The 72,089-nt window shown below is 46.1% G+C and overlaps 1 protein-coding gene across 1 annotated transcript; it reads right to left on the minus strand.

Annotated features, from left to right (window-relative positions):
- Positions 1-6,311: 6,311 nt before the first annotated feature.
- On the minus strand, positions 6,312-57,063 carry LOC120048751 (myocyte-specific enhancer factor 2C-like). The gene is made up of 3 exons (XM_038994983.1): positions 56,710-57,063; positions 19,897-20,090; positions 6,312-6,575 (listed from the first exon to the last, which is right to left on the minus strand). The coding sequence occupies exons 2-3, from the start codon at positions 19,948-19,950 to the stop codon at positions 6,327-6,329; spliced, it is 303 nt and encodes a 100-aa protein (XP_038850911.1). The 5' UTR covers positions 19,951-20,090; positions 56,710-57,063; the 3' UTR covers positions 6,312-6,326.
- Between the last annotated feature and the right edge of the window lie 15,026 nt (positions 57,064-72,089).

Here is a 72,089-nt window from a genome sequence, read left to right on the forward strand (position 1 = left end):
TAGAGCTGTGGTTTGGGTCATTGTCCTGTTGTAGGAGGAAATTGGCTCCAATTAAGCGCCGTCCACAGGGTATGGCATGGCGTTGCAAAATGGAGTGATAGCCTTCCTTCTTCAATATCCCTTTTACCCTGTACAAATCTCCCACTTTACCACCACCCACCATCACATTCCCTCCACCATGCTTGACAGATGGCTTCAAGCACTCCTCCATCTTTTCATTTTTTCTGCATCTCACGAATGTTCTTCTTTGTGTTCCGAATACCTCAAACTCAAATTTGTCTGTCCATAACACTTTTTTCCAATCTTCCTCGGTCCAGTGTCAGTGTTCTTTTTCCCATCTTTTATTTTTATTGGCAAATTTGAGATATGGCTTTTTCTTTGCAACTCTGCCTAGAAGGCCAGCATCCTGGAGTCGCCGCTTCACTGTTGACGTTGAGACTGGTGTTTTGCGGGTACTAATTAATGAAGCTGCCAGTTGAGGACTTGTGAGGCGTCTGTTTCTCAAACTAGACACTCCAATGTACTTGTCCTCTTGCTCAGTTGTGCACCGGGGCCTCCCACTCCTCTTTCTATTCTGGTTAGAGCCAGTTTGCGATGTTCTGTGAAGGGAGTACTACACAGCGTTGTATGAGATCTTCAGTTTCTTGGCAATTTCTCACATGGAATAGCCTTAATTTCTCAGAACAAGAATAGACTGACGAGTTTCAGAAGAAAATTCTTTGTTTCTGGCCATTTTGAGCCTGTAATCGAACCCACAAATGCTGATGCTCCAGATACTCAACTAGTCTAAAGAAGACCAGTTGTATTGATTCTTTAATCAGCAAAACAGTTTTCAGCTGTGCTAACATACTTGCAAACTTGTTTTCTAATGGTCAATTAACCTTTTAAAATGATAAGCTTGGATTAGCTAACACAACGTGGCATTGGAACACAGGAGTGATGGTTGCTGATAATGGGCCTCTGTACGCCTATGTAGATATTCCATAAAAAATCTGCCGATTCCAGCTACAATAGTCATTTACAACATTAACAATGTCTACATTGTATTTCTGATCAATTTGATGTTATTTTAATGGACTTTTTTTTTTGCTTTTCTTTCATGAACAAGCACATTTCTAAGTGACCCCAAACTTTTGAACAGTAGTGTATATATGGAGATAGTTTAGTGCCTAAAATAAGGGGGAAAATACATGTACATTTTTTATAAAATCCTGCTTTCTTATACAGTATCTCTCAGATGTAGAAGATACTTGAGAACAAACTTCCTTTAGATATTTTTTTGAGTATCTGTTGTTTCATGTAGTGAATCTGTTATTCAATGCATTTCTATTGGCTAATAGCAGTATTGCCAAATTCAATGTTTCATCCAATATTTCTCTAAATATTTTAGACAGGGCCTAGACTCTAGAGAGTTAATAAATCCCCCCCCCATGCCTCCCTCCCTCCAATGGACTGTCGCTGGGCTGGAGTTACACCTGTGCTTCTCCTCACACGTCTCGACACACGGGCGAAACATACGCCAGCGAGCTTTACTGAATCTCATTAGCCAAGCAGGTAGTCATTAACAGAATGACCTTTGGAAATAATTACCAGCCTGCATCCCTCCCTCCTTTGCTCTTTGCTCCCTCCCTCCTCTTATACGTTCCTCTGCTCCCCCTCCCCCTCTCATTCAGAAGTTCCCACTAGGTGAAGAGAGAGAGAGAGAGCAAGAGAGAGAGAGCGAGAGAGAGAGGGGAGAAGAGAGTGGGGGAGGGTGGTCAGCCAAGCCCCCGCTTCTGCTGTTTAAGATTAAAGGGTGAAGTGAACTATCAGATTAGGTTAATCTGAAGGGGAAAAGGGATTGGCCACTTGCCCTCCTGCTCTTCCTCCTTTCACGGCTGGGGGCTGTGCCACGCACCCATGTGGCGCCCCATGTGAGTCTGGAGCACTAAACTAGGCTGAGGTCATGATGTCATCGTCACTGCAGGAGTGAGCCCATCATCACGCCCACACCTCCTACCATTCTCTACCAAGCCAACGCCTACCCCACCCCCCAGGCTGGTACTCCCTCTCTACTCTCAAGCTTCAGCTGAAGCGTGTGCTCTTTGTTTCCCAGAGGAAAAACAAACCCATTGTTGGAATGGGGATTTGGAACAGGATGCTCAGAGTGTGTGTCGTTGGACTGGTGTTGTTTGATTGCAGCCACATTTGGCTTGGCTCTGTCTACCCACAAGTGAGAAGTAAAAGGTCTTTCATGTGCACTGGCAATTAAGAATCCCCACATCCATGTCATAAATCTCCAATGAGAGCTCATAGAAGATTCTTGGATGAGGAGGTAAAAAAAAAAGGAAAGGGTAGATCCATTCTACTATCATCTACCAACACGGCTTCCTATTTCTACACTAATGCTGCTCACATGTCCAGGAAGCCAGCCTGGCAGGCTGAGAGTATAGGAAATCTATCTGCGTGTTGGAGCTTTTTATCTGGTGCCAGTGGCAAACTGCATTGTAGAGCTGCCAAGAGGAGGCTAGGGCCGTTCTGAGAACAACACAATCAGATAGCCTAACTGTGTGTACACTTATGTGTGTCTTTAAGAAGCTATATACAAGAATTAAGAATTAGCTTTTTAAAAATTATTTTCTTTCACTTTAATTATGTTGACCTTCCCACCTTTTGTCTAGCATCTGATGCTGTCATGTCTTTTAAAAACATTCCAAGCAGATAGTTTAAGAATACTATAACCCACTTCAATGCTTCAATGGAGTCAACTAGAAAATACACAGAAACATATGGGCCGATCACGTTTCAATTGAACCTCCGTTTTCCATCGGATGGGATCATTAATCTCTCGTTACCCTGGCTGCTATGCTCCAATCACAGTCATTTTCTTTTGTTAGACTTTGGTGGCCATCTTGATTCCATTTGTCGTAATGCTTGTTCATGGTGTTACAGTTTGGAAGTGTTTTTTTCTCCCTCCAATTGATGGTGTCAAAAAGGGTAAAAACAAAGCTTGCAGCTGGGGACAACATTGGTGTCTTGGTCTCTTTGGTTTCACAGATATTTGTGGAAGTGTCATCCTCAGCTGAGACAGTCAATTTAGCCCTTCTCAACCCGATTATCTGCCTTCCACTTCTCTCTCTCCCTCTTCTCTCTCACTCTTCTCTCTCTTCCTCATTACTCCCTCCCTTTTCTCTCCCTCCCTCTTCTCTCTCTTCTCTCTCTCCCTATTCTCTCCCTCTTCTCTCCCTCTTCTCTCTCTCCCTCTTCTCTCTCCATTCTCTTTCTCCCTCTTCTCTCCCTATTCTCTCTCTCTCTCTTCTCTCTCTTTCAATATTTTCTCTCTCCTTTTCATGGATTAACATGATAGCAGCAACTGAACAAGGATGAAAGGCATGGCCAGATAAATGAAGAATAGAAGGAAAAAAAAAGTGAGAGAGAGAAAGAGAGAGAGAGAGAGAGAGAGCGAGAGAGAGAGAGAGAGAGAGAGAGAGTGATGGAGCCTCTTTTAAAACATACTATAGCTGGAGAGGCTGTGCAACCCTCTCAGTGCCACTCTCTCAACAACGCTAATTATCAACCAAAGACATGCTAATTACATAGAGCTTTATTGCTAATGTAGCAGGCCTCTCTGCCAGCCGCCCACACGCTGTGCTGAACACCCCTACCTCTGCCTCTCCTCCTACTACACCTCCAGGCACAGCAGCCAATCGCAAAACACTGAGATGCTCCATTTGTGTGTGTGTGTGTTTGTGTGTGCATGTATATGTTCATATCTAAGGAGTTATAGCGATACAGTATAGTCTTCCCTTGCTACTGTTCACATATATCAACTATGTCACATGTTAGTCTATTCCTTGCTCTCTGGTCTTTGGCCTACCGCCTCCAGCTCCCAATGGCCCTCCCTGTCCTCCTGTCCTGGACCTCCTACCCATATTGCCATCACAACAGGAAGTCTGCTTTGTCCCCCTCTCACACCCGCATCCCCCACCTGTGACGTAACCTAGCATCGATACACGAGGCTCGGCAGGAGAGATCCAACCCCCTCTCCTCACACCTCCCTCCTTCTCTCCAGCTCCCACGGTAAACGTGCTTGTGGCTGCGATGTGGCCAATCCCGTTAGCACGCCACGGCTAAGGCCTCTTCCAATCGATTTCTCCCGCTGCGAGTCGGAACCGCGTCTGACCCAGGATCACAGAAGCCAGCACCGCAGCGCTCCCCACTACGCTCTTTAACGCGCTCCTCAAGCACGGCTGTTTACGCATTAGCCTTTCCCCACTCCGCATTAGCCTTTCCCCACTCCGCATTAGCCTTTCCCCACTCCGCATTAGCCTTTCCCCACTCCGCATTAGCCTTTCCCCACTCGGCTAATGGAGAGCTGCAAAGGCCCTGCAGGTCTGTTCACAGGCGCTTGTTGAAACATGTGACGGCTCTCTTCATTGTCTCTGCGGGACTGGCTGATTGGCTATGTAGGCTATGCTATGGATAAGATCGTCTGCTAAATGAGTCAATGTAAATGAAATAACACTGAGAGAAAGCTTGTTATCTTTCTCTGTGTAGTGGGGTGTGATTTCTATGCAGCTGCATGGTAGGGGAATTCTCCAGGGTATTTCACAGGGATACAAAGAGACTTTGGGGATACTACATAGAGTATACATCAGTGGAGGCTGCTGAGGGGAGGACGGCTCATAATAATGGCCGGAAAGGAGCTAATGGAATGGCATCAAAGACCTGGAAACCATGGAAACCATGTGTTTGATGTATTTGATACCATTCCACCATTCCACCCGTTCTCCCCAATTAAGGTGCCACCAACCTCCTGTGCTATATATAAATACTATATTATAAATGTCATTACAATACATTCCACTATTTTGAAATACACAATTTCACTGTAATTAATACATTGTAATGCATATGACCAATGCATGTGACCACCACAATCTAATGCATCTGGTAGGGTTGCATTTGCAAAGTAAGAGCAGTTTTGAAGTGGTAGGCAGAGCACATCTAAGGCTATCAACATCATATACTTGCCTCCTTAAATGCATTCTATGCTAATGTATACAGTCTGTGTTTTAATCGTTAATGCTACTTATACTTTGATAAGCTACTCTAAACAGGGTATAGGTTTTAGTTTACCACTTGAAATTGGACGTCTATGGCCTGGCCTGTACGCAGCATCAACAATGGAGCATGCATTATATACTATGTGTTATTTTATTGCTTTTGAGTGTTCAGGAAACTTCACAAAAAATGTTACTTGACGTGATGGCATATTTGTTTTGTTATTGTGTATGACCCTCTTCTCCTATTTTTATGTTACTCTAATAGCTGGTGATCCTATGCTTGCTTCTGTGTTGTCAAGGGCCCCTCTCACATGTTGTGTTGTCAAGGGCACCTTTGTGTGTGTGTGTATGTGTGTGTGTGTGTGTGTTCAGGTGGTTGTGTAGGTTTAAGAGGGCATCTATGTGTAACATTAAGTCACTGTGTGTGTGTGTGTGTGTGTGTGTGTGTGTGTGTGTGTGTGTATGTGTGTGTGTGTGTGTGTGTGTGTGTGTGTGTGTGTGTGTGTGTGTGTGTGTGTGTGTGTGTGTGTGTGTGTGTGTGTGTGGTGTGTGTGTGAATATGTGTGTGTGAATATGTGTGTGTGTGTGGCCCACCAGAGTTAGACAGATCGTCATGGTGACCGTTGTGTAACCAGGGTCACGTTGGAGCTTAAGGATCCTTCATGATGTTGGCCTGTCCCTCTGGCCTGGCGGGAGCAACTCACCTGACACGGCCGTTTAGTGTCCCACTGAGCCGGGCGTCCCCACACTTCGGCAACCAATGGCAACATGTCCCCTGTAGCGCGAGTCACCACAATGCCAAAGGGACACTAACAATGGGACACTAACAATGGGACTCTAACAATGGGACTCTAACAATGGGACTCTAACAATGGGACTCTAACTAGGGGACTTTAACTAGGGGACTTTAACTTGGGGACTCTAACTAGGGAACTTTAACATGGGGACTCTACCTAGGGGACTTTAACTTGGGGACTCTAACTAGGGAACTTTAACTTGGGGACTCTAACTAGGGAACTTTAACTTGGGGACTCTAACTAGGGAACTTTAACTTGGGGACTCTAACTAGGGGACTTTAACTTGGGGACTCTAACTAGGGGCTAAACCTCACAGGGGCTAAGTGTGGTCTTACAGACAGCAAGGACTGTAGGGGCATGTAGGGGCCTGTCTCTTTAACCTCGTAAGAGAGAGCCTAAGAGATAGTCTACACAGATATCAAATGAGGATGACTTTGGGTGGATAAATGAAGCTTTGGTAGTCTAGATATGAACCCAATGGTCATTAAGTGTGTGTGTGTGTGTGTGTGTGTGGTGCCCGGGGACTCACTTCCACAATGTCAGAGTTGGTCCTGCTCTCGTGGGGCTCGTTGTACTCGGTGTACTTGAGCAGCACCTTGTCCATATCGGTGCTGGCGTACTGGAACAGCTTATTGGTACTGTTGAAGATGATGAGGGCGATCTCACAGTCACACAGCACGCTCAGCTCATAAGCCTTCTTCATTAGGCCAAACTTCCTCTTCGTAAACGTCACCTACAGAAAGAAAGAGAGGAGGAGAAAGGAGAGAGGAGGGGAGAGAGAGAGGTTAGAGAGAGGGTGAGCGTCTGAGGATGAATTTAGAAGCAGGTTTTCATCACTGGTATGTGTGCTGTGTTTTCCTTGTTGGGGATTGGAATGAGGTGTTTCAGTTCCTCTACAGTACACCTGACCAGACCCCTGTGTCAACATCAACCTGGATTTTCCAACACACGATCCTCATTTTATTATGAAAATAGAACTCCATACTTTCCCTTTTTGTTTTCCTTCATAATGTATGAAAAGAGAAATCTGGCGCAATCAGAGCTTTTCCACTCATAAATCATGAAACTGAAGGCTGCATGAAAGAATTTCTCAAAGTCAGGGCTGTTCTCCACTCCAACCTGTTCTCCACTGAAAGGTGAAAGGTTACTGTAACTGTCCATATACTCTGGTATGAAGAAAAAAGAGGCTGATAAGAAATGCGATCTGTCTTGAAGAGATAACAATGACGCAGATCAGTTCATCACACTACACGCACGCACGCACGCACGCACGCACGCACGCACGCACGCACGCACGCACGCACGCACGCACACACACACACACACACACACACACACACACACACACACACACACACACACACACACACACACACACACACACACACACACACACACACACACACACACTCTATTGAGGGCTTGAGAGAGTATAGCTAAGACTGCTAACAGTCTATTAAAGAAGCAACATTGTAAAAATAACACAGGGGTTTGCTCGCTGAGTTTTGTTTCATATAGCTACTTTTTGAAGCACTAGGTAGATAGAAATGTTGCACCACAGAAACCACACAGTCTTCACATATGGGGACCTGTGTCTGTGTCTGTGTCTGTGTCTGTGTGTCTGTGTCTGTGTGTGTGTGTGTGTGTGTGTGTGTGTGTGTGTGTGTGTGTGTGTGTGTGTGTGTGTGTGTCTGTCTGTGTGTGTGTGTGTGTGTGTGTCTGTGTGTGTGTGTGTGTGTGTGTGTGTGTGTGTGTGTGTGTGTGTGTGTGTGTGTGTGTGTGTGTGTGTGTGTGTGTGTGTGTGTGTGTGTGTATGTGTTTGAGGCCCACTACCTCAGCACATCATCTTTAAACACACACATATAAAGGTACCTTTAGGTTTCTAAATAGCACCATGTGAGTTGTGTCATTAATTTCTCCGTTACTTGGCCTTCAGTGGTGGGAGGAAAATGGTCACCCACACCAGCGCAGTAATTTCAAAGCTACACACCCAAGGTGAAACCCACTAGATGTCTGGCTTCATAAGCTCTCTGCTGTCTCTCTCTTTTTGTCTCTCTCTACCCCCCCCCTCTCTCCTTTCTCTGTGACTGGAGCTGGAACCTGATGAGGGTTGATCGAGAGACAGAGATAGAGAGCGAGAGGGGGGGTGTTTGTCTCTTCTATTCACTCCTGACACCTTACCTCCCCAATAACACACCATTTACACACATACTGATGAATATGAATGGCTCGGACAAGATTATGAGCACAGCCAACTGTTCAGGTCTAACAGAATGACCGTTCTAGAGTTAAAACCTTTGCTTAGGCATACAGATGTAGGATCATAATTTGAGCCAGTTTTCTACAGCAGGAAAATAATCCTGCAGCAACAGGAAATGTGAATTATTATTAGCCATTTTTCTAGACGTTGATACATTTTTCATGAGGGCAAATCAAGGCTGAAATGTCAAAGTCGAAATTTAAAACTCAAATACTCAACCAGTTTGCATTTCTTGCCGTGCAGAAAAATTCTCAGCAATAAAAGTTTAATCGAATGAAGATCCTACATCTGTATATGGATGGACCACATCAACTTATCAGTGAAGGAATGAATGAATGTATCAATGCAGATCTTTCTGATGTCCTTCACAGTATCATTGAGGTCTTCAGCAGCTGAAAAGCTCAGAGGATTGAAAGAGGAGAAGAAGGATAGATATCTATAGAGTTTTGCCTTTCCTTTCCTGAAATGAAATCGGACAGGACACACCACAGAAATGTAATAATATCAAACAATATCTATCATCCTCCCCTTATTGTCCTCCCCTCTACGATGAGTTGAGAAGCGTCATTCTGTATAGGCCAACCTCAGATGAACCACTGACCCTGTCCCAGCCTTCCCTCCCAGTTGGTGAATGATGTCACATGCCACAATGAGCTCCATATCGAATGGCCACCAGGGCTTAAAGACAACAGAGGTGAAACCAGAGACAGGCGACGCTTTCAACTCCCCGTACCATTATGCATGAAAAAGGCTCTAGAATTCACTAATACTTGACTGATTTACCACTGAAAGACTCCCTGGGCTTTAAATACCATGGTGACATTTACAGTCATACCGAAATGCTAAAAAATGAACCTCGTTCAGAGGCAAAGGACCAAAGGCAGGTAGAGACTGGATGATTAATTGTCATAACAAGCCCACAGGAAACTATAATGCACTGGGACAGAAATACAAACATCAAGGCCTAACTAGGCCTGCTGGCTACTGGCTGCTGGCTACATGACAAACTCAACAAGACACCACTAGAAGGTCATGTGATTTTAGTCTGGAACAGGTCCTAAGTGGTGTCTTCCTCAGGTGGCAGGAAGTTGAAGGAACATAGAAGAAGTTGAAGGAACTTACAGGAAGTTGAAGAAACTTACAGGAAGTTGAAGTTCTGGTGCCAGAGGCTTTAGGGTAAGATACATTGTAGTAGTAGACCAGTAGTGGACCTAATGTAACATGCAGGCCCAGAGCTGGCATCACCCACTCACTTCAAAATTACATCAATATTATAAAAGGTGGCAGGTAGCACACATGGCACTACCAGGGCAGAGCTAATGTATCTCAAAGGCGAGGCCCATATTATGTATAGAATCTGCTAAAAAAAAGCTTTACAAATAACACCTACATAAAAATCCCATACACCGCCATTCCATACTCTTAACACCTATACCTGAAAAATCCCCCACACACATACATATGGATTACATATTTTTTTTAAGTAATCCATATGTACAAAATGAAGCAGGTACTGTAGCTCTGGAAAGTTCTCTGACTGGTGGTGATTTGAACTGCTTGGCAAAACGCTACACTGTGACCTCACTTGATGATGTCATGTGCCCACAGTTAGCCGACGGACACGACCCTTGTGCTGGTGATGTCATCACTCACCGCTGCCACCTCCTGTCGCTATTGGCCAGTGTTGTGTTTGAGACCACCTAAAGCAAGACTGATTCAAGACCAAGATGGAGAAAATCGAGTCCAAATCAAGACCAAGACTGGAGGAGGGTGGGCAAGACTGAGTCAAGACCGAAACCGGGAGGTGGACAAGGGGTTCGAGACCGAGTCAACACCGAGACCAGAAAAATACGATTCCAATTCAAGACAATGATTGTAATTTTGTCAAATCACTTTGTCAAATTCTGTGTTCATATTTTAGAACAACATATGGATTTTTTAGACATTCAGAATAGAGAAAAAATGCATGCTGGGGGAAATAGATCCACTCTACAAATAATTACTAACCAAAAAAGAGAGGGGAACCATCTAAGCCTTCAGAGAAGGGATAAGGATTTATAAAATAATAATAATAATAATATATAGTTATACTGATAATTATATTATTATTTTCAATGATGTTCTGATTGAATCTCTTCAGTTTTTGTTGGAAAGGAAAGGGTTAACACTGAAGAGAAAAAAAGATCCAATCAGGACTTTTATTTCTGGTCTCTGAGGAGATAAATCTAGCTAGCTAGGTCAGCCATTGGCTAGGCCAACAGAAGCTATATAAAGGCATTGGCCATTCAACTGTATTAGAGCACCATTTTGGAGTGACGGGAATCAACCTATCACATTTTGACTTAATAAGTGGGACAATATTTACAAGTACGTATGGAAAGTTCTGCCTTCTTGAAGGCCAACAGGTCACTGCGCAATAGCGAGCAATAGTTTCCCCACGGTCTAGCTAGCTAGATTTTGTTGAAGCAAATTTTCAGCGGCTGCAGCAGGTGTTATCAAAGAGGATGTTGTTGCTAATTTGTTATCTTCTCCCTTTTCAAGACTAACTTTCAACAAGAAGATAAGTTTCAAATGATCATCATCTGTTGAGTGCATATGTGTTTTTTATTGCAGTGCGCTTGGTGTTGTTAGCCATCTCTTTGAAAATAACTTATGTTTGTGAAACATTGTTGCATTTAAAGTGGAGCTGACAGCGTTTTAGAATAGGACACAATAAAAAAATCTGACAAGCGACCACTTAGATATGGTAATGTTCACGTTTCTTAAATTCTTATAATGTTTGGGAATTACAGTTGAAGTCGGAAGTTTACATACACCTTAGCCAACTAAATTTAAACTCAGTTTTTCACTAGTCCTGACATTTAATCCTAGTAAAAATTCCCTTTTTTAGGTCAGTTAGGATCACCACTTTATTTTAAGAATGTGAAATGTCAGAACAATAGTAGAGAGAATGATTTATTTAAGCTTTTATTTCTTTCATCACATTCCCAATTAGTATTTGGTAGCATTGCCTTTAAATTGTTTAACTTGGGTCAAACATTTCAGGTAGCCTTCCACAAGCTTCCCATAAGAAGTTGGGTGAATTTTGGCCCATTCCTCCTGACAGAGCTAGTGTAACTGAATCAGGTTTGTAGGCCTCCTTGCTCGCACACGCTTTTTCAGTTCTGCCCACAAATTTTCTATAGGATTGAGGTCAAGGCTTCGTGATGGTCACTCCAATACCTTGACTTTGTTGTCCTTAAGCCATTTTGCCACAACTTTGGAAGTGTGCTTGGGGTCATTGTCCATTTGGAAGACCCATTTGGAACCAAGCTTTAACTTCCTGACTGATGTCTTGAGATTTTGCTTCAATATAGCCACATCATTTCCTGCCTCATGATGCCATCTTTTTTATGAAGTGCAACAGTCCCTCCTGCAGCAAAGCACCCCCACAACACGATGCTGCCACCCCTGTGCTTCATGGTTGGGATGGTGTTCTTCGGCTTGCAAGCCTCCGCCTTTTTCCTCCAAACATACCGATGGTCATTGTGACCAAACAGTTATATTTTTGTTTTATTAGACCAGAGGACATTTCTCCAATAAGTACAATCTTTGTCTCCTTGTGCAGTTGCAAACCGTAGTCTGGCTTTTTTTATGGTGGTTTTCGAGCAGTGGCTTCCTCCTTGCTGAGCGGCCTTTCAGGTTATGTCGATATAGGACTCGTTTTACTGTGGATATAGATACTTTTGTACCTGTTTCCTCCAGCATCTTCACAAGGTCCTTTGCTGTTGTTCTGGGATTGATTTGCACTTTTCGCACCAAAATAAGCTCATCTCTAGGAGACAGAATGCGTCTCCTTCCTGAGTGGTATGACGTCTGTGTGGTCCCATGGTGTTTATACTTGAGTACCATTGTTTGTACAGTACAGATGAACGTGGTACCTTCAGGCGTTTGAAAATTGCTCCCAAGGATGAAGCATAATTTTGGAGGTCTACAATTTTTTCTCTGAGGTCTTGGCTGATTTCTTTTGATTTTCCCATGATGTCAAGCAAAGAGGCACTGAGTTTGAAGGTAGGCCTTGAAATACATCCACAGTTAAACCTCCAATTGACTCAAATTATGTCAACGAGCCTATCAGAAGCTTCTAAACCAAGACATCATTTTCTGGAATTTTCCAAGCTGTTTAAAGGCACAGTCAACTTCTGACCCACTGGAATTGTGATACAGTGAATTATAAGTGAAATAATCTGTCTGTAAACAATTGTTGGAAAAATGACTTGTGTCATGCACAAAGTTGATGTCCTACCCGACTTGCCAAAACTATAGTTTGTTAACAAGACATTTGTGGAGTGGTTGAAAAACAAGTTTTAATGACTCCAACCTAAGTGTATGTAAACTTCAGACTTCAACTGTATGTATACTAAGGCATTGGTGTAAATTCTATAGCATATCATGGAAAAGCGGGCGTTGCGTTTGGACAATTAATAGACACTTCAGTAAATTAAACCGAATAAAAACATCTGTCTTGTCCAGGACCAGAGTCTACACAGACCAGTGCGCTATAGCCAATCAGAGCTACAGTAGGACTTTATACAAACAAGCCATTTGCCATAGGGGCCTGCCATCATTCAGTTTGAACTGGACTGTGTGTTTACAGGCAGTTGCAACAGCGCGACTTTAGATCATTAGAATGAATTTGCCAAAAGCCGCAAAATACACCTGAATGGATGTCTGCAAATATGTAAACACTACAGGAGCCCTCTTACATTTTGGACCTTTATGATCCTATTGATCAAACAACTATGAAAAGGTAGGCTTTCTCTCCCTCAGTTTTTCACATCTACACCAACAAGATCAACAACTAATGCTAGCCAGAGCAAGATGAGCTAAAATCTAACAAAGGAATATTAGTTAAAACCTTTCAAACTTTTTCAGCTAGTTGGCCGTCAAAATTGCACTGATAAACAATGTGGAATTGTAGCCTCCTCGTCCTTCTGTAGCTTCTCAACCGAGCACCCAAGCTAACTGACTAAAGTTGGCTAGCTTGCGAGCTAGCTACTTCCAGACACAAATGAGAGAACACTTCAATCTGACCATTTTACTTGCTGTAGCAGAACTGGTTAGGCTGTTTACTTTTTTTGCCTATGTTTACTGACACCAGTCATATTCAGCAGGTGTTGCACATTCGTAAATTCATCAGTTGTTCTGCGCTCTGGCACACTCAGACGAGAGTGCTCTGAAATCGGAGTAGATAGCCAGAGTGAATTTGTCAATGCAAGAGACATGCTAACTGTATAACAGTCATTCAAGTTCTTGCTAGCTAACCAAATGACACCTGCTGATAATTATGAGTTTTTTACTCCGCTGCTCTCGGCTGGTCTAGGGAAGAAATTACGAGGCCTCACTGTCCGAGACCAAGTCAAGACTGAGTACAAATGTATCCGACACCGAGTCAAGAACGACCCACTCCATATGTGGTCTCAAGACCGTTCTCAAATACTGCAACACTGTTACGGGCCCTCTAACCAATGTTCTGGCCCCCACTCCCCACTTCCACTTTGTAACCCAATGCAGTCAGTATACTTTGAATGGAATATCCATTGGAGGCCTAACTCTATCTCCGATCTATCCCATTGGTCTTCATACCACCACCACTTTCAATGTGGTTTAACCTCTCTCTAAAACCCTCTCTTTTTGCTGATGGGTGGGCGCTGTTAGCTACATTAACGTGATAATCCCAGAACATTATTGTAGCACCTTTGCTACTATCAGGGCGGGAGGTTTGCTGGTTAAAACAGTGTGAACCCTTAAGTGTCAAACAAACTGTGAATGAGTGTTTTTTTACTGCAGAAATCTCAGGGGCCCCCGAGTGTGAAATCTATAGTTGCACCTAATGGTGCATGGTCTTAGGATGAGAGTAGAGGAAGACCAGAGGCCTCACTGTTTGGTGTTTTGTGTGAGAGCATGTCATCTGGTCAGAGGCTGAACGTCCAGCCTCCTCACATAGTGTACTGTATATACACTCCCTCCTTCCCACCCTCCCTCCCTCTCTTTCCCCTCGAGACGGACAGCGTCAACCAAGAGGACAAACATGTTTACCACGAGGAGCTCCGAAGGACTGAACTGACGTACTATGGCCACAGTCAAGAAAGGAGAAAAGAGAGGAGGGGAAAAAAAGTGAGCGAGCGTCTTAGGGTGAAGGGGGTGGGAGGGAGGGGGGGGGGGGCACAGGAAGCACATTTGTATGCATTTCCTCTCATAACAGGAAGAGTCTGGTGGCTTCCCCTTCACAATGGGCCTCGCTTCTGCTTCCCACCTCCTGGGGGGAGGAGGAGGAGGTGGAAGAGAGAGACAGGGACCGAGAGCGGTCATTTAACCAAGCAAATATACACACAATATGTTAAGACTCATGCAAACATCATCACACACATCATACAGATGCCGTATCTTAATAAGAGCCAGGTTCACACAGCAGAAAAATAATCCATCAGCAACAGGAGCTGTGAACTGTTATGTGGATTATAATTAATGGCCATTTTTTTGTAGGTGTTGATACATTTTTCGTTAGGGCAAATCAAGTGTGAAATGTTAAATTGGAAATTGCAAACTTTAGAAGCCTTTTTAAAGCTTGAATACACTACAATACTGCTTTCACATAGGATTCACTGAAAACAATTCCTGCAACAGGATGATCAAATTAAGACATGGCATATTTACACACCCAACATAAGTGCATGCACACACGCATACAAGTCAACACTCAATACCATTGCCCGCCACACACAAACACTTGTCCTATTGTCAGAAGGCTCCCCACACTAAAGGAATAAGGACAGGAGTCCAAGACTTGGGCCTGAACTCTCCTCAGAGCCAAACAGGCTGCTGGAGATGAATGATGACAACAGGAGCTTTGTTTGAGCTCACATCTCTAATATATGCTTACTCCACTCCACTCCCCACCACCACCCAGCACCCACCCACTCCTAATAGCCTGTCCTAGACTTTCAGAGTACATAAAAAACGAACTCCTGTACAAGAGATCACATTGAAATTCAAGCTAATCAATTAAAATCTATCAACTAGTAATGTCTGAGAAAGAATCCTGCATTACAATATGAAAAATGGTTAATGCAGTGATTTCATTGGATTTTCTTTTCCCGGAGGTAGTGATTTCTGAGAAAAGCACTCCTGCCCGAGTATGGCCGTGCTCTGTATGTTCCTGTTTAGACTGTAAAACCACAAGTGGAAAGTGATATATCCAGTGCATGCTGCAAAAATGTGTGTGTTAACTTTGCGAGAGCCGAGTCAGTGGCGAGATTGACCAAAATAGCTTTTTATTTTCATTCATTTGTGAGGATGAAAATGTCTTGTTGCACAGAGCTCCAGTTGAAAGATAAAGAAGGAAAAAGAGACACCAAAAATTAAAAGAGGACACAGAGGAGAGTAGCAGTACAAGAGAAGAAGAAAAGAGGACACAGAGGAGAGTAGCAGTACAAGAGAAGAAGAAAAGAGGACACAGAGGAGAGTAGCGGTACAAGAGAAGAAGAAAAGAGGACACAGAGGAGAGTAGCAGTACAAGAGAAGAAGAAAAGAGGACACAGAGGAGAGTAGCGGTACAAGAGAAGAAGAAAAGAGGACACAGAGGAGAGTAGCAGTACAAGAGAAGAAGAAAAGAGGACACAGAGGAGAGTAGCGGTACAAGAGAAGAAGAAAAGAGGACACAGAGGAGAGTAGCAGTACAAGAGAAGAAGAAAAGAGGACACAGAGGAGAGTAGCAGTACAAGAGAAGAAGAAAAGAGGACACAGAGGAGAGTAGCGGTACAAGAGAAGAAGAAAAGAGGACACAGAGGAGAGTAGCAGTACAAGAGAAGAAGAAAAGAGGCGGTTAAAGAAGATGAGAAGACAAAAGAGGGCATAAAGTGGAGGAAAGGTGAGGTGTTTTTGCAAGCGCTCTCTAGGTGAGGTCTCTCAGGGTTGAGCAGACTGACACAGAGGAGCTTGGCTCACAGAGGTAACGATCAAGGACATGAGAAAAGGTGGGAAACGGGGGAAGAGAGGAGAAGTGCAGGGGTGAAGAGATACCCTGAGGGCCTCATTATTTTCCTGCCGTTAATTTCCCTCACAAGCTTTCTCACCCCACCGCTGTTGATTGGAGACACGCCGGAATTGTTGTAAGTGAAAGAACCATGTTTCTTCATTCTGCGGTGGTGTGGATTGTTTCCTTGATAAGAAAGAAATAAGCTCACGTGCTGAAGATAAACATATATTATTGTGTTTTTGAGTCCTGACTGGGGAGAGAAATGGGGAGGGGGCACGTTTCTACTTCCTGTGACTGATGACTTCATCCACGTTTAACCTCTGACCCCTCCACAGGGGCTCTTCCCCTTTACAACCCACCACCCCCACTGTCACACACACACACACACACACACACACACACACACACACACACACACACACACACACACACACACACACACACACACACACACACACACACACACACACACACAGCTGAACTGGCTGGACAGACGTGTCAATCTGCATTACCCTCAATTAGCCCCAATTAGCTGGACTCCATGATGGCCGACCCTGGATGTTAACGACAAGACGAGAGATAGAAGTGTTTAACTCAGTCGAATTAAATATATGTGTGTGTTAATTAGAAATGTATGTGTGTGTCTAAGTATGTGTCTGAGTGTATAATATGTTTGAGCATGTATGTCTGCAATAGATATCTGTGTGTGTGTGTGTATGTCTGTGTAAGTGTGTGTGTGTTTGTGTGAGTGTGTGTGTCTGCTCTCTGTCTACGGCCTGTGCATTTATGGCACAGGGGGCCCTTTCATGTGCCCGGGGCTGGGAGAGGGTCTGAGTGGTGGGGGGCCGGGAGCCAGGGCTCACACACTGCGGCCCTCTGTCCGGAGCTCTGGGCAGACAGTCAATGCCAGGGAGGCCTGACCATGGTGCCCATGCTCTGGGGAAGTGTTTCAGGGTCTAGGGGTGGTAGGCCAAAGTGGCCGCACAGAGAGACGGAGGCCCCGTGCCCACGATGATGGCACCGTGGTGGGCAGCGGAGCCCGTGGGTGGCAGGGTGGCTGCAGAGAGCTTTAACAGAACATTGCCACTCAACAGAGGGCAGGGAGAACAGGGAAGTGGACATCAATAGGGATGAGAAGTTAAAGGCTTTCGTAATATCTACATAGGGCTGACATAGCAAATATATGAAGTATGACATAAGAGGTCAAACGTCGACAGCCACACCAGCCTGATCGGCAATCTACTAATTCAAGTGTAATTTGATCTATTCCTTCATGTGTATGGATTGATTGTATATCAGAGAACTGTAAGTAGATTTTAAGTCTTGAGTTTGGTTCAGGGCAGGATGGAAGCTTGTGAAACATGTGGAGGCTAAAGGTAACCCCTCTGATGTTTATTTGGCTGTTTGGCTGTTGAGGAGGTTTCCTCAAAGGAGAAGTGAAAATATGCAAAGCTCAGGCTGCCATTTAGACAAAATAAAAACAAAAAATCTTCTTTGTTTCTGTGTGCCAAAGGTCTCCTTCTTCCTTGTGATGGTCTCCTTTGTGTACACCAGTGGAGGCTGCATGGAAACCATGTGTTTGATGTATTTGATACCATTCCTCCTAATCCGTTCCAGCCATTACCACGAGCCCATTCTCCCCAATTAAGGTGCCACCAACCTCCTTCGTGCACGTCTTGCTTGCCTCAGACATGAGAACTGATGTCATTTTACCTCCATTGCCATGTACAACAAAAAGCAAAAAGCAAAAGAGTTCATTCAAAAGATGTTTAAGAAGTTTAATTAAGAATCTTGTATCAGTACGAATTCAAAACAACGTGTAAAAAGGCAAGGAATATTGCTGGTGTAAAATTGATTACAAGAGATCTCAGGTATAAACTGTTAAAATCACTTGCTCCCTTTCTCTTCCCCCTCCTCTCCTCTCTTTCCCTCCTCTCCTCTCTCTCCCTCCCTCTTCTCTCTCTCTCTCCTTCCCTCTCCCTCCCTCCCTCCCTCCCTCCCTCCCTCCCTCCCTCCCTCCCTCCCTCCCTCCCTCCCTCCCTCCTCTCGCGCCCTCCTTCCCTCTCTCCCCCTCCTTTCCTCTCTCCCCCTCCTTTCCTCTCTCTCCCACCCTCCCTCCTTCCCTCTCTCTCTGTAAACGAACCCTGGATATCTGTGATATTGATTCCCCTCAGGTGTCCTTCCTGTCTCCCTCTCTTCCCTCCTCAGCCTCGGGAGCCGGAGTGCCTGGTGCGACCGGTGAGCCCGGTCTGCAGTGTGACGGGTACGGAGGGAGAGGAGGCTGAGATAAAAGCAGACAGGAGGTGTGGGTGCTGGTGCAATGTGGTAGCCTTCCCCTCTGAATCTCCCTGACCTCTCCCACACTCCCTCCCTTACTTTTGACTTCAATACCCTGACCCCAAAAACCTGATGTCTGGGAACAACTGTAGAGCTCCCAGAGAGTCAAGTAGGACATAACGGACTTCATGACAGCTCCACTCCCCTCCTCCTCTTTCACTTATTTCTTCTGTCTACTTCTCACCAAGGAGTGCTCAGACCACCCAGCTGCAACAGCCACTTCAGTGGAGTCCAATCGATTTCTAGCACCTTTTTATGTCAAGTCACAACAGCAGGGTGAAGAGAGCCCAATGACAGTGTTTATGTTGAGATGTCATACTGTCAGAGGCTAGAAAGGACAGTGAAGTACTCTGCTAGATGTCAGGCAATACAGAATAAAGACGTGACAAGTAGAAGGATCTAAGAGAGTCTGAACCACTCTAGTGTGATAGATGTAATAACCATTAAATGTCATGACAGTATGCTGGGATAATGGTTCACAGATTGGTGGGGACTGAGGAGGAAGGGAGTGTGTGTGACCTGTGATTGGAGGGGGGCTTATTAGCAGGGTATGGATCCAATTGGCCTGACAGGAAGCTGACAGAGTGGTGGTGGTCACTGGTGCCACAGGAAGTAATGGATTGTGGGCCTGCAGGGCAGAGAGAGAGACAGGTCTGTCTCCATCAATTTCCTGGTTTGTGTGGCTGATGTTTTGTTGTAACTTATCATTGAAGACATGGCCACAAATTAAGCAAGCTGGTTGAACGTGATATTTATGGTAAATCCTTTGCCTATACAAGGGTTCATCAAAAAAATGTGCCTCTTCTTTTGAAATATAAACATTAATAAAAAAAAAAGAAAAATAATTGTATAGGGATTTTCTACTTACTTATGCTGGCTACGTGTTTTCAATACATTTGAGCATGAGCCTTGTTTTAAAGGTACATGGAGAGGAAAGATACAGAAGGCCCAACCAGCCCTGAGACAGATGGAGCATGTTGGCCTCAGCGCTCTCTCAGCGCTCTCTTAGCTCCACCCATCCCAGGGCGCTCTCTGCGGTGTGTGGTGCGTGCATGAAACCTCCATCTCTGTTTGGTTGTTTGTTTGTGTTTTCTCCCTCCCTTCCCCTCCCTTCTCCACCCCCCTGCATAGTAATATTCCACTGCCATGAGCTAAAGTGGGTGGCATGGTGTGAGAGGGTGTGATAGGGTGTGATAGGGTGCCACCAGTGTATGTTACATTTAAGAAAAACAAGACGTACTACTACCTCCATGTAAACCTCCAGGGTACCCAAAACAATCACCCTCCTATCCCACCTACACCCTCCTGCCACCACCACGACACCGTCACATCCAGACGCCCTGAAGACTTAAGTCAGCACACCTACCGTGCTCTCTCCCAGGCCCACAGTAAGGTATTTCCACCCCTCATCATCCATCCTCCCCTCTCCATGGTGCTTACCTGTCTGTTGCGTTCATCCATAATCCGCGTGATCTGAATCTTTTTCCTCCCCATTGTCCCCGTCTTCTTCTTCTCTCCTCTCCCTAAAGAACTTTATGCTTTCTTCTGCCTCTCCTCAAAACGCTTTCTCTTCTCTCTCTTCTCTCTCTTCTCTTGACTTGCTCCGATCAATTCAAAGATTCCAGCATCCGTACCTGCATTAGAGAAAGAAAAAGAGCGAGAGAGACAGAAGGATAGAGGATAAGCATTAAGTGACATGAAATATGGCACAAAAAAAATGAGGGGGTGGGGGGGTATGGGTGGGAGAAAAGTCACATCATCGTTGCCACAAGGGAGGGGGAAGAAATACAACTAATCTGTCAACATGCTGTGAAAGGAGCGCTGTGTTTTTTACTGTCGATATCATGCAAATCAGGTTTGTCGCGTTACCGTGCCAACTATGAGCAGAGACAGCGCTGTCAGGATCTCGTCTCATTCACAGAGAGTTTGACAGTTTTGGAAGTGCCGCTAACTTAAATGCTCTAATCACCCACAGTGTAACGTTACCTCCACTAAGAAATACACTTTCTTTCTCCTGAAAAACAGCAGTTTGTTTACAAAACGACGGCAAGGTAAGACTGATCTAGTCTACCTCCAACACAGTTCTAAAATGGCCGACATGGAGACTGGCTTGGATGCAGATGTGAAACCTAGCCTTGCCTTGTTCAGAAACATTATAGATTTGACCTTTAAAATTACGACAATAGAGCTGATTCCCGTCAAAATCGGTCTTGAATATTTAAACCAGGACTTAAACCAGCTGGACACAATGTGTGTATGTGTGTGTGTGTGTGTGTGTGTGTGTGTGTGTGTGTGTGTGTGTGTGTGTGTGTGTGTGTGTGTGTGTGTGTGTGTGTGTCTGTCTGTCTGTCTGTCTGTCTGTCTGTCTGTCTGTCTGTCTGTCTGTCTGTCTGTCTGTCTGTCTGTCTGTCTGTCTGTCTGTCTGTCTGTCTGTCTGTGTTTGTGGTTGAGTGTGTGTGCACATGTGTGTGTGGGCTGAGCTGGACCGATAGTGTGTGTGAGTGAAATAGCTGACTTCCAAAGAGTGTGTGCATGTGTGTGTGTGAGCTTGAGTAAGCCAGATCTCTCGTACTTCTCTCCAGAGTGCTAAAGTAGGCCAACCCAATCTATCTCAGGGAGGAGCAGAAGAACTGTTGTGTTTTATTCTGACAGTAGAGGTGATAACGTTCCTCGTTATGCAAATGAGCATCCCATTATTTAAGCTCAGTGCAATGCAGGGGAGCTGTCAGCGCCGTCGCATTAAAAACCATCTAGCCTGCTTTTTTCTCCCCCTTCCCATTCTCTCTTTTCTCTCCTTTCTGAACCAGATATCCGGCACCTGGCAGCGCGAGCCGCAGACATTGATGTGGAAGATGACACTGCTTCACCAAAAGACATGTCAATCTCTCTCTCTCACACACACACACACACACACACACACACACACACACACACACACACACACACACACACACACACACACACACACACACACACACACACACACACACACACACACACACACACACACACACACACTTCGCTCCCCCCATCTTTCCTTTCTTGTTTCATCTTCCTCTAACCTGAATCTATGTGTTTATTGAGTGACATGATGCAGGAGAAAGCACCCCAACCCCCATGGTGAACAACTACATACTGCTGTACATTCGACCCCTACGCTTCTTGAGTGGAAGGCATTGGTAATAGATGTGCCTGGTAGACACAGGTCTTGTCAGTTATACACCCATGTGATCTTGCTTTAGGAATACAAGTGAGAATTATTCTCAGTATTGGAGAGCACAGGTTCAAAACACCTGTACTCCTGCATGCCACTAGTTGGCTCTCTTATATCTTCAGTCTCTCCTGGGAGATGGAGCCAAGTGTAATCAAGCCAATTAGGTGTAGCCTGACGTCTCCCAATTGTCTCCAGGTTGACAATAGCGCAGGTTTCACATATTGAGTCCAAGAACGACGTGGCTATTTTACACTTTGTTTATAATCAAGCTTGTTAAAGTCCAATGTGGTTACCTATCTAATTTAGGCTTTACTCACTACTGGCTCACATCCTTCAGAGATGATGCCACTCAAATGTAGTTGACTATACTTGTTCATTGTGAGTCTCTCTCTCTCTCTCTCTCTCTCTCTCTCTCTCTCTCTCTCTCTCTCTCTCTCTCTCTCTCTCTCTCTCTCTCTCTCTCTCTCTCTCTCTCTCTCTCTCTCTCTCTCTCTCTCTCTCTCTATGTATATATATAAATATACATATAAACTCAGCAAAGAAAAACAACTGAACATCACACCTGTGGGACAGGTACAGGATTGCAACAACAACTGCCTGAGTTACACCAGGAACGCACAATCCCTCCATCAGTGCTCAGACTGTCATCAATAGGCTGAGAGATGCTGGACTGAGGGCTTGTAGGCCTGTTGTAAGGTAGGTCCTCACCAAACATCACCGGCAACAACGTCACCTATGGGCACAAACCCACCGTCCCTGGACCAGACAGGACTTGCAAAAAGTGCTCTTCACTGACCAGTCGTGGTTTTGTCTCACCTGTACTTACACCGAGGCCTGTACTCTGGAACGGGATCTTTTTTGGAGGTGGAGGGTCCGTCATGGTCTGGGGCAGTGTGTCACAGCATCATCGGACTGAGCTTCTTGTCATTGCAGGCAATCTCAACACTGTGCGTTACAGGGAAGACATCCTCCTCCCTCATGTGGTACCCTTCCTGCAAGCTCATCCTGACATGACCCTCCAGCATGACAATGCCACCAGCCATACTGCTCGTTCTGTGCATGATTTCCTGCAAGATCGGAATGTCAGTGTTCTACCATGGCCAGCGAAGAGCCCGGATCTCAATCCCATTGAGCACGTCTGGGACCTGTTGGATCGGAGAGTGAGGGCTAGGGCCCTTCCCCCCAGAAATGTCTGGGAACTTGCAGGTGCCTTGCTGGAAGAGTGGGGTAACATCTCACAGCAAGAACTGGCAAATCTGGTGCAGTCCATGAGGAGGAGATGCACTGCAGTACTTAATGCAGCTGGTGGCCACACCAGATACTGACTGTTACATTTGATTTTGACCCCCCCTTTGTTCAGGGACACATAATTCAATTTCTGTTAGTCACATGTCTGTGGAACTTGTTCAATTTATGTCTCAGTTGTTGAATCTTGTTATGTTCATACAAATATTTACACATGTTAAGTTTGTTGAAAATAAATGCAGTTGACAGTGAGAGGACGTTTCTTTTTTTGCTGTTTATAAATATATATAATCTCCTGATTACGATGCACATTGACCATTAGCATGTCAACATCTCTTCTTCACCCTTGTGACAAAACCATACTCATGTGATGATTGTTTGCAGTTCCACTGACTGTATAATCAACCATGGGCAACAACAGTACTAACGAGACTAACATCTAAAATGACACATTGGTTTAGTATTTAATGATACTCTTGTTAATTTTCTATGGTTACACAGCATAAATCATTAAAAACAGTCAGAAAGATGAAAGAGTGTCTTCAGACAAACACTCCAGCCTATCAGTGGTACTCAACAGTCCACAGACACAACAAGAATAACAACATATCAATCCCCCGGGCAGGCCAGCATACCTCAATCAGACCCTGACAGTCGAGGCGCACCACGCAGCTCTACTCTGTCTCCTGACCGCTAACGCAATGCCTCTCTCCATTGGTGGCTTCAACGCAGTGACTCCTGCCTCCTGACTCCTCCCCCCTGAGCCTCTCAATGTTAACACCCTCTGGAGCAACACCTCAGTCCTTATGTAACAGTAACACTAAGACTAAGCCCAAGTCCTGAACATTTAATCCCAGCTTTGGCTCCGGCAACCAATGCTGCCTGAGGAGAGGTGCTGCTTAGCCCGGCGCCGGTGATCCCCCTCCCTCCCCCTTCAACACCACTCCCTCCTTCTGTCTCCTCCCTCAAACACGAGAGCCTCCACCCAGCTCGTCAACTCTCCCTCCTCCGCCTACCCCACACACCCGCTCCCACCCCATTGCCCACGGCATCCCTCCTGCCTTCCCCAGGTCTGGTCAGGGAGGGTTGGCTGGTGACAGTAAGCACCCCCAAAAGATTACCACAGAACAGCACAATCCAATTTACCCCTTTGACGGTGTCCCGCCAGGAGACATGCCGTGGCCCGCCTGATGGGGAGAATGAAAGAGAGAGAGAGAGGGAGAGAGGAGAGAGAGGAGAGACAGGGAGCGAGAGAGAGAGAGACAGAGAGAGACAGAGACAGAGAGTGCAATCCAATATAATGAGTCAGAACTATGTCTACAGTGCATTCAGAAAGTATTCAGACCCCTTCCCTTTTTCCACATTTTGTCACGTTACAGCCTTATTCTTAAATGATTAAATAAAAAATGTTGATCGTCAATCTACACACAATACCCCATAATGTACATAATAATTCAGATTCTTTGCTATGAGACTCCAAATTGGGCTCAGGTGTACCCTGTTTCCATTGACCAACCTTGACATGTTTCTACAACTTGATTGGAGTCCACCTGTGATAAATTCAATTGATTGGACATGATTTGGAAAGGCACACACCTTTCTATATAAGGTCCCACAGTTGACAGTGGATGTCAGTCAAAAATAAGGTCAAAGGAATTGTCCGTAGAGCTCCGAGACAGGATTGTGTTGAGGCACAGATCTGGGGAAGGGTAAAAAAAAACATGTACGCAGCATTGAAGGTCCCCAAGAACACAGTGGCTGCCATCATTCTTAAATGGAAGAAGTTTGAAACCACCAAGACTTCCTAGGGCTGGCCAAACTGAGTAATCGGCGGTGAAGGGCCTTGGTCAGGGAGGTGACCAAGAACCCAATGGTTCTCAAGGAGCTCCAGAGTTCCTCTGTGGAGATGGAAGAACCTTCCAGAAGGACAACCATCTCTGCAGCACTCCAACGATCAGGCCTTTATGGTGGAGTGGCCAGACGGAAGTCACTCCTCAGTAAAAGGCACATGACAGCCTGCTTGGAGTTTGCCAAAAGGCACCTTAAGGACTCTCAGACCATGAGAAACAACATTCTCTGGTCTGTTGAAACCAAGATTGAACTCTTTGGCCTGAATGCCAAGCTTCACGTCTGGAGGAAACCTGTCACCATCCCTACGGTGAAGCATGGTTATGGCAGCATCATGCTGTGGGGATGGTTTTCAGCGTCAGGGACTGGGAGACTAGTCAGGATTGGGGGAAAGATGAACGGAGTAAAGTACAGAGAGATCCTTGATGAAAACCTGCTCCAAAGCACTCAGGACCTCAGACTGGTGCAAAGGTTCACCTTCTAACAGGACAACGACCCTAAGCACATAGCCAAGACAACGCAGGAGTGGCTTCGGGACAAGTCTCTGAATGTCCTTGAGTGGCCCAGCCAGAGCCCAGACTTGAACCCAATCGAACATCTCTGGAGAGACCTGAAAATATCTGTGCAGTGATGCTCCCCATCCATCCTGACAGAGCTTAAGAGGATCTGCAGAGAAGAATGGGAGAAACTCCACAAATACAGGTTTGCCAAGTTTGTAGCATCATACCCAAGAAGACAAGGCTGTAATGGCTGCTAAAGGTGCTTCAACAAAGTACTGAGCACAGTGTCTGAATCCTTACTGTATGTAAATGTAATATTTCCGTTTTTTATATTTCTGTATTGAAAAATTTCTAAAAACCTGTTTTTGCTTTGTCATTATGGGGTATTGTGTGTAGATTGAGGAGGGGGGGAATGATGTAATCCATCTGTATGTTGACCACTTATGCACTCAGGAAGGACTCCACAGAAGAATGAGACTGACACTTCACATTTTAGGTGCAGCGAAGGTGAAAGTGTAGGTTTAGTTTTAGGTGAATGTTGCGATTTTTCAGCCACTCCTGAACCTGTGGGAGAGAGAAGACTAACAATCTTTCTATGCCACATTAAGCCAATTCACTAATCCATAACCAAAGAGTATGGGGAGTGGGCAGAGCAGAGGAAATGTAGGGATTTGGAAGGAGAGAGAAGGATTTTGTTTCTCTCTCTCTCTCCATTACAAAGTGAAACGGCTGGGGGAAGGCCAGTGGGGGTCACTGCTAAGGTCGTAGTGCACGTTAGGAAAGACATGATGGGCTGAGGGAGCGAGAGATAAGGATTGAGAATGGTGGCCATACCTATAGAGAATAGTCTGCCTCTAAGTAGCAGAACCTAGAGAGAGCTGACAGAGGGAGAAAGAGAGGGTAGAGAGAGAACAAGAGGTGGAAAGAGACGGTAGAGAGAGAACAAGAGGTGGAAAGAGAGGGGAGAAAGAGAACAAGAGGTGGAAAGAGAGGGGAGAGAGAGAACAAGAGGTGGAAAGAGAGGGGAGAGAGAGAACAAGAGGTGGAAAGAGAGGGGAGAGAGAGAACAAGAGGTGGAAAGAGAGGGGAGAGAGAGAACAAGAGGTGGAAAGAGAGGGGAGAAAGAGAACAAGAGGTGGAAAGAGAGGGGAGAGAGAGAACAAGAGGTGGAAAGAGAGGGGAGAGAGAGAACAAGAGGTGGAAAGAGAGGGGAGAGAGAGAACAAGAGGTGGAAAGAGAGGGGAGAGAGAGAACAAGAGGTGGAAAGAGAGGGGAGAGAGAGAACAAGAGGTGGAAAGAGAGGGGAGAGAGAGAGAACAAGAGTTGGAAAGAGAGGGGAGAGAGAGAGAACAAGAGGTGGAAAGAGAGGGGAGAGAGAGAACAAGAGGTGGAAAGAGAGGGGAGAGAGAGAACAAGAGGTGGAAAGAGAGGGGAGAGAGAGAACAAGAGGTGGAAAGAGAGGGGAGAAAGAGAACAAGAGGTGGAAAGAGAGGGGAGAAAGAGAACAAGAGGTGGAAAGAGAGGGGAGAGAGAGAACAAGAGGTGGAAAGAGAGGGGAGAGAGAGAACAAGAGGTGGAAAGAGAGGGGAGAGAGAGAACAAGAGGTGGAAAGAGAGGGGAGAGAGAGAACAAGAGGTGGAAAGAGAGGGGAGAAATAGAACAAGAGGTGGAAAGAGAGGGGAGAGAGAGAACAAGAGGTGGAAAGATAGGGGAGAGAGAGAACAATAGGTGGAAAGAGAGGGGAGAGAGAGAACAAGAGGTGGAAAGAGAGGGGAGAGAGAGAAAAAGAGGTGGAAAGAGAGGGGAGAGAGAGAACAAGAGGTGGAAAGAGGGATCTTTGAACAGGTACCAGGCCTCTCAGGGGGGAGAGGAAGAGCTCTACCAACCGCCCTCCCATCTGTTGGGCAGACGGAGGGAGAGAGGGAGGGAGAGGGCGAGAGGGAGGGAGATTCAGTACACTCTCTCTCTCTTTCCGAAGTGGAGCTGGAAGGGTGATGGGAACTTGTACAGAGTTATCCCATCTCCTCACTTCCAAGTCACCAAAAACGAATAGACAGCACGTGGGCAGCGTTTCTTCCCATCCTAATAGACAGATACGTATATATATATACATATATATATATATATATATATATATATATATATATATCCTATAGCGTGTTGCTTGTTAATATGGCTTTGTCATTGAAAACACAGAGGACTGCACCCGAGAGAATCAAAGAGAGGAGAGAGAAAAGAGGAACATTATCTAGTCCTTAGTTCTAATTCCTCTCTTTGAAAGACAGCTGCATGGTGCAAATCAAAGCTTTTGAGAGAGAGAGAGAGAGAGAGAGAGAGAGAGAAAGAGAGGGAAGAAAGATAGAGACAGAGAGAGAGAGAGAGAGAAAGAGAGGGAACAAAGATAGAGACAGAGAGAGAGAGGGAAGAAAGATAGAGACAGAGAGAGAGAGAGATGAAGAGAAAATGTACTGAATGATGAGGGGCAGCACAGCTCTGAAAACCAGTTCCTCATATGAAGAACACATACACCAACATCTGCTGACATTTTATGTTTTTCAACTAAATTCTAAGTAGGCCTACGTTGTTGAGAATTGGAGAAAACCATTTATAATGACAGGATTGATGGTGTTTTTCCTAGAACCCCACCTCCCCATAGCACATCTGCAACACATTTAGTAATAGCATGTCTTGAAAAAACGGCAGTATCCTCTATCCTCATAGGAAATGCGGTTGCGAGGATTTGAAATAACATATTACACTGCAGTAAGTAAACCTTTTAGGAGGTGTATGCTACATTAAATAAACCCTCTCTCTTTTAAAATAAGCTACCATTTCCTTGAAGAGGAGGCAATAACGTATTTAATACAGTTTCCGAACAATCTGAGTATGAACACACGGACGCATACACACACACATGTACAAACGCACACACACACACACACACACACACACACGCACAAACACACACACACACACACTTTCTAGGTTCAGTTTCGCTTGAGCATCCCTATAGCTCCCCCCCATATCAACTCCTAATCCTAAAAAAACATTATATATTTTATATGCAGAGCTGGTGTTTAGAGTTGTGTGTTGTTTGTGGAGGTGAAGCTGTTTATCTGTGTGTTGCCTGGGTGTGATTGTGGGAGGGTGAGGGAGAGGAGAGCCAGTGGCCAGGAGACTGTATGCCTCCATTTCATTGTGTCTCTAATGTCATTACAGGCAATGACTACTCTGTGTGGCACGTCAGGCTCTCCGTCTGTCAGGCACAGATAGACACGGTGACAAATCTCTATCACTCCCTCCCCTCTTCCTCCCTCCCTCCCCTCCCCACGTCTTCGAGTAACACACAGAAGAGAATGACCTAAACCTGGGCCATCGCCTACATGTAGGTGGGCCTCTGTGCTGGTGGTGAATCATGCCAAATATTAGGGCTAATTTAAAGCTTTAGCAGCTAAAGAGATTAGCAGAATGTACATCTGGGATTAGCTTGATAGCAGTGTATCATGGTGTAATGTGTTCAAGCGTTCAAGGCTGTGGCAAGTGTCTGTGTGTGTGTGTGTGTGTGTGTGTGTGTGTGTGTGTGTGTGTGTGTGTGTGTGTGTGTGTGTGTGTGTGTGTGTGTGTGTGTGTGTGTGTGTGTGTGTGTGTGTGTGTGTGTCTGTGTGTGTGTGTGTGTGTGTGTGTGTGTGTGTGTGTGTGTGTGTGTGTGTGTGTGTGTGTGTGTGTGTGTAAGATTTTGAGAGAGTGAATGTGTGTGTGTGTGTGTGTGCATGCCTCTTTCTATTAACTCACGTTACAGTGTAGTCATTAGCAGACAGAGATATTTTTTAAGCTCTGCCGTCATGAGAAGAGAGAACTGTCTGTTGTTGAAGAGAGAAGGGAGCTAGTTGCCTCTTCATTTATACACTGTCTGTTGTTGAAGAGAGAAGGGAGCTAGTTGCCTCTTCATTTTTACACTGTCTGTTGTTGAAGAGAGAAGGGAGCTAGTTGCCTCTTCAGTTTTACACTGTCTGTTGTTGAAGAGAGAAGGGAGCTAGTTGCCTCTTCATTTATACACTGTCTGTTGTTGAAGAGAGAAGGGAGCTAGTTGCCTCTTCATTTTTACACTGTCTGTTGTTGAAGAGAGAAGGGAGCTAGTTGCCTCTTCAGTTTTACACTGTCTGTTGTTGAAGAGAGAAGGGAGCTAGTTGCCTCTTCATTTATACACTGTCTGTTGTTGAAGAGAGAAGGGAGCTAGTTGCCTCTTCATTTTTACACTGTCTGTTGTTGAAGAGAGAAGGGAGCTAGTTGCCTCTTCATTTATACACTGTCTGTTGTTGAAGAGAGAAGGGAGCTAGTTGCCTCTTCATTTATACACTGTCTGTTGTTGAAGAGAGAAGGGAGCTAGTTGCCTCTTCATTTATACACTGTCTGTTGTTGAAGAGAGAAGGGAGCTAGTTGCCTCTTCATTTATACACTGTCTACTGTTGAAGAGAGAAGGGAGCTAGTTGCCTCTTCATTTTTACACTGTCTATTGTTGAAGAGAGAAGGGAGCTAGTTGCCTCTTCATTTATACACTGTCTATTGTTGAAGAGAGAAGGGAGCTAGTTGCCTCTTCATTTATACACTGTCTGTTGTTGAAGAGAGAAGGGAGCTAGTTGCCTCTTCAGTTTTACACTGTCTGTTGTTGAAGAGAGAAGGGAGCTAGTTGCCTCTTCATTTTTACACTGTCTGTTGTTGAAGAGAGAAGGGAGCTAGTTGCCTCTTCATTTTTACACTGTCTGTTGTTGAAGAGAGAAGGGAGCTAGTTGCCTCTTCAGTTTTACACTGTCTGTTGTTGAAGAGAGAAGGGAGCTAGTTGCCTCTTCATTTTTACACTGTCTGTTGTTGAAGAGAGAAGGGAGCTAGTTGCCTCTTCAGTTTTACACTGTCTGTTGTTGAAGAGAGAAGGGAGCTAGTTGCCTCTTCATTTATACACTGTCTGTTGTTGAAGAGAGAAGGGAGCTAGTTGCCTCTTCATTTTTACACTGTCTGTTGTTGAAGAGAGAAGGGAGCTAGTTGCCTCTTCAGTTTTACACTGTCTGTTGTTGAAGAGAGAAGGGAGCTAGTTGCCTCTTCATTTATACACTGTCTGTTGTTGAAGAGAGAAGGGAGCTAGTTGCCTCTTCATTTTTACACTGTCTGTTGTTGAAGAGAGAAGGGAGCTAGTTGCCTCTTCATTTATACACTGTCTGTTGTTGAAGAGAGAAGGGAGCTAGTTGCCTCTTCATTTATACACTGTCTGTTGTTGAAGAGAGAAGGGAGCTAGTTGCCTCTTCATTTATACACTGTCTGTTGTTGAAGAGAGAAGGGAGCTAGTTGCCTCTTCATTTATACACTGTCTACTGTTGAAGAGAGAAGGGAGCTAGTTGCCTCTTCATTTTTACACTGTCTATTGTTGAAGAGAGAAGGGAGCTAGTTGCCTCTTCATTTATACACTGTCTATTGTTGAAGAGAGAAGGGAGCTAGTTGCCTCTTCATTTATACACTGTCTGTTGTTGACGAGAGAAGGGAGCTAGTTGCCTCTTCAGTTTTACACTGTCTGTTGTTGAAGAGAGAAGGGAGCTAGTTGCCTCTTCATTTTTACACTGTCTGTTGTTGAAGAGAGAAGGGAGCTAGTTGCCTCTTCATTTATACACTGTCTGTTGTTGAAGAGAGAAGGGAGCTAGTTGCCTCTTCAGTTTTACACTGTCTGTTGTTGAAGAGAGAAGGGAGCTAGTTGCCTCTTCATTTTTACACTGTCTGTTGTTGAAGAGAGAAGGGAGCTAGTTGCCTCTTCAGTTTTACACTGTCTGTTGTTGAAGAGAGAAGGGAGCTAGTTGCCTCTTCATTTATACACTGTCTGTTGTTGAAGAGAGAAGGGAGCTAGTTGCCTCTTCATTTTTACACTGTCTGTTGTTGAAGAGAGAAGGGAGCTAGTTGCCTCTTCATTTATACACTGTCTGTTGTTGAAGAGAGAAGGGAGCTAGTTGCCTCTTCATTTATACACTGTCTGTTGTTGAAGAGAGAAGGGAGCTAGTTGCCTCTTCATTTATACACTGTCTGTTGTTGAAGAGAGAAGGGAGCTAGTTGCCTCTTCATTTATACACTGTCTACTGTTGAAGAGAGAAGGGAGCTAGTTGCCTCTTCATTTTTACACTGTCTATTGTTGAAGAGAGAAGGGAGCTAGTTGCCTCTTCATTTATACACTGTCTATTGTTGAAGAGAGAAGGGAGCTAGTTGCCTCTTCATTTATACACTGTCTGTTGTTGAAGAGAGAAGGGAGCTAGTTGCCTCTTCATTTATACACTGTCTACTGTTGAAGAGAGAAGGGAGCTAGTTGCCTCTTCATTTTTACACTGTCTATTGTTGAAGAGAGAAGGGAGCTAGTTGCCTCTTCATTTATACACTGTCTATTGTTGAAGAGAGAAGGGAGCTAGTTGCCTCTTCATTTATACACTGTCTGTTGTTGACGAGAGAAGGGAGCTAGTTGCCTCTTCAGTTTTACACTGTCTGTTGTTGAAGAGAGAAGGGAGCTAGTTGCCTCTTCATTTTTACACTGTCTGTTGTTGAAGAGAGAAGGGAGCTAGTTGCCTCTTCATTTATACACTGTCTGTTGTTGAAGAGAGAAGGGAGCTAGTTGCCTCTTCAGTTTTACACTGTCTGTTGTTGAAGAGAGAAGGGAGCTAGTTGCCTCTTCATTTTTACACTGTCTGTTGTTGAAGAGAGAAGGGAGCTAGTTGCCTCTTCAGTTTTACACTGTCTGTTGTTGAAGAGAGAAGGGAGCTAGTTGCCTCTTCATTTTTACACTGTCTGTTGTTGAAGAGAGAAGGGAGCTAGTTGCCTCTTCAGTTTTACACTGTCTGTTGTTGAAGAGAGAAGGGAGCTAGTTGCCTCTTCATTTATACACTGTCTGTTGTTGAAGAGAGAAGGGAGCTAGTTGCCTCTTCATTTATACACTGTCTGTTGTTGAAGAGAGAAGGGAGCTAGTTGCCTCTTCATTTTTACACTGTCTATTGTTGAAGAGAGAAGGGAGCTAGTTTTCTCTTCATTTTTACACTGTCTATTGTTGAAGAGAGAAGGGAGCTAGTTGCCTCTTCATTTTTACACTGTCTGTTGTTGGAGAGAGAAGGGAGCTAGTTGCCTCTTCATTTTTACACTGTTTATTCTATCTGACTTTGATTGGCTTGACTGGAACAAGAGACCTAGGTGTTTTGTTATAGACTAACGTCATATTATACCTCAATTCCACAGCCCTGTATCCACTCCAAACCCACCCCTCATCCCAAACCCTCCACCCCACCCCCCACCCACTGTTAGACCCTCTATCCCCTATTCACCCCCACCGCACCCCAGTCGCCCCCAGGACCTTGTGGACAGAAAGGCAGGAAACACACACGTGGCAAACTCAACGGAAGGATGTGACATCAGCAACCACAGACAATTAAAGGTGTAAAGGTGCTTCCTTCCCTAAACTGTTCCAGAGAGCCCAAAATGGGAACCAAAACTCACTGTGCTTCCCTCTCCCTCTGCCGAGAAACAAGAGAAGAGGAGAGAGAGATGTCCAATTCTTCTGCCAACCTCAACCAGTCGGCTTCTTACCCTTGAGATTACCATTGAGAAGACCAATAGAGGTTCCCTCCATGTCCCGTGTCATGAAACAAGGCCCTTCTAGGCGGCACAAAGCCTTCTGAGAGAAATCACACCAGCTTTAGTCTATCAAAAGGAAAAAAATCACCACAACCGCACTGCCCGCCATCAGATCTGGATTCCGTCATGATGCAACAGGACACATCGTTGTGATTGTGAAACCTTAACCGAGAGGACAAACCCCTTCTTCTCTACTGTTTCTCAAAACATGTGTAAAGCCTTCCCTAAATGTTTTTTAGCAAAAAACGGGAGGGGGAAAAATAGCTAACTAAAGGCTTTCTAAGCGATCATGTGAAATGATGGACGAAGTGCATTTCTGTGTGGCAGTGTAGGGTGACTAGAGCCCTTTTGAGGTGCAACGCTAGATGAAAGCATTGGAAGAGAGAGGAGTGTTCTTATTCACGCATTACAGGGCATCCTGTCAGCACCTTAACTGCAATGGCTTTCCTCCACACACACTGCAATCAGGTGGAAACTGGTCTAACAGCTCTAAACAGCATCCCTGCCCAGCCCCATGAGTGTAGAATAGAGATAATAGCAGAAGCCTTCAAAGTGCTTTAAGTGGAAGAAAAAACTGATACGAGGAAGTTGGTATCTGATGTGTCAGCTGTGGGGGACAATAATTTATATTTTTCAGTCAGAGATTATTGCAATTTGTATTATTTGATTAATTAACATGCAAGAAGACATTGTCATATTCAAGTAATTTTATTTAAAAAAAACAAAGGCCTGGTTATTGACTTAAAATCTACATGATGTACAGTATATGGCGAAACCTCACCCAATCAACAAACCTCTGCTACACATTTTCAACAAGCATGTTGTTGCCATGGCTTTCTATTCTTGGACCAATGGAAATCCATTCAGCACACAGTGGTCTCCTTTTTCATCTCTGTGTGCTTTGAGAGAAAAGTAAAAACCCTGTAACTCCTCTCTCAGTGGAGAGGCTGTGAGGTAACAGGTAACAGGGCCTTTTAAGTCCAGTGCTGCCTACTACTGTTTTGAGAGGGGAGAGGGGGAGCAGGGAGAGTGGAGGAGCAGGAGGAGAGGAGCAGGGGGAGAGGAGGAGGAGAGGAGAGGAGGAGCAGTAGGGGGAGAGGAGGAGCAGGGGGAGAAGAGGAGCAGGGGGAGAGGAGGAGGAGCAGGTAGAGAGGAGGAGGAGAGGAGAGGAGGAGCAGGGGGAGAGGAGGAGGAGCAGGGGGAGAGGAGGAGGAGAGGAGGAGCAGGGGGAGAGGGGAGGAGGGGAGGAGGAGCAGGGGGAGAGGAGGAGGAGCAGGTAGAGAGGAGGAGGAGAGGAGGAGCAGGGAGAGAGTAGGAGGAGCAGGTAGAGAGGAGGAGGAGAGGAGAGGAGGAGCAGGGGGAGAGGAGGAGCAGGGGGAGAGACGAGATGAGGAGCAGGGGAGAGGAGGAGGAGCAGGTAGAGAGGAGGAGGAGGAGAGGAGAGGAGGAGCAGGGGGAGAGAAGGAGCATGGGAGATGAGGAGGAGAGGAGAGGAGGAGGAGGGGGAGAGAAGGAGCATGGGAGAGGAGGAGCAGGAGGAGAGGAGGAGCAGGGGAGAGAGAGAGGGAATAGTCAGGCAGCTGCTGCAACTGAACGTCTCACTCAGCACCCGCAAACAGGGCCTATAGTGTCATACAGAGCAGGAATGGTGGACAGATAGCCACCCGTCAGAGCCAAAATGGAGACAGGTGAGAACCATCTTTCCACAGCCCATTGCTGACTCCCCCAAGGATAAGGTGACTTGACACAATGTGTCAACCGCTCTTTGAAAGCAGGCCAAGGGCTGTAAAACTGCAGCTGCTGCATGGGTCCAATGGAAGCAGCAAGCGAGAGAGAGCTGCCGGACAGCTGGATCCTGCTCCCTGTCGCCTGCTACCTGCACGCCTGCTCCCTGTCGCCTGCTACCTGCACACCTGCTCCCTGTCGCCTGCTACCTGCACGCCTGCTCCCTGTCGCCTGCTACCTGCTCGCCTGCTCCCTGTCGCCTGCTACCTGCACGCCTGCTCCCTGTCGCCTGCTACCTGCTCGCCTGCTCCCTGTCGCCTGCTACCTGCTCGCCTGCTCCCTGTCGCCTGCTACCTGCTCGCCTGCTCCCTGTCGCCTGCTACCTGCACGCCTGCTCCCTGTCGCCTGCTACCTGCTCGCCTGCTCCCTGTCGCCTGCTACCTGCTCGCCTGCTCCCTGTCGCCTGCTACCTGCTCGCCTGCTCCCTGTCGCCTGCTACCTGCACGCCTGCTCCCTGTCGCCTGCTACCTGCTCGCCTGCTCCCTGTCGCCTGCTACCTGCACGCCTGCTCCCTGTCGCCTGCTACCTGCTCGCCTGCTCCCTGTCGCCTGCTACCTGCTCGCCTGCCTGCTTCCTTTTGCTGCATCAGCGACGTGACTTGGGGACTGTAACTACATTTCATGGATGCAATAGCTGCCAGACTACTCGGTGAGCAGTAGGTACTCAGAGTGTTAACGTAGATACAGGTTCTCCGGGTTCTGTGCCAGACTACCCGGTGAGCAGTAGGTACTCAGAGTGTTAACGTAGAAAAAGGTTCTCCGGGTTCTGTGGCAGACTACTCGGTGAGCAGTAGGTACTCAGAGTGTTAACGTAGATACAGGTTCTCCGGGTTCTGTGCCAGACTACTCGGTGAGCAGTAGGTACTCAGAGTGTTAACGTAGATACAGGTTCTCCAGGTTCTGTGCCAGACTACCCGGTGAGCAGTAGGTACTCAGAGTGTTAACGTAGAAAAAGGTTCTCCGGGTTCTGTGCCAGACTACTCGGTGAGCAGTAGGTACTCAGAGTGTTAACGTAGATACAGGTTCTCCGGGTTCTGTGCCAGACTACTTGGTGAACAGTAGGTACTCAGAGTGTTAACGTAGATACAGGTTCTCCGGGTTCTGTGCCAGACTACTCGGTGAGCAGTAGGTACTCAGAGTGTTAACGTAGATACAGGTTCTCCGGGTTCTGTGCCAGACTACTCGGTGAGCAGTAGGTACTCAGAGTGTTAACGTAGATACAGGTTCTCCAGGTTCTGTGCCAGACTACTTGGTGAGCAGTAGGTACTCAGAGTGTTAATGTAGATACAGGTTCTCCGGGTTCTGTGCCAGACTACTTGGTGAGCAGTAGGTACTCAGAGTGTTAACGTAGATACAGGTTCTCCAGGTTCTGTGCCAGACTACTTGGTGAGCAGTAGGTACTCAGAGTGTTAACGTAGATACAGGTTCTCCGGGTTCTGTGCCAGACTACTTGGTGAGCAGTAGGTACTCAGAGTGTTAATGTAGATACAGGTTCTCCGGGTTCTGTGCCAGACTACTTGGTGAGCAGTAGGTACTCAGAGTGTTAACGTAGATACAGGTTCTCCGGGTTCTGTGCCAGACTACTCGGTGAGCAGTAGGTACTCAGAGTGTTAACGTAGATACAGGTTCTCCGGGTTCTGTGCCAGACTACCCGGTGAGCAGTAGGTACTCAGAGTGTTAACGTAGAAAAAAGTTCTCCGGGTTCTGTGCCAGACTACTCGGTGAGCAGTAGGTACTCAGAGTGTTAATGTAGATACAGGTTCTCCGGGTTCTGTGCCAGACTACTTGGTGAGCAGTAGGTACTCAGAGTGTTAACGTAGATACAGGTTCTCCAGGTTCTGTGCCAGACTACTTGGTGAGCAGTAGGTACTCAGAGTGTTAACGTAGATACAGGTTCTCCGGGTTCTGTGCCAGACTACTTGGTGAGCAGTAGGTACTCAGAGTGTTAATGTAGATACAGGTTTTCCGGGTTCTGTGCCAGACTACTTGGTGAGCAGTAGGTACTCAGAGTGTTAACGTAGATACAGGTTCTCCGGGTTCTGTGCCAGACTACTCGGTGAGCAGTAGGTACTCAGAGTGTTAACGTAGATACAGGTTCTCCGGGTTCTGTGCCAGACTACCCGGTGAGCAGTAGGTACTCAGAGTGTTAACGTAGAAAAAGGTTCTCCGGGTTCTGTGCCAGACTACTCGGTGAGCAGTAGGTACTCAGAGTGTTAACGTAGATACAGGTTCTCCGGGTTCTGTGCCAGACTACTCGGTGAGCAGTAGGTACTCAGAGTGTTAACGTAGATACAGGTTCTCCAGGTTCTGTGCCAGACTACCCGGTGAGCAGTAGGTACTCAGAGTGTTAACGTAGAAAAAGGTTCTCCGGGTTCTGTGCCAGACTACTCGGTGAGCAGTAGGTACTCAGAGTGTTAACGTAGATACAGGTTCTCCGGGTTCTGTGCCAGACTACTCGGTGAGCAGTAGGTACTCAGAGTGTTAACGTAGATACAGGTTCTCCGGGTTCTGTGCCAGACTACTCGGTGAACAGTAGGTACTCAGAGTGTTGACGTAGATACAGGTTCTCCGGGTTCTGTGCCAGACTACTCGGTGAGCAGTAGGTACTCAGAGTGTTAACGTAGATACAGGTTCTCCGGGTTCTGTGCCAGACTACTCGGTGAGCAGTAGGTACTCAGAGTGTTAACGTAGATACAGGTTCTCCAGGTTCTGTGCCAGACTACTTGGTGAGCAGTAGGTACTCAGAGTGTTAATGTAGATACAGGTTCTCCGGGTTCTGTGCCAGACTACTTGGTGAGCAGTAGGTACTCAGAGTGTTAACGTAGATACAGGTTCTCCGGGTTCTGTGCCAGACTACTCGGTGAGCAGTAGGTACTCAGAGTGTTAACGTAGATACAGGTTCTCCGGGTTCTGTGCCAGACTACCCGGTGAGCAGTAGGTACTCAGAGTGTTAACGTAGAAAAAGGTTCTCCGGGTTCTGTGCCAGACTACTCGGTGAGCAGTAGGTACTCAGAGTGTTAATGTAGATACAGGTTCTCCGGGTTCTGTGCCAGACTACTTGGTGAGCAGTAGGTACTCAGAGTGTTAACGTAGATACAGGTTCTCCAGGTTCTGTGCCAGACTACTTGGTGAGCAGTAGGTACTCAGAGTGTTAACGTAGATACAGGTTCTCCGGGTTCTGTGCCAGACTACTTGGTGAGCAGTAGGTACTCAGAGTGTTAATGTAGATACAGGTTCTCCGGGTTCTGTGCCAGACTACTTGGTGAGCAGTAGGTACTCAGAGTGTTAACGTAGATACAGGTTCTCCGGGTTCTGTGCCAGACTACTCGGTGAGCAGTAGGTACTCAGAGTGTTAACGTAGATACAGGTTCTCCGGGTTCTGTGCCAGACTACCCGGTGAGCAGTAGGTACTCAGAGTGTTAACGTAGAAAAAGGTTCTCCGGGTTCTGTGCCAGACTACTCGGTGAGCAGTAGGTACTCAGAGTGTTAACGTAGATACAGGTTCTCCGGGTTCTGTGCCAGACTACTCGGTGAGCAGTAGGTACTCAGAGTGTTAACGTAGATACAGGTTCTCCAGGTTCTGTGCCAGACTACCCGGTGAGCAGTAGGTACTCAGAGTGTTAACGTAGAAAAAGGTTCTCCGGGTTCTGTGCCAGACTACTCGGTGAGCAGTAGGTACTCAGAGTGTTAACGTAGATACAGGTTCTCCGGGTTCTGTGCCAGACTACTCGGTGAGCAGTAGGTACTCAGAGTGTTAACGTAGATACAGGTTCTCCGGGTTCTGTGCCAGACTACTCGGTGAACAGTAGGTACTCAGAGTGTTGACGTAGATACAGGTTCTCCGGGTTCTGTGCCAGACTACTCGGTGAGCAGTAGGTACTCAGAGTGTTAACGTAGATACAGGTTCTCCGGGTTCTGTGCCAGACTACTCGGTGAGCAGTAGGTACTCAGAGTGTTAACGTAGATACAGGTTCTCCAGGTTCTGTGCCAGACTACTTGGTGAGCAGTAGGTACTCAGAGGGAAGTAAAGAGCAGAACAGTTACTCTGACACACCAATGTCCTTGTGCCCCGGTGGAGAAAACCAGCAGTAGAGGGAACCATCATTTGGAAAGGCTCAAATTAATCCATGGCATGAGTAAAGAGGGCTATAGACAGAGTAAAATAATCCTTGCCAGATTGTGAACATGAAACAGGATGGAATAGCTCCAGGTGGGGGAAGATGGACGTCAGGAGGATGGTGGTAGTGCCATGGTTAGGTAAATGGAGGAAGATGGACGTCAGGAGGATGGTGGTAGTGCCATGGTTAGGTAAATGGAGGAAGATGGACGTCAGGAGGATGGTGGTAGTGCCATGGTTAGGTAAATGGAAGCGGTTTACGATGTGGTGGAGAAAGCTGTTCAGTGCTGAATCTCATTATTTTAGTTTCAACTGATCACCTCAGCTTCTCTCTCTTCCTCTCTTGCTCTCCACCTGTCTCTCTCTAACGTTGTTTTCTCCACCGCCTATGTTAGCGTGTGCAGTACATTATTGTGGATTCCCTCCCTCAACTCAAGCACACACATCTGTGAAGGGTAATGTTTTTCAGCGAAGGTCCAACCGCTGCCTCGCATCACATGGTGTCATGTAGGCCTACAGAGTCCAGGTGTAACCACCATTTAGACACAGACTGCTGGACTGGAACAGAAAACACCCCCTCAGACTTTAGTTTTACACGTATGCACACACACTCACACACACTCACACACACTCACACACACGCAAGCGCACTGACACACGCACACACACACAAACAAACACACACTACGCTTTCATTATCCCCACAGTCACTAAGGATTATTTACTTGCTTCAACTCATAAAGATGCTGATTAAGTAAACCAACACCATTTAAGTTGTGGTACTAAGACACAGAAAGTAGGGGGGGAAACAATGCAGAAAGAATACCAGCGTCTCCCTTCAATGACTACTAGTACCCCCCCCCCCCATGACAGCAGCCCAAGGCCATGTCACTAAGAACATACAAAGCACTGTCATATTCACCTAATTATGTTCTCCACCAAGGATGACTCGTGATGTTAGGAAAGTTCAGCAGCTCGTGTTGGGGGGTGGGGCGAAGGGTTAGGGGGTGGGGCCAGCTTTATCTTCTTTTCAAACGCAGCAAACTTCCATGACGTCTCGTGGCAGCGAAGGATTCTAACACCAGACAACGTGGTTAGATGATGACGATCCGCTGATGATTTCATCACAAGTTCTTTCTCAATCTTTTTTTGCAGAAGCATTCTAATCAGCCTAATTAAAAGCTTTGTTCGTTTAGAAATCTCTGATGACAATTTGTTTCACTCTACCCTACAGCAGTGACTGTGAAGAAGAGAATTAAATGTGATCTTCTGACAGCAATTATTAACTGCTCCCTCCTGGCCCCAATTAGAGCCACAGGCTAAAGCTAACATGGCTAACACTCCAGAGCGGGTGCCAGCTTATTTTCTGTTACATTTTTCCCAGTTAATTTGAGCACTTTTGTGTTTGTATGTGGTATTGTGTAGAGTAATATATTTTACATTATGGGATTTGACAAAGTTGTTTACGCTTCCTTTTCTGTCTGTTCGCGGTGGCCGATGGAGAAAGACACACGCAGGGAGAAAGATACGGGGAAGTTGAGTGATATTTTTTTCCCCTCTTTGCTATTGGGATCCATCAGCATATTTGGAAACCACACAAAGGTTGCATCATGAGCTGTCTTAGTGTCTACTAAGTTCAACAGTATGCAAGTGTTCATAGACAATAGAGCTATTAGCAGTGTCTATAAAAGGAACAGTCCTAAACAAGTCATAGGGGCTAGGGAGGTACAACAAGCTAACCTCTTTACAACCTCCTCTCTGCTGTAGTGTTCACACAGTTGGCTCCGCTATGACAGAGGGTGGGATGTCTGGAGTTTGGAGGCAAAGATAAATCACAGAGGTAGGCACAGATCACAGACCCTCTGTTGCTCTATGGAGTACTGGAGTGTCTGTGTGCACTCGTGTGTGTGTGTGTGTGTGTGTGTGTGTGTGTGTGTGTGTGTGTGTGTGTGTGTGTGTGTGTGTGTGTGTGTGTGTGTGTGTGTGTGTGTGTGTGTGTGTGTGTGTGTGTGTGTGTGTGTGTGTGTGTGTGTGTGTGTGTGTGATTGTGGAGGGAATTGTGGGTATACTAGGTCAAGGTCGCTTTAAACAAACTGTCATGGCAACCCCTCACATCTGGCTCCCATGGCAACATATTGGCCACTAGAAGCTAAATGCTGAGTCTGAATAGGCAGGCTAGACTGCTACTGTAAACGGTCCAGGAGAGTTCAACCCACCGCCTTAACAGACAGAGATGAAAAGCGTTACGGATTGCTTTATTTCTGTCTTCTCCTCTGCGCCTTTGGGTCACCACTTGATGATGATGACCTGTTGTTTTCCTTGTATTAGGTTCAAATAAATCAGCCCTTTCTGCTACACTCATATGGTATTACTTTAATGCACTTTGCTCAAACTACAGCAATGTGAAACAACACTGCTTAACATCCCTGTTTGTGTAACATTACAGTGGTATTATGGCGTTCTCTAACAGTCTGGCTGCTCTAAAGCCAGAGCCACAGCCTGGAAATGAGACTGTGCACAGCGTGGAGGTCATTTGAAAAGAAGTAGAAGGTTGCACACTTAAACAAGGATGTCCTTCATAAATTCAACCTTCTGGGGGATTTTTTCAGTCCCTGCGCACCGTTAGGAAACCGAGTAACCTAGATCGCAAAGTGAAGAGAGAGAGAGAGAGAGTAGAGCAGAGAGAGAGAGAGAGAGAGAGAGAGAGAGAGAGAGAGAGAGAGAGAGAGAGAGAGAGAGAGAGAGAGAGAGAGAGAGAGAGAGAGTAGAGCAGAGAGAGAGAGAGAGAGAGTAGAGCAGAGAGAGAGAGGGAGAGAGAGAGAGAGAGAGAGTAGAGCAGAGAGAGAGAGAGAGAGAGAGAGAGAGGATTCTGAAGCCCCAACCTTGTTCCCTGCCTGGCCTGTCAGAAAAAAACGTGCTCCAGTCTGCTAGCATGATGTCAGAGTTTCTCTTGTTTTTTCTGAAGACCGCAAGCTGATTGGGCTGATTATTGGTGGGCGTTGTTGTCCTGTTGATGTTGCGCATCATTAAACTGGGATTGTTCCAGTTAGTGTTTGCTTAAGCAAGACTGATGTAATGTTTCCGGGCAGAATCTCTTTCACACACACACAAACACACACTGTAAACTTGAGACACACAAAGAGCTTGAATGTCCCCACATCCATCATTTAGTACTACAACATGTTGTTTCAATTCAGAGTTGGCTAGAATATAGAGTACATTTATACCAAGAAGCATATACAAAACTGACACTGAACTTTATTCATCCAGTTGAATGAGTCTGTGGATGAGTATATTTAAGTCTCCCCACAATGATGCAAACTACAGTATATCGACAGAGATTAAAAGAAAAGCCCAGGCCAGTAGCTGAGCTGAAGCCTGCACCTACAGCTCTCTAAGGAATGGTTGGGTGGGGATGGAGGGAGGGTAGAGGTTGGGTTGTGTTGAGTGTGGAGGGGGTGAGCGGCGTACCTACAGATCACACTCTTCAAGAGGAGCTGGAGGAGGCTGGGAGGAGGCTGGGAGGAGGCTGGGAGAAGGCTGGAGGAGGCTGGGAGGAGGCTGGGAGAAGGCTGGGAGGAGGCTGGGAGGAGGCTGGAGGAGGCTGGGAGGAGGCTGGGAGAAGGCTGGGAGAAGGCTGGAGGAGGCTGGGAGGAGGCTGGGAGGAGGCTGGAGGAGGCTGGGAGGAGGCTGGGAGGAGGCTGGTAGAAGGCTGGGAGAAGGCTGGAGGAGGCTGGGAGAAGGCTGGGAGGAGGCTGGGAGAAGGCTGGAGGAGGCTGGGAGAAGGCTGGGAGAAGGCTGGGAGAAGGCTGGAGGAGGCTGGGAGGAGGCTGGGAGAAGGCTGGGAGAAGGCTGGAGGAGGCTGGGAGGAGGCTGGGAAAAGGCTGGAGGAGGCTGGGAGGAGGCTGGAAGAAGGCTGGGAGAAGGCTGGAGGAGGCTGGGAGGAGGCTGGGAGAAGGCAGGGGGAGGCTGGAGGAGCTGGGAGGAGGCTGGAGAAGGCTGGGGCGAGGCTGGGAGGAGGCTGGAGGAGGCTGGGAGAAGGCTGGCGGCTGGGAGGCAGCCCCACCAAGGCCAGACCCGGGCCAGAGCCAGGCCAAAGCTCTCATTAGATGGCGGCTGGGTGCCACGCTCCTGTTTGGAGTGGTTAGGGGGACCAGCAAGGGGCTGTACTCTACTCCCCGCACCATCACAACCCGACCTCATCAAAGGCGGCGCTCGTAATTTGTCACAGAAAGCAGCCAATAAACATATGTTAGGGGAAGAGGGAGGAGAGGAAGAAGAAGGAAGGACGAGAGGAGGGGAAGGCGAGTGAAAAAAGATAGCGCATGATTAAAGAGCCCGCACAGCTGCACAAAATCCAAACTACAAAAAGCGGTTTGAAAGAGACCTCAGCTAGAGTGATCTGATAAAGCTTACTGCTACTTAAACCCTACCAGGGATGAGGAGGAGGAGGAGGGGAGGGAGAGAGAGACAGAAAAAGAAAGAATGAAAAGAGACAAACAAATATTAAATTACTGACGCGCAACCACACTTCTTGGCAGAGACACTCGTCTCCTCTCCTTACGTGATTATAGCGGCCATTGTATCACACAAACATGACCCCTCTTGCCAATAACTCCACTACCGCTTTGGCCAAGTTCTATTTTTAGCCCACAGCGCACCATTGTGCCTGACGTAGATCACAGCAATGAGAAAATCTGTCAAGGTACTTTCCCCCCTTTATTTGCCTCACAAAGTGACACTGTACGTGCCGTGCCATGTAGCAAGGCTATTTCACATCCTACAGATTATTTTCTTTAAAAATGTTCCTCCAGAAAGTTCCATACAACTTGTTCACATATTATGCTCCTTGCTAGCTTTCAACTCCTGGGTTCTTGAGCTTGTTTTTTCCTGTTTGTGTTGTTGTAGGAGTAGCGTGTGATGTGGAGATGTGTGATATTTTGGCTTGTTGTTGGATACCGTGGCAGGCTGAACGCATTAGCACAACACGGTGAGGCGTTGCTCGGTTGTCGTCGCTGCGCTGGCGCTGTTTCTGCAGCATGTGATCAGAAAAGGTGACAGAGAAGTTGGGGCCTTCTCTGACGTTCTTCTGCTGATCTCATCCTATTCTGCTTTGAACTGCTTCAACCTGCTCAATGATAAAGGACGGGGGGGGGACTAAAGCAACATAAAATTGGAGATTAGGTCAGAGGGAAAATCCCCAAAAAAGAGGAACATTTTATAATGCTTCCAAATCCTTAATTCATGTATTTTGAAATATTCACTCTTATGACTATTATTCAGATCCTAATTTCCATGTGGACTGAATGAAAACTGTTTCTTGATCCGAGAGATAAAAAGAGAAAAGAAAACAGCAAATTCCTACAGAGAGGCATATAAATCATGTCTATGTCTTTTTTTCTCTGCAGTCTTATCCTTGAAATCAACATTTAGTTATTTTCTTATTTGGGAAGTGAAGAGCTACAGTGGGGGAGTGGGAGATTTGGTTCACAAGGTTTAGCTCTGGTCCGGCTGTACAGTAGAGTGAAGGACAAGGCTGATTAGCCGTAGTTCCCGCCTCAAATCCCTCAGCTCGGAGAACAGCTGCACCGTTCACATAACCTTGCATGCCCCCCCCCTGCCCCCTTCCTACCCCCCTGGCTAATGATAGCAGAGCACGTCCCCTTTGCAAACAAACAGATTTTTCCACTTCACACACTCACACTGGTGGGCTCTCCTCTCTCCCTCTCCTCTCTCCGTTCCCTCCCTTCATTTTCTCATATTATTGATGGTTTTCTCCACCCTGAGAAAAATCCACAGGCCACATGACCTCAGGAACGAGCTGAGAACGATGAAGGACCCTCCCCTTCTTCTCTCTCTGATCCACCCTGTCCAGTGAGCAACCCACTTACTGGGGTGTGGGTGGGGGGTGGAAGGGGCCCGCTCTGGACCCCAGCCGCTCCTGCTGCGCATTATCCCAAATAAACAACTCATTACAGGTGTACTTAACCGAGGGGAGCTAGCGAGCTTCGGAAGCTAATCCCTGTTATCGTTCCAAGTGCTTCTCTACCGACTAGACTAGAGGGAAGAAGAGCCCAGGAATGTAGGCAGCTGAACGGTAGAGGAAAAAGTGGAGGAGATGACAGGTAGAAGAGGAGGGGGACGAGAAGGGAGGGGACGGCAGAAAAGGATTTTGAATTTACTTCCGAGAAAAATTAACAAGAGCCTTTCATTCTTTCACTTTCTCTCTTCCCGTATCTCTCGACATCTCTCTCTCTTTCTCTCTCTCTCTCTCTCTCTCTCTCTCTCTCTCTCTCTCTCTCTCTCTCTCTCTCTCTCTCTCTCTTTCTCTCTCTCTCTCTCTCTCTCTCTCTCTCTCTCTCTCTTTCTCTCTCTTTCTCTCTCTCTCTCTCTCTCTCTCTCTCTCTCTCTCTCTCTCTCTCTCTCTCTCTCTCTCTCTCTCTCTCTCTCTCTCTCTCTCTCTCTCTCTCTCTCTCTCTCTCTCTCTCTATCTCCCTGTGGATTTCGTACTGCTCTTCCTTGTTTTCCACAACCTCAGAAGTGGGTCATCGACAGGCAGCATTTTGAAGAACATAACAAAAACGGTCTGTACTCTGAGAACAATTCTGGGCTTCTTTAACAAGAAGCCCACTTATCAAATTAATCTGTCAAAAGCAAATTAATAACAGCCAGTACTATTCCCTTCAGAAAGGTACAAACAAGTTGGAGAAAACTACTGCTCAATTACTAGTGAGGCATGCCAGCCCTAGATTTCTCTCTCTCTCTTCACAAGGATGTCCTAGTTAATATGATTATAACCGAGCTCAGCATCACCAGCAGTTAGCAGAAGATTGATAAATATCAATCAAATCAATCCAAAGATGTCCTACCTCCTGTATGAGAGTGTCACAAAAAAACGAAACACTACATTTGAGACCTGATCACCCAATGACCGAGTGCAGTGTGAAGACAACCATTTCCTAAGGGAGGCAAAAAGAGAAAGTTAACACTCTCAGCACCATGTTAACATGGCACATGTATGTGACAGTGAAGTGAAATGAACATGACACCTCCACATACAGATGGCAATGAGCAGAGAGGACATCACCCCTCCAGTTTAGACACACAGACACAGTGGGTGTCAGAAAATACTTTGCTCCAGCTTAACCCGTTAACCCTCCTCTCACGACACCACCCTCACAGCCCATTACTGCCATTATCGCTGATAGTCTCTACAACAACAGAGACATACGTACAATTATCACCAATTCACTCCCCTCATATTCCAAAATGTCACCCTATTCAACTATATCCAAGTCTACATGCCAAGAAGACAACGACAACTTCTCCTACTGTAGAGGAATTTCTCATTGGCTTGATACACCCTCTATGTGAGTCCCATCCTGTTTGGTAGTCCCCCAGGGGGCTGCACTGGAGTAGTCCGGCGAGGATGCACTGTAGTAGGGGAGGGATGTGACGTGGAGGCACTTGGAGGGCCTGGGACTGTGGAGGAGGGAGGCCAGCCCGGTGCTTCCACCACGGCAGGTATCCCCCATGCTTCCTCAGCTATTTATAAACCATGAGCCCAGGCCAGGGACAAAAATAAGACCAGGGCCATTTTTTTAACAAACAATACCGCTCACACACACCCTCACAGATCCCCTCACAGACAGGAAACACATAAACAGGAGGTATTATGCTGTATAGAAAAATAGAAAGGTGTCACTGCAGCGCTGCTCAAATATAAACCCTCATCGCTCCTCACCACTCTCCCTCCTTCCCCACTTTACTGCTCACCCTCATCGCTCCTCACCACTCTCCCTCCTTCCCCACTTTACTGCTCAACCCTCTCTCTTCACCCCTCGTCCTATTGTCAGGGCTGACACACACACACACACACACACACACACACACACACACACACACACACACACACACACACACACACACACACACACACACACACACACACACACACACACACACACACACACACACACACACACACACACGTAGAAGGTTACTTGTTTTTCCACTGGGCTTGTCCACAGTGGCAGCCAGCTGAAAGCATCCATCGGCAGAGCTCAGAGAGAGGTTGGTGGTGAGCAATAGGTCCCACTCTGCCTAGCAGGCCGGAGTTTCAAACCTTAAAGTGAATTCGCGGGCTGGAATTTCAAACCTTGAAGTGAATTCACAGGCTGGAGTTTCAAACCTTGAAGTGAAGCACAATGCTGGAGTTTAAAACCTTGAAATGAAGCGGCAGGCTGGAGATTCAAACCTTGACGTGAAACACCAGTCTGGAGTTTTAAACAAAGTGCCCCCTCATTCATTATACATGCAACTCCGCACTGCAAATCTCCTGTCCGCAACACTCTCTCTCTCTCTCTAAGAATGAATAATGACATCACACGCTGCATTATGGAAAAGCCATACATCAAAGCAAACAGCGAGCCAGCCAGAAAACTCTTAAAAAATGGAGAGAGAGAAAGAGACAGAGAAAGAGCGAGAGAGAGAGAGTGAGAGAGAGAGAGAGAAAGAGACAGAGAAAGAGAGAGAGAGAGAGAGAGAGAGAGAGAGAGAGAGAGAGAGAGAGAGAGAGAGAGAGAGAGAGAGAGAGAGAGAGAGAGAGAAAGAGTGTGCGCACAAGAGAGAGAGAGACAGCAAAAGAGAGAGAGAGAGAGAAATATATTTAAATATTTACCCCTCTGTGCCAGGCAGTCAAACCTACACATATTTATCTGTGGACTTGCACAGGAAAGTTACACAATTTCAAACGATGAAGTAAACATCTAACGGCATTTGTCAGTGGCACAAATTCCTATATGGCACTACGAGAACTACCTGAACTTCAGCAGATAAAAGTAGGTTTTTTAAATGTAAAGAAAAGTTTCTGAAGATGTTGCTGAATTTAAGAATTATTGTTGTGGCATAGAAACTAATAAAATATAACAAAATTAGTTTATGAAGATTTCTCTTTCTGCGTTGCACAGCTCAATAAGTAGTATTTACCTGTTATTATTCTGTTTTTTCCCAAATGCAACAAAACATCCTACACGACTTCAGACGATGAAGCCTCAAAGTCATTTTGGAGATTTTTTAAAAATACATTGCCAGTTGTTTCAGAACATGGCAGTAGAAAAAGGCTACAGTCACCAAGCCTGTCAGAGATCTCTATCAGAGAGCAATACAAAGACAATGCCTACACGGCCATACAACACCCAGATATAGTCAGCTTTAGGAACATGTCTGTGACTCTCCGTCTCTCTCCCCCTCTCAGTATCTCTCCCCTTCTCAGTCTCTCTTCCCTCTCAGTCTCTCTCCCCCTCTCAGTATCTCTCCCCTTCTCAGTCTCTCTTCCCTCTCAGTCTCTCTCTCCTCTCAGTCTCTCTCCCCCTCTCAGACTCTCTCCCCCTCTCAGTATCTCTCCCCTTCTCAGTCTCTCTTCCCTCTCAGTCTCTCTCCCCCTCTCAGTATCTCTCCCCTTCTCAGTCTCTCTCCCCCCTCTCAGTCTCTCTCCCCCTCTCAGTCTCTCTCCCCCTTCTCAGTCTCTCTCCCCTCTCAGTCTCTCTCCCCCTCTCAGTCTCTCTCCCCCTTCTCAGTCTCTCTCCCCTCTCAGTCTCTCTCCCCTTCTCAGTCTCTCTCCCCTCTCAGTCTCTCTCCCCCTCTCAGTCTCCCTCCCCTCCTAGTCTCTCTCCCCCTCTCAGTCTCTCTCCCCCTCTCAGTCTCTCTCCCCTTCTCAGTCTCTCTCCCCTTCTCAGTCTCTCTCCCCTCTCAGTCTCTCTCCCCTCTCAGTCTCTCTTCCCTCTCAGTCTCTCTCCCCCTCTCAGTCTCTCTCCCCCTCTCAGTCTCTCTCCCCTTCTCAGTCTCTCTCCCCTCTCAGTCTCTCTCCCCTTCTCAGTCTCTCTCCCCTCTCAGTCTCTCTCCCCCTCTCAGTCTCTCTCCCCCTTCTCAGTCTCTCTCCCCTCTCAGTCTCTCTCCCCTCTCAGTCTCTCTTCCCTCTCAGTCTCTCCCCCCCTCTCAGTCTCTCTCCCCTCTCAGTCTCTCTTCCCTCTCAGTCTCTCTCCCCTCTCAGTCTCTCTCCCCCTCTCAGTCTCTCTCCCCTTCTCAGTCTCTCTCCCCTTCTCAGTCTCTCTCCCCTTCTCAGTCTCGCTCCCCTTCTCAGTCTCTCTCCCCTCTCAGTCTCTCTCCCCTTCTCAGTCTCTCTCCCCTCTCAGTCTCTCTCCCCTCTCAGTCTCTCTTCCCTCTCAGTCTCTCTCCCCCTCTCAGTCTCTCTCCCCCTCTCAGTCTCTCTCCCCTCTCAGTCTCTCTCCCCTCTCAGTCTCTCTCCCCTCTCAGTCTCTCTCCCCTTCTCAGTCTCTCTCCCCTTCTCAGTCTCTCTCCCCCTCTCAGTCTCTCTCCCCTCTCAGTCTCTCTCCCCTTCTCAGTCTCTCTCCCCTCTCAGTCTCTCTCCCCCTCTCAGTCTCTCTCCCCCTCTCAGTCTCTCTCCCCCTCTCAGTCTCTCTCCCCTCTCAGTCTCTCTCCCCTTCTCAGACTCTCTCCCCCTCTCAGACTCTCTCCCCTTCTCAGTCTCTCTCCCCTCTCAGTCTCTCTCCCCTTCTCAGTCTCTCTCCCCTCTCAGTCTCTCTCCCCTTCTCAGACTCTCTCCCCCTCTCAGTCTCTCACCCCTTCTCAGTCTCTCTCCCCTCTCAGTCTCTCTCCCCTTCTCAGTCTCTCTCCCCTCTCAGACTCTCTCTCCTCTCAGTCTCTCTCCCCTTCTCAGTCTCTCTCCCCCCTCTCAGACTCTCTCCCCTCTCAGTCTCTCTCCCCTTCTCAGTCTCTCTCCCCTTCTCAGACTCTCTCCCCTCTCAGTCTCTCTCCCCTTCTCAGTCTCTCTCCCCTTCACAGTCTCTCTCCCCTTCTCAGTCTCTCTCCCCTTCTCAGTCTCTCTCCCCTTCTCAGACTCTCTCCCCCTCTCAGACTCTCTCCCCTTCTCAGTCTCTCTCCCCCTCTCAGTCTCTCTCCCCTTCTCAGACTCTCTCCCCCTCTCAGACTCTCTCCCCTTCTCAGTCTCTCTCCCCTCTCAGTCTCTCTCCCCTTCTCAGTCTCTCTCCCCTCTCAGACTCTCTCTCCTCTCAGTCTCTCTCCCCTTCTCAGTCTCTCTCCCCCCTCTCAGACTCTCTCCCCTCTCAGTCTCTCTCCCCTTCTCAGTCTCTCTCCCCTTCTCAGACTCTCTCCCCTCTCAGTCTCTCTCCCCTTCTCAGTCTCTCTCCCCTTCTCAGTCTCTCTCCCCTTCTCAGTCTCTCTCCCCTTCTCAGTCTCTCTCCCCTCTCAGTCTCTCTCCCCTTCTCAGTCTCTCTCCCCTCTCAGTCTCTCTCCCCTCTCAGTCTCTCTTCCCTCTCAGTCTCTCTCCCCCTCTCAGTCTATCTCCCTTTCTCAGTCTCTCTCCCCCCTCTCAGACTCTCTCCCCTCTCAGTCTCTCTCCCCTTCTCAGTCTCTCTCCCCTCTCAGTCTCTCTCCCCCTCTCAGTCTCTCTCCCCTCTCAGTCTCTCTCCCCCTCTCAGTCTCTCTCCCCCTCTCAGTCTCTCTCCCCCTCTCAGTCTCTCTCCCCCTCTCAGTCTCTCTCCCCCTCTCAGTCTCTCTCCCCCTCTCAGTCTCTCTCCCCTCTCAGTCTCTCTCCCCTTCTCAGTCTCTCTCCCCTCTCAGTCTCTCTCCCCCTCTCAGTCTCTCTCCCCTCTCAGTCTCTCTCCCCCTCTCAGTCTCTCTCCCCCTCTCAGTCTCTCTCCCCCTCTCAGTCTCTCTCCCCTCTCAGTCTCTCTCCCCCTCACAGTCTCTCTCCCCTTCTCAGTCTCTCTCCCCTCACAGTCTCTCTCCCCTCCTAGTCTCTCTCCCCCTCTCAGTCTCTCTCCCCTCTCAGTCTCTCCCCCTCTCAGTTTCTCTTTCTGTTTCTTTCTACATTCTAAATGTTGGAGACATCCCTGTATGACACATTCTTTGGAGGCCGGCCCCTGGTCTGGGAATGGCACAGATGACAGTGGAGAGGAATAGTGGTGTGGTCTTTGGCAGGACACTGCCTGGGTAAAGCTGTGTGCTCTACAGAACAGAGTGTATTCCTACTGTAGCGTCTCCACTCTGACAGTATTATTCACTAACAATGTTTTCAACGGTGGCCACTGACTTCAACAGAGAACTTCCTGCTAATCGATCCTGTGGATACAGAGCTGTGGCTTTGTGACATAAAATAACCCGGAGCATTCAAAATGAACACTATAATCAGCTTTTAACTGCACTGGTCAGGGTGTATGTGAGAAACTCCGCCTCTGGCCCCATGAACACAGGATCTTCTAAAAAACACCTATTAGTGAGCTGTGAAGCACGGCGGCAGGCAGGAGGCAGCAGGCAGGCAGCATTGGTGGCAGCGGTGGGCTTTCAGATGGATGTTAGAGTATGTGAGGCCAGGGCACAGAGGAACCTCTGTGCGTCTCACCGGACCATGTTTCAGAATGACTCGGCTATGTTGCTAGGGTGACAAAGATAAATTACAGTCACTGGAAAATATTTCTGCACTCCCCCCCCCCCCCTACTTTTTTTCTTGTCATTGGGTGAAGTCCAACAGCATGCCACACCAAAGGGAGGTGGGACTTGTCTCTGAACAGTGAGGGAGAAGTCGTCCCTCGCTACGCTACACCACACCACACCACGGCAGAGGCACAGGTCAGCCACTGTGTTTTTATCAAGGAACATGCCTTTCATCTCAGAGTTGATGTGCACCAAGAGCAAACAACTCACGCCTCTGACCCACCCCAAAAAGATTTGGAGTTATTTCCACTTGTACTTCACAGCACATTTAGGGCAGGTAAAATAGACAATTCAAGATGAAGTAAAAATAATATATATAATATATATAATAAAAATACAACTTGTAATCTATAATGCCTAATGTCTGGCTTTTCTAATGCCTGAAAATGAACTTTCACTGACACACTAGACATATTGTATATACATGCAGTAAAAGCTATTCATATCTACTTTAAAGTAATACAACCCGGGCTCATAATATCATGTACAGACTTACTGGGTGTATCGAGTACTGTTTGGAATGTATCCCATATCCTTCTCTAAATGTTTATCTCCCTCTTATCACATCCAACCCTCCTTTCTCTGTTGTCTTCTGTCCTCCTCTCTCAATCCAAATATTCCAGGGCAGAGGTCTACATGGCGAGCTCCATATGTGGGTGTTTTAGGTGGATCTTAGCCTGGCATATATGCAGTTAAAGGCTGGAGCTGGTGATATTAGTAGTCTATGTGGTCAGTAGCGCTGAGATCAGTCCTATCCTGTCTTGCCCAGACCACCCAGCAAGCAGCCGCCATGATGACCAGGCCTGACAGGAAACAGGAAACAGGAAACCGGAAGCAACAGGCAGGAAGTCCTGTTCATCTAGTCTAGTCCATTTGGAATACAACAACATCTCTATCACACATTAGGAGTTACTGACTTCAGTCAGCACAATGGACAGAAACACGTTTTCTCTCCTACAAGCTCTTCAACCCTGTCAATCTCTTTCCTTATCGTTTAATTCTGTCTCTTTCAAAGTCTGTATTACATTCTCTTTCATACGATTTGTTTCTCCTCAGTTTATCTTTCCAGCCATCACACTGACACTTTCTTCTCGACTCTGCCATCTTTCCAGACATCAATTCCTCCATGTGAGAATACAAAAAAAGACATGAATTTTTATTTAAATGTCTACCAACAGACACACAAACTAATTCAAACAAACACACACAAACACACACAAACTGAGACACACACACAGACACACACTCACAAACAAAAGGAACACCAAACACAAAGCACAGCACAGCTAGAATTCTACATTATGCAGAAATATTCTAAAATGTGTTTTACAATACAATTAAACATCAAAGCATGAGATATTCCTCTGTGATCTTTAACACCCTAGTGAACAAACCCCACACACCCCCTTCCGCTTACAGCACCGAGGAAAAGTTGCTGAACGTCATGGCTAATTACTAGATAGAGAAAGAATACTTCGTTATACAAACCAGGACACACTCATATCTAAATTGAAATACATCATAAAACATTGAAGGACTACAATACTTTCTTGGGCTTATTTATTAACTTTATTAGTAATTGCAGCCTAATACAGATACTGTGACAATGCTCGCAATAAACACAAACACAGGGGGAAATATTCCCAACACATACATCAGTTAGGACAATATAATTGGGATCTGCACTAAATTAGTAAAAAAACACATGCTTAAGTTGCCCAGATACTTTTTGTAAGTAAAAAAAATGAAGCTAAACACAACAATATTCAGCCCATATCTAGCTGTAGAGGGAACACCCGGCTTACAATAAACAAGGGCTCACACTGAAACCCCTCAAGTTATCAAATGATTTGAATCTGCTCCAATACAGCAGAAAAACTCCACTGAGCTATTCCGAGCAGAGCTCAGCTCTATTGCACTGTTCATTTCAGATCAAATAGGAGAAGAAAAGCACCCTTCCTGTGTACTGTACGCTGGAGTTCCTGCGTGTGTCATCGTCACATTTGTGGAAAAAGGACCCAAAAATAGAATGTCATTTGTGAGAATATCACCTCATGGTGTAAAATATGATGTGTCCTCCTCATCTGAAGTAAATAAGATTCCTCTGAATTGCTTTGAATGTTACCTGCTTCTTTAAGCCGAAGGGCATAAAGTGCAATTACTTCAGTATCTAGTATCTACCACAAGATCTTGCTAACCTGCAAATGAAAGTGTTTTACTGACGTTTAACTGAGCAAACTCTGCAAACCCCTTCCAAAACATTTGCGACCATTACTGGGGAAAAAAAATCTAACTTTAAAGTAAAGCAATACGGGCTATTAAATTATTTGCTCAAACGTAAACGCTTCTGATGTTTCTATTTAGAAAAATGTTTTCATAGATTTACTTTTTCCTTCATTAGGATGGTATTTTGAACCATGCCTTGCTTATGTAGCACATGCCCATAAGTATCACTGTCGAGACTATTCCCTTCAAACGTAAGCGACCAAATTCAGCAGTCCTTTTTAGAGTTTACGGAGCATGCTAGTGTACGCCTTAAATCAAGCACTCTTTGACAGATTTCCTTATTTCCCTGAATGCCAACAGAGAGCTGAACTCTCTCAGGTCATGCTGTTGAATATCAACCAGTAAATATTCTCTCTGTTTATAAATCAGTACTAGAGAGGAACATTCTAACTACACTGGTCACTCAGAGGAAGCTGAAGATGTTTTTTGGGTTTACAGAAAAGCAGTGATCCTGGCACAAAGGGTGTCCCTTCACTTGAATAAAGCTTTATTGAGCCCCTGGTGTACAGCGATGTGCTTCCACAATCAGCTAAATGCCCTGGCCAATCAGAGTGACACGTGACCCCCTAATCCCTCTTTGTGAGAAGGGTAAGAGCATGTTGTCACTGTTGGTTTTGTGAATTGGCATCCAAAATCCCCAATGATTTGTTAGGAAGGACATGTCTGAGAAGAGTAAGAGAAACAAAGCAGAGAGAGAGAGGGAGAGAGAGAACAGTGAGAGAGCAGAAAGATAGAGAGAGAGAGCGAGAGCGAGAGAGAGAGAGAGAGAGAGAGAGAGAGAGAGAGAGAGAGAGAGAGAGAGAGAGAGAGAGAGAGAGAGAGAGAGAGAGAGAGAGAGCGAGAGAGAGAGAGAGAGAGAGAGTGTGTGTGACTCTGATATTACAGAGTTTGGCTGAGAGAGTACTCTGTGTGTAATCGTGTGTCCACATGTGAGCACTCACCTTCCCTCTGAGCAGATTAACCTAACTCTAAATCCCGAGAGAGCAACAGGCGAGCGACACAAAGAACATCTTCATTGATGGTGGGAGTGGGAAGGAGTACAGTAAAGGTGTGAGCGTATGTCCACTACTCCTTGCCAAAGGACAACTTCCCGTCTACTCTTTCACAACAGAACGTCGAGAACATTCTGAGTAATGCAAAATACACTGGAACCTTGAATCAAGCAAGCAAATCCCACTTTACTGAATAATGAGCTGATATTACTGATAAACGCAGAGACATTAGCCTTGCACTGAGCGTTGCTTGTATTTCCAGTAGTCCAACAGCCCAGAGGTAGTAGCAACTCTAAAAGCCTCTGGATGGGGCTGTACTTTTCCAGAATGTCCTCACAATCACTGCCTCTGCTCAACTCCTTCTTACAAAATAATACAGAAACTTTATAATTTGGCAATTCAATAATTGTGACTCATTTTGAGAAATCATGGCATTGAGTAAATAGATAATTTTCATTTCACATCATGATATTAATTTACAGTATAAAAAGTATTATTATATTAATATTAGATATACAAGCGCATACAATCTACATAATACATACTCAGTCTTAGCAAGCTAAGTTTCCCTAAGGTATCAGAAATGAAGGCACTATGTAATATATAAAACGTGCCTTACTCTATTTGTGTCAATATCTATGAGGGGTTCCAAATTATATTATATCCAAAATAGTAATGCAATTTTAAATAACATTTCTCAAAAGTCATGACAATTACCACAGGTTATTTCAGACAGTGTTCCCTGTCCCACTCTTTATAACAAGCTCAAATTAGTCGGGTTTAAAGACACGCTTCAAGAAAACGATCAGAAAAAAATCAGGAAGTTCACAGAACATTTCTACTGTACAAAAGCTATCATGAGTGAAATGTTATATATAATATATTTGTTCAATGAATTTAGAGCCCTGACTTTACAGCCAAAAGATATGCTATGCATATAGCTTAATAAGTATGTACTTACATTTCTGATGGGTAGAAACGGCAAAAACCTACTAGTATCTTCCATAAGCCCCAAGAAAACAGACACACTTTAGTTTGTCTGAATTGTCACACTAGGCTATCTATCCTCCACATTTAGCTACATTGCTTGACTGACTATAATTACACATGAATATTGTATAGTTCGATGTTCTATTAGACTGTGAAACTATGGCATACAAATCCAGCAGCGAAGCTGAATCATTTGATCTGGCAGTAATGTCAGTTAACAGGTGTGAATGTGACTTGTTAAATATCATTAAAAATAGTAAATTAAGACAACTAACTAGCATCTCGATAATATACCAGTACAACATGATCATGTTGACTTGCATTAATTCACAACGCATTGGGAAACTTTGTTGTAATGTAAAATGTGTCAAGCCTAACTTCTGACAAGTTGAATTCAATCTACAAAATGAGCCACTCATATAAAGGAAGGTATACTTCATTATTAATCATTATTAACAGTCAATACTTTACTAATTTGTGAGACCAGCAGAAATTGTGATTTTTATTCCGGGTTGTGACTTGTTATAAATGTATCTACGCGCCTACCGGTATATATATATAGAGATAGATTAGTTTAAATATATAGATTAGTTTAAAATATATATATATATATATTTAAACTAATAGGCCTATAGAAATATTTCAGAGGAATTATTGTAAAATGCTGCATAATATAATGTCATAACACTTCAATATAAGACGCTGCCAGTAGCTCTATCAGTCTATTGTGCGCCTGTGGATATGGTGCTGCGATATTGTGGGAAGGAAACACTGCAAGGTCAAAGCAACACTTATGTGACAACAAAACCACGAGACATAACTTGACTCTCGTACTTATTTTGCTGCTTGTGGCCTATTTAATTAACAGACACAGTTGTCATAGGCTTTGAGATAAGATGTTCATTGTCACATTGTATCAATAGGTGTAGTGAAGTTTTTGGGGAGGTAACGCGCTTCAAAATAGCGCACAAGTTTCCCGGTGATGTCAAACTGACACCAAAGATTATAAATAAAGACGCCTCGCTGCTTCCATCGAGATACAACGTGTCCTCTGGATATGACAAATATTTGATAGATGTAGGAGCACGTTACTCACTTTATTATGCATGAAATCTGTCCGGTAAGTGCGAGATACCACAGGCAGTCTCCGGTTGTGTCGTCCGGCCGAATGACAGAGCGTACAGGAAGCCGTTGGGTGCCCGGGATGGACTTCGCAAAGACGCACTTAAATCCAGCACTGGCAGCAACGCAACTCAAAAAAGAACGGCACTATGAAATAATATCAAAAACTAGCCGCTCTCTCGTCTGACTGTGTCTTTGAGGACAGTGAGGATGGTTGCTTGGTCTCCAGTGATGTGTCGGCGAAAAGAAGGGACGGTTGAAGCCGTGGACGTCTGTAGCTGATGATGTTGTGAGGGCTGTTTCTCTTCGCTCCCACAATCCTGGCTGAGTCTCTCCCTCACCCTCTCCCAGCGCAGAGAAATATTAGGTTTTACTCCTGAAAGGGGGCGGGCTCACATTTCTCAACTACTTTGATGAGAGAGGCTTAGCACTAATGCATTATTATCACAAACCTGATAAAGTGGACGGACAATTAAGCACTGTGAAAGGACTGTCAGAGAGTATGATTATGGCGGCTATGTGCTTTAAATAAATAACCGTGGAGGGTGTGCTTTTAACTTGTGCAGCTGGCCCACCTAATGAAATTCATGTGGCCAAACTGTTGTGGTTGTTGTCCTTGTAATTGATTCTATTAACATTTCACACTGTCATTAATTAAGCGTGAAATATGTAGGCCCAGTTTACTGTAATATTGTCTTTGATCGGATGCAGCATAGCCTATGGACTAAACAGGCACAATTATAGTAATAATAATAATAATAATAATAATAATACAGTGTTTCATTTTTGTCACAGGACAATTTCTAAAAACATTCAGATATTTACATAAGTAAATGTTTCTGTGAGAAAATGTAATGTTGTTCATCTACAGTTGTTCTGCATCTGTCAATCATTCTCCATGCTCCAGTTATCTCCCAAGATAAGGCCTGACACAGAGAGTAAACATGAGCAAATTAGCACGGGTTATCCCCCAACCAAATGATTTCAAATCATCCACTCAATTAGTGTGAAGATAACAATTGGAACAGCAAGTATGCCACTTCAGATAAGACAAAGGAGCCAAAACTATTTGTGAGATGGACCTCAGATAGGTTCGATAATACCAGAGTTCTAATATATTCACATTGTGCATCTCAGCTTCAAGATTCTTGAATAGTTGTTTAAAAAATAGTCCTCTTAATTTCCCCTAGTAAGAAACGTTTGGCCTTTGTGTCAAAAGTCTACCTGGCTGTAGAATAGCTTAGCATTATTTTAACCCTTTATCTGCTGGGCAGGCCTGTCACCTCAGTACTGTACAAGGCAAGTCTGAGAAAAAAGAGGAACATGAAATCAGTTAATAAATAAATCAAGCTGGCTAATCTGCTTGACGGGCGGACACTAGGGTCTGTAACTTAAACCTTTGGTGTCCGATTACTCGGGATACCACCTTCACGTCACGTGACCCTTTAATCTTTAATTGAATTTCCTCTGGATGAACCCTAGAACAATCGATAGGCTAGAGTCTATTAGACATAGGAGGCCCATCGCACAACATGACAGCTAACAAGGGTAGGCCATGGAGCTCAGCATGCTGAAACACTAAGTGACCCCCACACATGACACAGGTCACATAGTAACTTTAACATAACACACAACTTTGTAGTTGAATGACATGGGATAGAGGAATCTTAGTCCTGAGATGATTTGTGGAGCTTTACTCACGGTGTGCTGCCGAGTATCTTTACTGTGACGTGTGTTATGGGTTGCTATGGAGTGACAGACTGTACAGTTTATAATGGGTTGCTATGGAGTGACAGACGGTACAGTTTATAATGGGTTGCTATGGAGTGACAGACTGTACAGTTTATTATGGGTTGCTATGGAGTGACAGACTGTACAGTTTATAATGGGTTGCTATGGAGTGACAGACGGTACAGTTTATAATGGGTTGCTATGGAGTGACAGACTGTACCGTTTATTATGGGTTGCTATGGAGTGACAGACTGTACAGTTTATTATGGGTTGCTATGGAGTGACAGACTGTACAGTTTATTATGGCTTTCTATGGAGTGACAGAGTGTACAGTTTATTATGGCTTTCTATGGAGTGACAGAGTGTACAGTTTATTATGGGTTGCTATGGAGTGACGTACAATTTATTATGTGTTGCTATGGAGTGACAGACTGTACAGTTTAAATGAGCTTGTACCCACCACTTTCCAGAAATCAGCCTCAGTGCCCTCTCTGTGGTGTGTGTGTGTGTGTGTGTTGTTTGTGGTCTCTCAGTGATTCATCAGAAATGTCCTTGTGGGTGTCTGTGTTTTGAGGTTGTCTTCGGTCGTTTGGCACCTGGAGAGATCAGAGTAAGGCAATCAGACTGGGAGAATGCTGGATAAACTAGTCACTTATATAAGAGTGTGTGAGAGACGAAAATACAATATTGAAAGTATGATAGGTGTCCTGAAGTGGCCAGGATCTAGAGGGAGGAGTCTATGGAAAAGGGAGTTATTGTATCAACACACTGAAATGACTGAACTTACTCGATGGTGTTGCAAATTAGATGGAATGAGGGTTTTCCCCATCTGGTGGCGTATACAGTCACCTTGGCCACACAGCGTATAACCCAATGGTTTTTGGACAATATGAAAATAGTTCTAAAATAGTCATAAGCACTGTCAGTGCTACGCATCATGGGCAGACACATTGTAATGTGCTATTAAGTAGTATCATGATCATATTATTTACATTGGATAACTTTAGAGAGGGATTTAGTTATTGACCGCATTAGAGAGTGGAGTGAGACTGATCGGGTCAGCATATCTGACTAAGTCTGTTTTGTCTTGTGGCTATACAGTTACCAACAAAATGTTACAAATCTGCAGACATTGTTGTGCCACCTTGTTTTTCTGTGGACAACAATTTTAGGACATTGATACGTCTGCTCATCTCACATTCTCCTTGTAGTCTTTTGCTCAGTTGTCTTGTAAATAGATTGACTTAGTATCCTAAACTGGTCTGACGCATTCATCTGGCACGCTGATAGCAACCCCACACCCCCTTTAATCTATCTTTTTTTTTGTTTAAAATAAGGCCTAATTGTGTCCATTAAGGTTTTTGTAGACCTAATAGTGTCCATTAAGGTTTTTGTAGGCCTAATAGTGTCCATGAAGGTTTTTGTAGACCTAATAGTGTCCATGGAGGTTTTTGTATGCCTAATAGTGTCCATGAAGGTTTTTGTAGACCTAATAGTGTCCATGAAGGTTTTTGTCGGCCTAATAGTGTCCATGGAGGTTTTTGTAGACCTAATAGTGTCCATGAAGGTTTTTGTAGGCCTAATAGTGTCCATGGAGGTTTTTGTAGGCCTAATAGTGTCCATGGAGGTTTTTGTAGACCTAATAGTGTCCATGAAGGTTTTTGTAGGCCTAATAGTGTCCATGAAGGTTTTTGTAGGCCTATTAGTGTCCATGAAGGTTTTTGTAGGCCTAATAGTGTCCATTAAGGTTTTTGTAGGCCTAATAGTGTCCATGAAGGTTTTTGTAGACCTAATAGTGTCCATGAAGGTTTTTGTAGACCTAATAGTGTCCATGGAGGTTTTTGTATGCCTAATAGTGTCCATGAAGGTTTTTGTAGACCTAATAGTTTTTCTGAAGTCCACTTTCTTCTTTTTAGTTCCGTTTTGATTTGTTTAAAAATAGTGTTCTAAAGAACAAAAAGTTGTTTTATAGTCAAAGTACATCTTGTCTTCCAAATCATATTGTTCACGATGCATATGATTTATTTTACCACCCACTGGATTGTTGAGTGTTGTCCGTTAATCAACAAACCATATTTGAGTAAATCTAATTCCTACAGTGATGGGACATGTCATCAAATTTCAAAAAGGATCAGGGAGCATAATATACCGCGTTCCTTTACTTTTAACTTGACCCGAGATTTGGCTGGTTTAGTGTTAAGTGTGTATATATTTCCAATGAAAGTACATTTAGCCCACCCCTGGAGCCCATTGTCCCCTCCTGACATACTTTATTGGGGCTTCCCTCCCCCTGTCTCTCCCAGTTATGAGAGATCCCGACCTGAACATGTTTAGCACTTTAGGGGAATTGACAGCCGCTTCAAAGTTCCATGAATAAAACGTACTGTTTGCCAGAATGATTATACAATTTGAAATATGTCACCATGTGTACACAGACGGTAGGCTTTTGGGCAAATGCAATTTCATGAGGTTTGGCATGCATTGTGCATAGAGGAGAAGAGGAAAATGGCGACTGGATGTGAGTCAAACACACAAAGTGTGGTTAGTGATTTTGATCTGGCTCAGATTGTTTCTGAAGCCTTCCCTGGCACTGACTTCAGAGCATGTGTCACACACATAATTGGGCTGCCTAAATATATGTGTGTGTGTGTGTGTGTGTGTGTGTGTGTGTGTGTGTGTGTGTGTGTGTGTGTGTGTGTGTGTGTGTGTGTGTGTGTGTGTGTGTGTGTGTGTGTGTGTGTGTGTGTGTGTGTGTGTGTGTGTGTGTGTGTGTGTAACTGGAAGAAGCAAAGTAGCCAGAGATAAACACCAACACATTTCTTGGGCCAACAGGAACAGCCCAGGCCGTGTGTAATCTGTTGTCGATCATGCTCACGTGAAAAAACAATCTGCCTGTCACAGTTGATAATGTTGTGAAGCACTCAGTCCCACTCCAGAGAATTAGCTAGCGCTGCAGTGACATATTTGAGGTGGTGCTGCTCTGTCTGAACAGGCTTCCAGTTTTTGGTGTGTGACAGTTTCTCTCTGTCTCCTATTGGAGAGAGACAGGTGTTGTTATGACATTGGCTTGATTTTACATGATGAGGCGACCAAACACATCAGAGGGAGTTTGTAGAGACCTACAGGCCAACTCCACACAGGATCCACAAGGCTATAGATTGTGGGAATGTGTGTGGTGTGTGTGTGTGTGTGAATGTCCGCAGGCGTGTGTGTCCGCACACGTGTGTGTGTGTGTCATCACCAATCTCTAGATCAGTCCTGGCTTTTATGATGGCTTTTGATCTCTTGGAAGATACACCTTCACAATACTCAGTACACCATCATAATACTCACTACACCATCATAATACTCACTACACCATCACAATACTCACTACACCATCACAATACTCACTACACCACCCCAATACTCACTACACCATCACAATAATCACTACACCACCACAATACTCACTACACTATCACAATAATCACTACACTATCACAATAATCACTACACCACCACAATACTCACTACACCACCACAATTCTCACTACACTATCACAATACTCACTACACTATCACAATACTCACTACACTATCACAATACTCACTACACTATCACAATAATCACTACACCATCACAATACTCACTACACCATCACAATACTCACTACACTATCACAATAATCACTACACAATCACAATAATCACTATACCACCACAATACTCACTACACTATCACAATAATCACTACACTATCACAATAATCACTACACTATCACAATAATCACTACACAGTCCACAGGAGAATAATCAGAGACAAAGATATAGGACCTTTCCATTCCCTTCTCTGCTGCACTGTTTGTCTAAGTGATCCAAAGCATTACATTACATATAATTTTGTCTGCCTTAATAATAAAGCACATAATGAAACTCTGAATGCAATATCATTAGTAATTACAGTTGTAGAAGGATACCACTGTTCAGTATAATTAGAAGATCAACGGTGAGAAAGACACTTTTTAATTAACCGATGCCATACATCCTTATATTTCAAACCATAGATACAAGCGAGACAATTGTGTTTAATATCTCAATATATTTCCGTACACAATCAAATTAGTTTCCCAGATTCCCAGGTTGAGATTCTGAAAATATGGTGAGACCAAGTGCAGTAACTTGTGGTGAATTATGGAAAGGTTGTGTAGAGGTCACAGTATATACACGGAATACATTGAATGGTCAGAAAAGGTCAAAGGATAACTCCTGTATCAGCAAAATATGTATGTGTTTTTTCCCTCTCTACAGTACGTGAGAAATGGTTCAGTACTACTAATGATCTAGTATGGCCTAGTAGTGTTCTAGTCACCCTCTCTGGCCTGAGGCACTGAATTCACCCATGACAACAGCGTATTACCGGTACCTCTGTATATACTGTAGCCTCGTTACTGTTCTTTTATTGTTGCTCTTTTATTTTTTACTTTAGTTTATTTAGTAAATATTTTTCTTAACTCTTGCTTGTATTAAAACTGCATAGTTGGTTAAGGGCTTGTAAGTAAGTATTTCACGGTAAGGTCTACACCTGTTGTATTCGGCGCATGTGACCATTTTTTGGGGGATTGATTTGATTTGTTAGCCGGAGACACATGGCGATTATACTGTACTGTTTAACCCCCAGACCTACAGGCCATTACAGGGATCAACGAACAGGGCTATCTTTCTTTTACGGTCCGATCCCTCACTATTCCCCCCACTAGCAGTGGCTCAAGAGCCATGGAAAATGTTCCCTCCGTACAATGCAGAGAGCCAGTCTTTTCACTATTCATTATGGCAGTATGTTATTTTATTTTCCCCATAAAGTCCTAAAGAGCTTTAATTTAGCTAGAGGTGCTTTTCTGGGCAAGGCCTGTCTAATTACATTTTGTGTATGCCCAAAGCTACAATGCCAAGATGTAATGCATATGCAGTGGTAACATGTTCACAATTGAACTTCTCGATACTAAACATTTTTTCGAGGTCTAATTAATGTCACATAACCTACTGACTATAATATTTTGACTGGAAGTATTCCCATGCCTTTTGCTTGATGACTGCGTGGTGAAGCAATGGTGAAATCGTTATAGAGCTTTGCCAAGTGAGAGACAATTCTGGTAATTTGCATGTTGTGTTGTTCAAACAGTGTGTGAACTCTACCCCTTTGATCCATTATGGATGAGGCACCAGTAGTACCAACTTGGACTCAAGGGTAGACGTAACAATTAGTATGATATGTTAAGTTTCGTTAGGTACCTATTAATTTGTAGATGTCCATCATCCTATCTCCTCACGCCATTTGCACACACTGTATATAGACATTCTTTTTTTTCTATTGTGTTATTGACTGTACGCTTGTTTTTTCCATGTGTAACTCTGTGTTGTTGTTTGTGTCGCACTGCTTTGCTTTATCTTGGCCAGGTCACAGTTGTAAATTAGAACTTGTTCTCAACTAGCTTACCTGGTTAAAGAAAGGTGAAATAAAAAATAAATAAAAAATAAAAATAACATTTCCTATGATTTGTTACAAATTATAATTCGTATGATATTGTTCAAATTGTAATACGTACAATATGTTACGGATTGCAATATGTACAAAGCTTATGAATTTGCTGTATGATATGGTACGAATTCCAATTTGTTGTGGCCAACGTTAGCTAGGTCGCTAGGTGGCTAATGCAAACTTTAGCTAGGTGGCTAACGTTAGCTAGGCTAGGGGTTAGGGTTAGGGGTTAAGGTTAAGGTTAGGGTTAAGGTTAGAAATAAGGTTAAGGTTAGAGGATAGGGGAAGGGTTGGCTAACATGCTAAGTAGTTGCAAAGTGGTAAGTAAATGCAAAGTTGCTAATTATCTACAATGCTAAAGTTGTCCTTGATGAGATTCGACCATGCAACCTTTGGGTTTCTAAACATTCGCGATATCCATCCATCTACCCCAACCAACTACACTATTTTAGTTTTTGCCATTAGGTACCTTCTGTCTTATGTAACCATACCAAACGTAACATATTATATTAATTTGGCTTCCCAGATTTACATTTACTATGTTACGTCTAGTCTATGAGAGCAGGCTGGCAGTATGACAAGCTCTCCCTTTGTTCTGCCTGACACTCCTGTTACCCCACAGGAAAAGGCTCATGGTCGTGTAACCATATTCACTGGCTGAACTACTGCTATTCGTACTGAAGGGGGAGGCCACCATTAGGGACATGTTGCGTCTTCACTTTGAGATAACCACCACCTACCCCGCTCTGTAAAACCATACTGTCTACTACTGAACATATGCCATATGAGACTTGGCTGGTGATTATATGGATACATTGATTAATTATTCAAATAATGATAAGATAATCATGTGAGATTCCCAGTGTTTGATGTTGAAAGTGTAAATTATTGTTGTACCCTCAATGTGGACTGGAGACCAATGCAATGTATGTGTTATGCAACTATGAGTGCTGCCTATAGGGGAGCTGTAGAGCCTTTTCGAAGCTTATTCAACTGGTTAAGCAAAATGAGCTGTGAGTTGCATTGGCCAGTGAAACTCATTGTTCAGCTATCTAACAATGAACCACAAATAATTTTACCCCAAACAGTTCACATAATGTTTCCTTGTTAATGAAAGGTATGCATGTCATTGCTAAATTTTTGTTACAATGGATTGTAAAATATTACAAATTACTTCCTTTGTAGATGATAATTCAAATAGCATCACACAGCCTCATTAAAAGTGCTGAATATTTCATCAATACATGCATAGTTTTAATATTCACATCAAATAGAATTTGATATAGCCACCTTTATGTCCAATGTTTTAGGCTGCTAAAATCACAAATGCTGTCAGGGACAGTCATCACTGTTTCCTAAAGATCTCTTTTCTTCCCTGCGGAGAATGCGTGACTGACGTGGTTTCACTGTATATTTCAGTATTTCACTCAAAGTTCCCTTTGTCTCCAGATTACTTCGTGTGAGAAAAAAGAAGTGCCTCTCACTCGCTAATGATTTTTCCTCCAATTGAATGGCTGACAAGTAATTCACTCCTAACTGCTCAGAAACTGGCACAGTTATTTCATTGTTTCAGCCCTCCTTTCTACAGGAGCCTGTAAAGTGGGGATGCCAATGTAGAATTTTTCTGTTTCCAGTCGAATGGTGCCAACCGGTGTTTCCTGAGGCTGAGGAGAAGCTATGCCTGACAGATGTTGTGTGTTACCCCATAGCAGTGGAAAGATCACACACGTGATCTGACATTTCAGCAGTCATAGATATAATGTGAATATTCAAACGATCAAGGTAGAGCAGTGGTTCCAAACAAGGCTACTTGAACTTCCAGGGGGTTCTTAGCCTATCCACAGGGGGTTCTTAGCCTATCCACAGGGTGTTCTTAGCCTATCCACAGGGTGTTCTTAGCCTATCCACAGGGGATTCTTAGCCTATCCACAGGGTGTTCTTAGCCTATCCACAGGGTGTTCTTAGCCTATCCACAGGGGGTTCTTAGTCTATCCACAGGGTGTTCTTAGCCTATCCACAGGGTGTTCTTAGTCTATCCACAGGGTGTTCTTAGTCTATCCACAGGGTGTTCTTAGCCTATCCACAGGGTGTTCTTAGTCTATCCACAGGGGGTTCTTAACCTATCCACAGGGGGTTCTTAGTCTATCCACAGGGGGTTCTTAGCCTATCCACAGGGGGGTCCTAGCCTATCCACAGGGGGGTCCTAGCCTATCCACAGGGGGTTCTTAGCCTATCCACAGGGGGGTCCTAGCCTATCCACAGGGGGTTCTTAGCCTATCCACAGGGGGTCCTAGCCTATCCACAGGGGGGTCCTAGCCTATCCACAGGGGGGTCCTAGCCTATCCACAGGGGGTTCTTAGCCTATCCACAGGGGGGTCCTAGCCTATCCACAGGGGGTTCTTAGCCTATCCACAGGGGGTTCTTAGCCTATCCACAGGGGGTTCTTAGTCTATCCACAGGGTGTTCTAATGTGAATATTCAAACGATCAAGGTAGAGCAGTGGTTCCAAACAAGGCTACTTGAACTTCCAGGGGGTTCTTAGCCTATCCACAGGGGGTTCTTAGCCTATCCACAGGGTGTTCTTAGCCTATCCACAGGGTGTTCTTAGCCTATCCACAGGGGATTCTTAGCCTATCCACAGGGTGTTCTTAGCCTATCCACAGGGTGTTCTTAGCCTATCCACAGGGGGTTCTTAGTCTATCCACAGGGTGTTCTTAGCCTATCCACAGGGTGTTCTTAGTCTATCCACAGGGTGTTCTTAGTCTATCCACAGGGTGTTCTTAGCCTATCCACAGGGTGTTCTTAGTCTATCCACAGGGGGTTCTTAACCTATCCACAGGGGGTTCTTAGTCTATCCACAGGGGGTTCTTAGCCTATCCACAGGGGGGTCCTAGCCTATCCACAGGGGGGTCCTAGCCTATCCACAGGGGGTTCTTAGCCTATCCACAGGGGGGTCCTAGCCTATCCACAGGGGGTTCTTAGCCTATCCACAGGGGGGTCCTAGCCTATCCACAGGGGGGTCCTAGCCTATCCACAGGGGGGTCCTAGCCTATCCACAGGGGGGTCCTAGCCTATCCACAGGGGGGTCCTAGCCTATCCACAGGGGGGTCCTAGCCTATCCACAGGGGGTTCTTAGCCTATCCACAGGGGGTTCTTAGCCTATCCACAGGGGGTTCTTAGTCTATCCACAGGGGGTTCTTAGCCTATCCACAGGGTGTTCTTAGCCTATCCACAGGGGGTTCTTAGCCTATCCACAGGGGGTTCTTAGTCTATCCACAGGGGGTTCTTAGCCTATCCACAGGGTGTTCTTAGCCTATCCACAGGGGGTTCTTAGCCTATCCACAGGGGGTTCTTAGTCTATCCACAGGGTGTTCTTAGCCTATCCACAGGGTGTTCTTAGCCTATCCACAGGGGGTTCTTAGCCTATCCACAGGGGGTTCTTAGTCTATCCACAGGGGGTTCTTAGTCTATCCACAGGGGGTTCTTAGCCTATCCACAGGAGGTTCTTAGCCTATCCACAGGGTGTTCTTAGCCTATCCACAGGGGGTTCTTAGCCTATCCACAGGGGGTTCTTAGTCTATCCACAGGGTGTTCTTAGCCTATCCACAGGGTGTTCTTAGCCTATCCACAGGGGGTTCTTAGCCTATCCACAGGGGGTTCTTAGTCTATCCACAGGAGGTTCTTAGCCTATCCACAGGGGGTTCTTAGTCTATCCACAGGGGGTTCTTAGCCTATCCACAGGAGGTTCTTAGCCTATCCACAGGAGGTTCTTAGCCTATCCACAGGAGGTTCTTAGCCTATCCACAGGAGGTTCTTAGCCTATCCACAGGGGGGTCCTAGCCTATCCACAGGGGGTTCTTAGTCTATCCACAGGGGGTTCTTAGTCTATCCACAGGGGGTTCTTAGCCTATCCACAGGGGGTTCTTAGCCTATCCACAGGGGGTTCTTAGCCTATCCACAGGAGGTTCTTAGCCTATCCACAGGGGGGTCCTAGCCTATCCACAGGGGGTTCTTAGTCTATCCACAGGGGGTTCTTAGCCTATCCACAGGGGGTTCTTAGTACTTGAGAAGACTCATGAAACTATAGGCTTACTGGTAAAATGCACATGAGGGGGTACTTCAGGTACTCGATGTCCAGATGGGGCGGAGGAACCTCCCGCACCTCAGCTTCCTGGAGTGGACCAGCCACCACCGGCCTGAGGAGAGACACATGGAATGAGGGATTAATGCGATAATCTGGGGGAAGCTGTAACCTGTAGCATACCTCGTTCAGTCTCCTCAGGACTTTAAATGGCCCCACAAACCGCGGACCCAGCTTCCGGCAGGGCAGGCGGAGGAGCAGGTTTCGGGTTGAGAGCCAGACCCGGTCCCCAGGTGCGAAAACCGGGGCCTCGCTGCGGTGGCGGTCGGCGCTCGCTTTTTGCCGGTCGGCGTTCGTTTTGGGCCATCTCTGCCCAGGGGATGAATGTCGCCCACTCCCCCGGCCGGTCCTGGCAATATGCCGCAGAAACCTACCCACATCCTGATTTACTCTCTCCACCTGCCCGTTACTCTCGGGGTGAAAACCTGAGGTAAGGCTGACCGAGACCCCCAGACGTTCCATGAACGCTCTCCAGACCCTGGACGTGAACTGGGGACCCCGATCAGAGACTATGTCCTCAGGCACCCCATAGTGCCGGAAGACGTGAGTGAACAGGGCCTCCGCAGTCTGTAGGTCCGTAGGGAGACCGGGCAAAGGGAGGAGACGGCAGGACTTAGAAAACCGATCCACAGCGACCAGGATCGTGGTGTTGCCCTGTGAGAGAGGAAGATCCGTCTGGAAGTCCACCGACAGGTGCGACCACGGCCGTTGTGGAACAGGTAGGTGTTGTAATTTCCCTCTGGGCAGGTGCCTGGGAGCCTTGCACTGTGCGCACACCGAGCAAGAGGAAACATAAACCCTCACGTCCTTGGCCAAGGTGGGCCACCAGTACTTCCCACTAAGGCAACACACCGTCCGACCGATGTCAGGATGACCAGAGGAGGGTGACGTATGGGCCCAATAGATCAAACGGTCGCGGACAGCAGACGGAACGTACATGCGCCCAGCTGGACACTGGGGGGGGAGTGGGCTCTGTGCGTAACGCACGCTCGATGTCCGCGTCCAGCTCCCACACCATCGGTGCCACCAGGCAAGAGGCCGGAAGTATGGGAGTGTGATCCATGGACCGCTCCTCTGTGTCATACATCCGGGACAGTGCATCTGCCTTAGCGTTCTGGGAACCTGGTCTGTAGGATAGAGTGAAAACAAAACGGGTAAAGAACATAGCCCACCTTGCCTGGCGAGGTTTCAGTCTTCTCGCCGCCCGGATGTACTCCAGATTGCGGTGGTCAGTCCAGATGAGAAAAGGGTGCTTAGCCCCTCAAGCCAATGTCTCCACGCCTTCAGAGCCTTGACAACAGACAACAACTCTCGGTCCCCCACATCATAGTTTCGCTCCGCCGGGCTGAGCTTCTTCGAAAAGAAAGCACAGGGGCGGAGATTTGGTGGCGTGCCCGAGCGCTGAGAGAGCACGGCTCCTATCCCAGCCTCGGACGCGTCCACCTCCACTATGAACGCCAAAAAGGGGATGAGCCAGCACGGGAGCCGAGGTAAACAGAGCCTTCAGGTGACCAAAAGCCCTGTCCGCCTCAGCCGACCACTGCAGCCGCACCGGTCCCCCTTCAGCAGTGAGGTAATGGGAGCTACTACCTGACCAAAACCCCGGATAAACCTCCGGTAGTAGTTGGAAAACCCCAGAAACCCCTGCACTTCCTTTACCGTGGTGGAAGTCGGCCAATTACGCACAGCTGAAATGCGGTCACTCTCCATCTCCACCCCTGATGTGGAAATGCGGTACCCTAAGAAGGAGACGGACTGATGGAAGAACAGACATTTCTCAGCCTTGACGTACAGGTCATGCTCCAACAGTCGACCAAGCACCCTGCGCACCAGGGACACATGCTCGGCACGTGTAGTGGAGTATATCAGAATGTCGTCGATATACACCACTACACCCTGCCCGCGCAGGTCCCGAATAATCTTGTCAACAAAGGCCTGGAATACTGATGGAGCATTCATTAACCCGTACGGCATGACGAGGTACTCATAGTGCCCTGAGGTGGTACTAAATGCCATCTTCCACTCGTCCCCCTCCCGGATACGCACCAGGTTGTAAGCGCTCCTGAGATCCAATTTTGTGAAGAAGCACGCCCCGTGCATTGACTCGATCGCACTGGCGATGAGAGGCAGCGGGTAGCTGTACCTCACAGTGAACTGATTGATCCCTCGATAGTCAATATACGGGCGCAGACCCCCATCCTTCTTCTTCACAAAAAATAAACTCAAGGAGGCAGGTGAAGTGGAAGGTCGAATGTATCCCTGCCCCAGGGATTCGGAGACATATGTTTCCATAGCCACCATCTCCTCCTGTGACAGAGGATACACGTGACTCCTGGGAAGTGCTGCGTCAACCAGGAGATTTATCGCACAATCCCCCCGTCGATGAGGTGGTAATTTAGTCGCCCTCTTCTTACAGAAGGCGAGCGCCAAATCGTCATATTCTGACGGGATGCGCACGGTGGAGACCTGGTCTGGACTTTCCACCGTAGTCGCACCGATGGAAACCCCCACACACCTCCCTGAGCACTCTCGTGACCACCCCTTGAGAGCCCTCTGTTGCCACGAAATAGTGGGGCCATGACAGGCCAACCAGGGTAAGCCCAGCACCACAGGAAACGCAGGAGAATCAATAAGGAAGAGACTGATTCTCTCCTTATGACCCTCCTGCGTAACCATGTCAAGTGGAGCGGTGGCCTCCCTAATCAGCCATGACCCTAATGGTTGTGGATGCCCTATCTAGGGCATCCACAGGGAAGGGCATATCCACAGGAACAAGGGGAATCCCTAAACTATGAGCAAATGAACGGTCAATAAAATTCCCAGCTGCACCTGAATCTACTAGCGCCTTATGCTGGGAATGCGGGGAAAACTCAGGAAATGAAATAAACACATACATGTGAGCAACAGGGGGCTCTGGGTGAACCTGGTGCCGACACACCCGGGGTGACACGATAGTGCCCTGCCTGCTGCCTCAACTCCCAGAGGAACCCCTCAGCACCGACCAGCAGTGTGCCCTCTGCGGCCACAGATTGTGCAGGGAATGGCCCCTCCTCCAGTCGCCCTAAATGCAGCACCTCCCAGCTCCATGAGCGTCGGAGCGGAGCTGCTTGGGGATGGAACTGACAGGTCCCGATCCGGATGTCCGCGGGCAGTCAGCAGGTTGTCCAGCCGGATGGACATGTCCACCAGCTGGTCCAATGTGAGGGTGGTGTCTCGGCAGGCCAACTCCCGAAGGACGTCCTTGCGCAGACTGCACCTGTAGTGATCGATCAGGGCCCTGTAGTTCCATCCCGCGTTGGCGGCCAGGGTCCGGAAGTCCAAGGCGAAATCCTGTGCGCTCCTTGTCCCCTGACTCAGGTGGAACAGACGTTCCCCTCACTCCATAGCAGCGTCTCCCTCACTCCATACAGCATTGGCCTACTCCAGGGCTTTGCCTGAGAGGCAGGAGATGAGGGCGGACACACTCTCACGCCCCGAAGGAGCCGGGTGGACGGTCGCCAGGTAGAGCTCCAGCTGTAGTAGAAACCCCTGGCATCCGGCAGCCGTCCCATCATACTCCATCGGGAGCGCGAGTCAAATCCCGCTGGGACCAGGTGGCAGAGGGGTGGGCAGTGGGACCTGTTGTAGTGGGGCTGGTGGAGGCGCTGGAAAACCTCCTCCTCTCTCCTAACGATCCATCGTCTGCAGCACGCGATCCATGGCTGTGCCCAGACGTTGCAACATGGTCGCGTGCTGCTGAACGCGCTCCTCCACTGCAACTGGGAGGGCATCTGCTCCTGCTGACTCCAACCTTCAGGTGAGTGATTCTGTAAGGGTCCTGTGTGTAGCTGGTGTAGAGAGTCAGGCGCAGGACAGCAAATATGAGTAATCAACGTACTTTTACTCAAATGACAAATGTACAAAGTAACATCACGAGCACACAATGACGGATCGAAAATACAATAAACAATCACTCACAAATACA

The sequence above is a fragment of the Salvelinus namaycush genome, chromosome 1, assembly GCF_016432855.1.
Source record: "Salvelinus namaycush isolate Seneca chromosome 1, SaNama_1.0, whole genome shotgun sequence".
NCBI classification, from domain to species: Eukaryota; Metazoa; Chordata; class Actinopteri; order Salmoniformes; family Salmonidae; genus Salvelinus; species Salvelinus namaycush.

Coding starts and splice junctions, on each gene's coding strand:
- LOC120048751 (XM_038994983.1), bottom strand. CDS start 19,950: ATGGGGAGGAAAAAGATTCAGATCACGCGGATTATGGATGAACGCAAC. Junction 6,576..19,896: donor TGGATGAACGCAACAGACAG/GTAAGCACCATG, acceptor TTCTTTCTGTAG/GTGACGTTTACGAAGAGGAA.